The sequence below is a fragment of the Bombina bombina genome, chromosome 4 (assembly GCF_027579735.1).
Source record: "Bombina bombina isolate aBomBom1 chromosome 4, aBomBom1.pri, whole genome shotgun sequence".
NCBI lineage: Eukaryota > Metazoa > Chordata > Amphibia > Anura > Bombinatoridae > Bombina > Bombina bombina.
The window spans coordinates 631,206,045-631,278,133 of NC_069502.1; positions in this window are offsets into that span (position 1 = coordinate 631,206,045).

The window sequence follows — 72,089 nt, forward strand, 5'->3', positions numbered from 1 at the left end:
ATATACATACACTCGAAACAAAATCGCATTCAATATCACTATATATTATGACAAACATACATATACAACACTTCACAAAGAACACACCATCGCAAAATCACATTTAAAAAGAATACTATTGGACAATGTTAGAGAAAACGACCACTATGACATCATCGCATTCTACACATTCCACAAATACCAACTCAAAATGAGCATGCGCAAATTCACACACCTAATACACATTGCACTAATATTAATTGCTAATAAAGCACACCTGAACACTATTTACAACGCAAATAGGTACATCATTAAACATTTACACAGGGTATATAAGCACCACACAAGCATGGCTTCTTTGATTGTGTTGCTGTTGGGTCTTTGGAGATTGGAGGTTTAAGAATAGAGAGTTTGCGAATTTTGGAGAGTTAGTGTTAGCGTGAGAGAGTCAGTTGGTAGTGTTAGCGTGAGAGAGTGAGTGAGTTAGTGGTAGTTAGTGGGAGTGGGAAAGAGTCTGTTAGTGGGAGCGTGAGTGAGTTAGTGGGAGTTATTAGTGAGAGTTGTTAGTGGGAGCGTCAGTTAGTGGTAGTTAGTGAGCGTTAGTGGGAGTGTTTGTTAGTGAGAATTAGAAGTAGTGTGAGTTAGCGAGCGAGTGATTTTTCTGTACACTTAACACATTTACACGCAAACACATTCAATACATACATACACTTATCAATAACACTACATACACTCCATACCCCCTACCCCCTCATACTACACTCCATACCCCATTCCTTGTAGTCCCATTCCCTTTCATCCCATTTACTCTTATCCCATACCCCATACCCATCCCATACCCATCCCCTAGTTACATTTAGTTTACATATCCTCCTTTTAGTCTTATTCTTTTCGTTTATTTAAATACTCCTTACCCTCTTTGTTTTTTACATCCCTCTCACACTTTAAGCACCTTTTTTGTCTTTTTATTTCTTTATTTTGCCCCCCTTTAATTTCAGCACACTCACTTTTTGTTTGATTATTTGGGGTTTAGTTTAGGGAAGAGATGGAGGCCAGGCAGGGGACAGGTAGAGGGGGGAGTAGAGGGAGGGGGAGAGGAACAGGGCAGGAAGGGGGGCAGGAAGCGGGGGTGGAAGCGGTGGGTGGACCCAGCCACTTGGTTCAAGATGACCAAGTGGCTGGGCCCAGTGGCGGTCAGAGTAGGGCTTCACAGTCCGGGAAACAGAGGGCATCATCACAGGGGAAGGCCAAGGCGACTAGGGAGGCGAGGTTTTCGATGGAGGAGAAGGAGGCCCTCGTAGAGGCCTATATGGCCAGGAATAGGATGCTGCAGCACCAAAAGACCACCCCGACTGACAGGAGGAGGCTCTGGAACGAGATAAGGAATGCAGTCAATGCAGTGGGTGGCCGGAACCGCGATATGGATTCTATCAAACATCGGTACCGGGACTGTAAACTTGAACTGAAAAAAAAGTTAAGCCTGGAGGCCCGACATGCCGCAGGGACCGGTGGCGGCCCTGCCATTGAAATGGAGTACTGCCGATGGGAGGAAATGTTGCGGCCCAGCATCTCCGAGGTGGAAGTAGTCGGTATCGGAGGAATCGATACCGGGAACCTGCCACTCTCATCTGACGGTAAGCTTATTGAACAATAATTTCACATACAAATGTATTTCAAGGGACACTATACGCAAACATTTACTTTCATGATTGAGGTAGCGAATACAATTTGACAAAACATTCAAATGTACTTATATTACCTAATTTGATTCATTCTTGAGATATATTTTAATGAAGAAATAGCCATGCACACGGTGAAACAATCACAGGAGGCAGCTATATTCAGCTAACAATCAGCATCTTATAAGCATATTTAGATATGCTTTTCAGCAAAGAATATCCAGAGAATTAAGCGAATTAGATAAGAAAAGTACATTCGAAAGTTGATACAAAATGTATGCTTCTAAATCATGAAAGATCAAACATTGGGTTTCATGTGTTAAGGATCAGATTAATGCTATAACGTTGTTTACACGCATTCTATTACTTTGCGGTTACATCAGTATCTAGGCTATAGGTTAGGTGTGCATTTAAACAGACTGAAAAAAAACGCAAAAACATTCACATTGACCACAGATATCACAAACACGGTTTAGAAAAAGCGGAAATAGTATTGATTGTTTGTTAGATTTCAAAGTGGATTAATGATTCTGCATTTGTAATTGTATCGTAAGCTAAGTCATTTAAACCTTTATTTGCAAATATGCTAATATATACATTATTATTTTTTTTTTTTTTTTATATACAGAGTCTGGGGACGAGGCAGCACAGCCTCCTGCATCTCCCCGGGATGAGAGTGGTGGTGAGGAATTTCCACTTCGGAGGGAAGAGGCCCCCCGTGACGAACAGCGCACGGGAGATGAAGAGGCCCCGGAAGCACAGGAGGAACCCGCGGAACCCGCGGAACCCGAGGTCCCTCAAAGACCCGCACTCCGCCGTGCACGGGCACCCCGCCGTGCACGGGTTCAACATGCACAACAAGAGGAAATAGCGGAGGTGCGGGTTCTACTGGAGTACATAGACCAGATGCGTACCTCCCGGATAGAAAATATAGAAGGACGACACAGAATACTTGATGGCCAAAATCAGATTATTCAAGGACAAAATGAAATCATCAACATACTGAATAGAATAGAAGAAGGCCAAACAAGAATATTTCAGCTTCATCAAGAAATGTTCACTTTTTTCCGGGAGGCGCATTCTGGTCTACCTCCTGTTGCTGTGCCTCTTGTTGCTGGGCCTCTTGCTGCTGGGCCATCTCCTCCTGCCGGCCCATCTCATCCTCCTCAGCCATCTACTCCTCCTCCTCAGCCATCTACTCCTCCTCCTCCTCAGCCATCTACTCATCCTCCTCAGCCATCTTCTCCTCCTCATCCATCTTCTCCTCCCCAGCCATCTACTCCTCACCTTGGTCGTCCCAGTACTCTTCCTTCCACTCCTCCCACAACAGCTCCAAGGAGGACTCTTCGGAGTCAGCAGTTGCCTCTCCCAGAGCCTCAGCCCCGTGGGAAGAGGGGAAGGAAGAGGAAGTAAGTATTTTTTTCATCTTCACTGCTTTTTTTAATTTAATGTGTAATGGATAGGTATGTGATGATGTTGTTTTCATACACTTGTGGACCACACTCTGTATATAATCGACTTCTATGGGACCGGGTTCATGGAGGCAGATTGTTTGCAGAGTGTGGGTTATAAGTGTGTGAAAACCACATCATCACATACCTATCCTTGTTCATGATATTGATTGGTTTCTGTGATGTGATGTCCAAACTGTTTCCCGAATCGCTAACTAAATTACCATAACAATTTTCCATGATGGCATATTACTGTTTGAATGCCAATAACACAGCTTAAAGGGACAGTCAGAAAATTATTGATCACAAAGAAAACACTGTATTACGCATTATAAAGTTGGAAACAACAAAACATGGAGAAATACATGTTTGACTTATGTGCTTACCCTTGTATCTATGACTATGAAAAATGACCACTTATTTGTTGTTCTGACATAACAACATTTTAGATATCAATGATCAATACATGGTCAATAATATGCTGTATGAGCACAAGGTTTTACATATACAAATGCTATCAAAATGCCCTCTAGTGCTCAAATTGTATAATGATTACAAGCACTCTTCAAGATCGAAGAAATGAGCACACCAACCTCATAAGTTTAGATAGCAAATTTAAATAAACCCAGACAAATGTTCAATTGTTGAGAAACATTTGATATCCTTGATATTACAGAATTGACTTTTAGAATAATGACAAACATTATATATTTTCTAAACTGTCCCTTTAACAACATTACATATGCTAACACATATTTTAAGCTTGTTGGTATATCTACATGTACTTTGTCAAATAAAAATTTTTTTAAATCACATTTATATTGACGTGTTAAATAAAGTCTATTTTCTTTAAGAGACATTATTGTGTTAATATTTTATTGTAAAGACATTTTTTTTTAACAATGAATATGGTTTAAAGTCCTTTTAGGAGTGGGGGGGGGTGAAAATATGCTAACAATAATATATTTGAAGATTAAACTATGTGGATCTCATACATGATACAAAAAACAACATTTGCATTCAAGGGACAGTATCCTATATTTTTAACATAACTGTATGTAATAGACACTACTACAAACAACAAGATTAACATATACTGATATCAATATTAAAAAGCTTCAAACACTTGAAAATAAAATAGGGTTAGCTATATTGAAAATATAGACGAAACCCCCATTACAACCATAAAACAACACAATACCCCATCATTAACATATGAAAAGACCCTTTACACAAACTGGAGAAAGCTGGAGAATGTACTCACATGAAACTCAGAGGCTTTGCGAGGAGTAAGAAAATTACTTACATTTTCTTAGAACAGAAGAAAAAATAAACGTTTTGGTTAAACAATGGACTATCTAACTAGAGAAAAAATCCAAGCTTTTGATTTATAATGTGAGTGTCTAATGAACCTTTAATAAAATATACAACGAAATTACATTTAGAAGAAGTCGGCATCATATATTTAGCATATGATAAAGATAACTGCATATTGATTACTTTATTCAAACACAATAGCGCTTATTTATTAATTAGATATATTCAACATTAAACACAACATTAATTTTTTCTGAAAAAGGAACATATTGTTGACAAACATATTAAACATGGACTGTAGAGATTTGCACTTGCCTAGAAATATCCTATGCATGAAAACATTTTTCTTTCGTTCGTTGATTCAACCAGACATACAGCAAAAGAGAATGTGGTGGTCTTTATCAGCTACGGGTCAACAATGTAACATGATGCAAATAATACATATTCGCAAGCTTTTTAAAATTGGATGCAGTCACAAACGTTTTTAACGTGCACAAATATTGCGGGACTACGTAATCCAATCAGACGTTTTTTTTCCCTTTACATGTGCCGTCTTAACATGGCGCTTCCTTGATCACGTAAGAACGCCATCCAATGAAAGGCACATTATTGATCACGTAAGAACGCCCAAAAAAAAAGGCGCATCCTTGATCGCGTCAAAACGCAATCCAATAAAAGGCATATTCCTGATCACGTAAGAACGTCAGTCAATACAAGGAATCATTGGACAGCCTGGCAGGTGACGTCTTAAGCAACATGGCGCATCCGAGATCGCTGAAAAACCGCAGACAATACAAGGACTCAGTGACAGCTTGGCATATCACTAAGAAACGTATTTATATTTTAGGAACTAGTATGTGTGTAGATTGCTATCTAGGAATGACAACAAATCCTGAATCATCTTTTCGGACTTGACTGTCCCTTGAACTATAGCTATGGTGTATATCTTTAACATTTAAAAGATACACATGAGAAATACATATGCCATTGATGTTTTAAGATATGTTTGGATTGTTGTTGAATAACAATAGTTATACATGTATTGATTAAACGTGTCATTTATTCAGGTTTAATTATTGTCAGCCTACCTATAGCCATATATGGGAGGAGATGTATTTTGTTAACATATTAGTTAACTAATATTCATCATCTAAATTATTTGCATTACACACAGAGATTTATTTGGTTACACTTTAACACTAATATAGATTTGAAAAGGAAATACAGGTGCTGTCAACATTACAATAAGATTGTTTATTAATAAAATTATATGTCTTTGTTCTTGTAAAAAGGACAAAAACGCTTTACAAATGGAAATACATTCATTAACAATTGTGATCAACATCACTTAAAGGGACATTATTTTGTTTTTAAAAAGAGCATACACATAGTCAATACTATTTCAATAAAATGAAGACTTTACAGGGATTATATCATTTTATCAATACTCAGATCATTTGGTAAAGGTGCATCAATTCATGCAGACTTTCTAAATACACACATGGATCTGAACATTTAAATATACATATATACACAAATACCAATCTATATATACATATATAAAGAAATTACTCTGCTAATCATAATCAGGCAATGATAGAGCTAAGAGAAAATAATATAAAGACAAATAATAAGATTACATTGGAGATGTTAATCTTAAAGTCATTTACTATTGTCTTACATATATGATTTCAGTATAACAAATATATTTGGTAGGTCCCTTTAAGGATCAACAACATAAACTAGAGCTTTCAAAAAATAACAGGAAGAATGAGGACAATTATTTGTGAAATAAAATGTATTTTATTAGTATGTAAGAAAACATACACAACGTTTATAAATAATCTTGTAAAAATAAGGAATATATGAGCCATATGACAAGGTAACACAGTGCATCACAGTCCATGAAGAGAGTTCCCAAGGGCCAGCATAGCCCCATTGGAGACATATGACAAGGTAACACAGTGCATCACAGTCCATGAAGAGAGTTGCCAAGGCCCAGCATAGCCCCATTGGAGACATATGACAAGGTAACACAGTGCATCACAGTCCATGAAGAGAGTTGCCAAGGCCCAGCATAGCCCCATTGGAGACATATGACAAGGTAACACAGTGCATCACAGTCCATGAAGAGAGTTGCCAAGGCCCAGCATAGCCCCATTGGAGACATATGACAAGGTAACACAGTGCATCACAGTCCATGAAGAGAGTTGCCAAGGGCCAGCATAGCCCCATTGGAGACATATGACAAGGTAACACAGTGCATCACAGTCCATGAAGAGAGTTGCCAAGGGCCAGCATAGCCCCATTGGAGACATATGACAAGGTAACACAGTGCATCACAGTCCATGAAGAGAGTTGCCAAGGGCCAGCATAGCCCCATTGAAGACATATGACAAGGTAACACAGTGCATCACAGTCCATGAAGAGAGTTGCCAAGGGCCAGCATAGCCCCATTGGAGACATATGACAAGGTAACACAGTGCATCACAGTCCATGAAGAGAGTTGCCAAGGGCCAGCATAGCCCCATTGGAGACATATGACAAGGTAACACAGTGCATCACAGTCCATGAAGAGAGTTGCCAAGGGCCAGCATAGCCCCATTGGAGACATATGACAAGGTAACACAGTGCATCACAGTCCATGAAGAGAGTTGCCAAGGGCCAGCATAGCCCCATTGGAGACATATGACAAGGTAAAAGAGTGCAACAGGCACAACAATAAACAGAAAAAAAGGCCAAATGGCAACACTAACAATAAAAATTCAACATGTGGACGGAGGATTCTTATCTGCCACCATGGAGCATATCCAGATCCTCCACTTACTGGTCATCCTCTTCATTGTCCTGTGCATGTCCAGCTCCAGATTCAGGCCTTGAACGTAATCGCATAATTTCACGCAGAGTCAAGTCCTGAACCTGGAGCTGGGCCTGCATGGTGTCGTTCATCCCTCTCAGGACAGCTGCGTTCCTCAACACGGCCTGCTCTACTCTTGCTATCCCTTCTAGCATGAGCCATGCTGAGTCACAGCCTAAAATAAAATAAAATTAAATATTAAGGATAATTACACAACAGACTAAAAATTTTTAATACATACATTGTCATCATAAAGACAAATAATTATTTACATTAATTAGTTTACATTTATTCTTTACACATGAATTAGGTTATTCAGACAGACAGAAATCATTAAAGGGACATGTTACTCAAACATGTTGTCCCCTTTAATTGGTTTTAGATGATCCACTTATACAGCTTGAGTGTATCAAATCTTGTTAAAGGATTTACATTGTACTTACATCAGAAATTTAAAAATTAAATTTAGACTGTGGTAGGCACACCTATCCTTAAACATTTTTGCATTGAGGACAAGCTGTGTAAACATAGCAACCAGAAGAAATTACATTCCCACTGGGTTAGACAAGAGATAATGTATCCACATTTGTACATAAAATTTTGGATCCAAGTAGTGGTGTTTGGTATATGTAGCGATATCCAATTAAAGGGACACTGAACCTAAATATTTAATGGACTCATTCAGATAGAGCATGACATGACAAATCTTTATAAATTACACATATTCATTATATGTTTTAATTCTCAAGCTATATTTTGAAAGCAAGAATGTTGCTTTTTATGGAAGCCAATATTTGTTTATCAACTTTGTTTGTGCATGCTGGTTGATGGATACATTCATCCAACAATAAAGAAATGATGGCCAGATGTATTTTATTGTTTAAACTAATTATAGGAATTACTTTTTTAAAATAAATATATCAAGAGAATGACGAATAATTAATAAGAGTATTAAATTATAAATTTGATTAACATTGCATGCTGGATTTGAATCACAATTTAACAAATTTAACTTCACTGTACCTTTAAGTATCTTATAAAGTGTATTTAGAATGATACTTACAGCTGTGCCTGGGAAGGACAATCTGACACCCAGGACAATGAAGGTTGAGACAGGGGAGAGGGATGGGATTGGCTTGGGGAGGGATGTGAATGGCTTGGGGAGGGGTGAGCTGCCGCTCCGGGGTAGGCCGTACAGCTGGGGAGTGGGGAGTTTGGGTCTGGGCAGCTGTACGGGCCAGAATACGGGGAGAGCGGCGAAGGGGGGTGTATGGGCGTTTTTTGGGATGGACAGGATATGAAATATGGGAAGGGCTGGCAGTAGTCTGGGCATGGTCATGAGTTTGGTCATGGGAAGGGCTCTGGGTCTGTGCAGGGGTGTGGCCATGGTCATGGGTGTGTGCATGGGGAGGGGTCTGTGACTGGGCAGGGGCGGAAACCAGATGACCAGAAGTGGTGGATCCATCTGAAAATGTAAAGAAAATATATTAACATCTCATACATCCTGACATCAAATCAACGCATTTCAAATTGATTATGTTTTCAATATACTTAGAAGTGTGTTTGAATTTTTAAACAATTCTGAAATGAGGATATGGTATGTATATAGGCACTCAGATGAATATCAATGACTGTCTGTACAATTTGAACCTTATTATTGTGTTTTGGCATGGAATATGCATGTGACATAATGATGGCATGAATTATAAATTTTTAAAAATAAATATACAAGCAGAATTTCATGCTGCCTGATATAGAAAGGGGGCAGTAGTGTATTTGAACAGACAAATAATATTCCTTTTTAAAGGGCAAAAGCTGTAGACTTTTAATCTCTTCAATAAAATGATTTCCAAAAAATAAACATGTTGGAAACATGATAGATATATTTCACATACCATCAGACTCCAAGGCAGCCTCTTCCTCCTCCGTCCCACATGTGACAGCAATCTCTGTAAAACATAACATGTTGTGTACACGTTAAGATCAGATATTATAACATATGTTACTGTTGCTCAAATACGCACATCAATGTTGCATTAAAGATATACACACACAAAGTTATGATTTACATCATTTTGATGGAGCATACAAATGACAATAGATTTGTTATTGTCAATGAATATTAATTTTAATGTATTGTTTGTATTAATGTTAAATTCATAAAAGCATAGTACATAGAACATTTAAGATTTCTCATGTGTGTATCACTTGATGACTGTTGTCAAAAAATCTAATGGAAACAAACATATGTTATACATCTTATGAATAACAAATGTGTAGACTAATAAAGTAGAAATTATTAATCGTTCAATATGAAAAATAAATTAATATATAATCAGAAGATAAATATTTTGAATTTTTATAATGTTATGCTTCATCAGAATCATGATCATAATATTGATTAGCAATACACCTTCAATTACATATAAATGAGTCAATGGACTTACCAGGAGACCGCAAAGGCGTCTCTATGTCACTGCTGGATTCCTGTGGGCTCACCACACCAACTCTCTCTATGAATGATATAGATATATATTATTAAACACATATGGGATATCACTAAATCACATCTGTCTAGAATTTTAACATTAATCAACTTTAAAATGTGAAGAATAGAGCAGTCATTACACCAGAAAATGCTTGATTGAATCAAGGGGATTCTGTAAAAATATCTGTATTGAACATATGTTTAATGTCAGACTACATTAGACATCAAATTCATCTCAGATGCTGCTATTGCATATCTAAATATACCCAATGATCAATGTTCTTAACCCTTTAAGGACACGCCTTTCACTTTGCTCAATTGTTTTATGATGGAATAATTCCGTCATATGTCCTTAAGAAGTTACAAGAATACACACAAACCACATATTGAGTAGCATCTGTTGACAAATCTAAACAAACACATGTGTCACATCGAGCCATTTTTGCAATGTACAGTAATCTTGTTTAGGACACAACACATATTTATCACAATACAAAACAAAATTGATTATTACAAATATGTAATCATGGTGCTGTTATAGTATGCAGATATCTATAAAGTAACTCCAACAGAGAATGTGATTTATATATCAATAGTTTTTAATAAAAAGAATGTAAAGATGAATGAATCTATTTTGTCTTAAAGGGACACTGACATGATTAATTTAAATAATTGATTTCTATGTTCAAACTGTAAAAAATGTTTTAACATTGACTCCTATTATAATTAGAATGTTGCTCGATATTAATCTTAAAGGCAGATAAGGAATATTGGATTCAATAAATATTGTTTGTTGAAGGTATCCACCAATCATCAATAAAAACCCAGGTTGGTCAACCAAAATTTAGATGCACATAAACGTACTTTCTTTATTTTACAATACATTTAGCAATAGAATATGTTACATATGATGATAGTATTATATTTTTATGTTTATTAATATTGCATACTGTATCTGAATGACAATATTAATAATTGTAGCTCAGTATCCCTTTAATGTAAAATTAAATTGATTCCACAATGTTGTTGTTAATGAATTATCTACTCCATATGTTGATGTCATGAATGGTATTGAGCATGCAATTAAAATGTAATATGTAATTTAAGGATATCCGAATAATTATTTAATTTTCATCTATTAAATAGACATTACATATAAATATTGAACAATGTGTATTTAGTATGTAATGTTCAGTCCATGTTTCTAAGACAAATGTCAATTAAAAAGAGACATACCATACTGTGACAAGCCCTGGCTTGAGGATCCAGCAGCCACATCCATATCTGTAATATATTAAATGAGGATTGCATATCATTAATACTAATCATGGCATGTTTAAAAAATTTACATTAATAACAAATCAATTGAAAAATATTAATCCTTTGGTAGTCCCATGAGTTAATAGTTTCCTCAATTAAATTAATTAAAAATATATCCTGGACTCTTATTTTCAATCAGTTGTGTTGTTTACTGTATCTTTAAGAATATCTGCTTGTTATTACATAATCATCAATTGATGGCCATATGTTATAATTGTTTTGTATTATTCGTTTTTTATTAGCTATAATATTTAAAATAAGAATACTGTATTCTTCACTAATCTAAGAATTTCCATTTAATTTTTAACAACATGTATAAAGCAATGCCACTTTCCGCAAACCCATGTTAACGTGGATGAGAAATGCCATTTTCGCGATCATTGCGCAATGATTCCAAGCGGAATTACGCATCCGTAATTTCACCAATATGTATAAAGCAATGCCACTTTCCGCAAACCCATGTTAACGTGGATGAGAAATTACATTTCCGCTCTGTGACGCATATTCTGTAGAGCGCAAGAAACAGCATTCCTATTTCATGTGTCAATAATCTAAAATCAGATATCTAAACATCATATGTAGTGTATGTTGTGAGATCTGTATAGGTTTAGTATCTGACTATATACACATATTTTTATTATAAAAAAATAAAATATATATATTATATGAAGTTGGATAATTACCTGGTTCAGATTCTCTATCATCTCCTCCCAGGCCACCGGACGGAGAAGCATCTGCCCTGTCCCCTGCGTCAGGACTTTCAGATCCCGCAGCTGGGAGGGAAGAAGAGGAGGCCGAGGATGGCGAGGATCTAAATCTTTTGGGGACCCGGAGATTGAGGAGCTCGCATAAAGTCACCTCATAAGGGAGTAGGTACAGTTTCCGCGGGGCCTTTCTTTGGCCCCCTCTTTTACGGGCTTGTACCCAGTCCCTTATGAGGTTTACTTTTTTAGATAAACGCAACCTCATATCTCCGAATCTCCTCATGATCTGATCCTGGGTCCTCTGGACGTCACACACCAATCTAACCGCATTGGTGATAGACTCCCAGAGGGCCTTCTTAACAGGCGCATCTGTCAACCTCCTCTTGTTCCCAAACAGCTGGGGATAAAAGTCCTTGACGGCGTGGACCAGTGCAGCGCTCTCCTCCTTGGTGAACCTGGGAACTGACATGCCTGCTGGGTTGTATAATTATAATAATATATATTGCCTGCAGGCATTAGAGAACTGACAAAGATGGCAACGTGTAATGGACTTTTATATGGTGAAGTAAACATGAGATGCACCATGGGACAATTTATCTGTACATCTGATTGGATAAAAGTTTGAAATATTGTTATAATGTCTGTGAGACCATCCTGACTCAAGTTGTGTTTGTGTGATGAACTCTGATTGGCCGTTCCTTAATGTTTCATATCTTAGTAACTTCCTTACACATACCTCATGGTGGCGCTGTAACTTCATTTTTCATGTAGACTTATTTGTAACTCATGGGCCTGTCATGCGGATATGTGTGACGCAGATTTAATATCCGTGATCCGTTAAATATTAATGATTAAATACTCTTTAAAATCTAATCCTGTCACATTATTAATGTTGTCGACATTTCTCGGTTTAATAACGGTCTGTTTCTTTAATACAAATACACATTTCATATTGTATGTCTTTATTGTTCTTTAAATACATTTATTGTGAAGTATTGACATTGCTCTATTAAATGTCTTTATAATGCACATTGATTGTGTTCTATTGCGTGACATTAGACTCTAATGTTTAAAGATGCTAATCTGGTGTTTCAAGATGCGTTTCCCACGCAATATTTATTAATGTTAAAATTCAGGTTAGAATGTCAGTAACTTGGATAATCTGTTTATAAATATTAAACTACAGCTTTGTTATTCGCAAATAAACCTCGAGCTTGTATTTGTCTGAAGTGCTCATATATGTTATTGTGCAATGGCGTCTTTAGTTTTAAAGAGACATTACAAACAATTGTATCAAATGATCTGTAGAGATAGAAGATTGTTTAGACTTTAAAATGTGAATCATTTTCCATTAGTATTTATATATCCTCAACAGAAGAAATTTAAATGCACATGGTTGAGACAATCACATAAGGCATCTCTGTGCATCCACCAATCTTCATCTACTGAGCCGATCTCGATATGCTTTTCAAGCAAAGTATGTCAAGATAGCAAGATAAGTAAATACACTCTTTAAATCTCTTAAAGGGACACTGTCCAAACAAATTTAGCATTGGTGATTGAGCATGAAATGTTAATCAACTTTATTCTTTAATCAGATTATCAAATGTTAACAGTTATCTTGTTATGTTTCTTTGCAAATCAATAATGATATTTTATATTACGGACAATTGTTTTATAAAAACATGGGTTGTCCTTGACGATTGTTGCATCAATTATTCCAAACAATCAAGTTCTGTCCAGAGTACTGAAGCAAATAAATTAGCTATTTACTGCCTTATTTTTAAAGTAATGATAGCAACATCACAATGAGCATTCATAATATGAGACAAGTTTTAAAGTTGATTCCAATAGAATACTCATTCAGAATGTATAAATCATTAATTTTTTAACTGTCTACCTTTAAGTATATTTTGAGTTCATGTCCCTTTAAATAAACATTTCACAATAATGCTTAAAATATCATAAACCTAGGCACCTTCCATTTGCTAAATGAGTCTAACATATGAGTAAAGCAAATTTAGATTAAATTCTAGATTGTTTTACACACTGACTGAAATATATTTATTAAATGAGGTCTTTTTTAGCCTTCAGCGTAGAGGGACATTAAGCTATATGTTATGTATGAATTTTGTATAATATTCTTATATTTGAACAACTTAATATGTTTTGTTATTCAATCATTATATTGTAATTATATATATTCTTGGATTAAATACATCTGTACATAGGCTATTTTGATGCTGATTGTTGTTTGCATATAGATGCCTTATATCATTGACTAAGATATGTGCATTTTTTTTTTAATTTTAACAAGTATATTTAAAGACTGAATGTAATTCTATAGTACTTTCTAAATATGTTTAAATTCTTGTATGATATTTTTAAAAATCTATACAAAATATACTTTGTGAATGTCCCTTTAAGGACCCAAACATTTTGTATTTTTATTTAACATTGACAAAATAAACAAAAGGGGAATTTACATTCTATATAGATATTTGATGTCTAACCCAAGAGGTAAGATTGTAATAAATACATAATATTACTAAGTATAGTTAAATGACTCCACTAGAAAATTACATAGATTAACCTGGCATCCAATAACTAATTTTTAAACAATATCAAGTTAAATGACCTACTATTTATAAATGTAATAATTTAAAAAAAATTTCAATTAATTTTTTGAGATACCTAAGGAAGATACATGATCTTATACAATTATTTTTACATTCAACAACACTGTCACTTTCATGTAATTGAACCACTTCACCTTATTAAATGTTAAAAAATTAAAAATTTTACTACATATCCTAAATAATTTTAATATATACATTTTCAATATAAAAGCATTGAAGAATCTGACTCCCCAATTAATGTTATAAAATATATTTTTATATTCTCGGAAGCATTTTATTTTCTAATATTAAAGCATTATTTTATCTTATGCATGTGCTTGTCAAATAGCCAACTACCAGTCATGGGAGTCCAAGTTTGATTTATTTACAGATTATATTGATATTTAGTAGAATCTGTTGAAAATAATGTATTTAATAATAAAATGTTTAGTATTAACATATCAAAATATATTTAATAGAAAAATATTAAATATTCCTGGAAGTCATCAGATGCCAATCTGAAATGAAAAATAATAAAAATGGAACAAAGTTAATACACACGTTGTCAAATATTCATAAAATACATTTAAAATCATATGGTGTCTATGCTCTAACTTTGATCAACATTTTTTAAAGATAATCATTAAATTGATTTAAATTAAAAATTAATGAAATACATACACCATTATATTGTTGATTAAAAATTCAATTTAAATATCCAAAATTCAAATTATACATAATAATGTATATCACATTTCAACAATATATGTATGCTGAACATAAATCTAATATTTCATGTCCATTCAAATACCTCTATATCAACTATAATATGTATTCCTTTTTCTGATTGTGATCCCTAAATATCTAATGATGAAATAAGTATGACTAATGTATGTAAGCTAACAATAATCAACATTCTTCATGTGATTCTTAACTAGCATGCACCAACCTGGATAATGCATGGTCTTTGAAAGTCAATTCAGGGGTAAACAGTTGATCTTCAATAGGTGTCTTATTCATCAGTTCATTAAATAGAGGACTGGGAAATACCATCTACAAAATAGAAAATCATCTAAGTGTCTCCAATAGGATGTCTCCACAGCCTTATTCTTTCAAATAGTTTGCACTTACCATGTGAACATGTCTTTGTATGGTTTTCAAGGTCAGCAGAATTGAAAGATAATGCCAGACATGATCCCATTGGTATACTTCAATTTAAATCTTGGCTTTTTCCCCACTGTCAGACTGGGCAATCTTGACTGTCAGGCTTCAAATTGTTCCCTTTCAGTCTTTAGATTAAGTCATCTCCCTAATGTAATAAATTTTTTAAAAAAAATTCATACAATTGTGTGAATCAGTTCTGTACCCCTCTCCCACCCCCCATTTCATAATAAATATCTGTCACTAGCTTACTAAGCCTGTGTATGAACCTGTGTTATTTTCTATCAAGTGTGAAGATGAGTCATATTGAGCATAAAAAACCTCTGTGTGACATTGAACCATAGTCATTCTAGAGTATCCCTTTCTGATTATGTACATTTTAAGTAATGTGTAAACAAAAATCTATTTTTTAAAATGTATGCCATATGATGTATTTGTGTACAAATCATGCCAGCAACAGTCCATACATTTCTACTTACCATCTGATGTCCTCTTTAAAAACCAGGTGGCAAAGACTCGCTATAGGACCCAATGCCCAGAGCATCACCTATATTATGAAAATTAAAAATTATTCTAACATTTGATCAATACTAACATGTTTGCACAATTCTCTACTTGTCATTTCCCTAGAGTTCACATCTATTGAAAATACTACAGTCTAACTTATATTCTTTACCGTCTAAAGTGGCGGTTGATGACGTCTGCTCTGACATCAAGTCCCTCGTCCTGGAATTCCCCCTCTAGAACAGGATCATCCTCCTCATCTCTGAGGAGGTCTCTGTCCACCGGGACGGCCTGCAGCATCCCAGCCCGCTGTGCAATATTATGCAGGACGCTACAGGCTACAACGATCTTCGCCACCTTCTTTGGGTTGTACTGGAGTGCTCCTCCAGAACGGTCCAGGCACCTGAATCTCATCTTCAGGAGCCCGAACATCCTTTCAACCACCGCCCTGGTTCTCTTATGAGCCCTATTGTAGCGCTCCTCAGACACATCAGTCGGGCTACGCAAGGGGGTAATGAGCCAAGGCCGGCTCATGTACCCAGAATCACCTATAAATTTTGAACAGAACATAATTCAAACAGAATACTTAAACTAGTATATTGTTGTATAATTTTTTTTAGTTAAAAACCATAATCCATATTAAAACTTGTCAGAAACATACAAAAAATAAAATTTCTATATTATTCTGTATCTTCCCATTTCAGCTAAGACATGCTACATATGCGTATTGTTCTGAAAACAAACCTTGTGTAAAATGCTAACTACATGGTTACATTGCATTCTCTATCTGAACACTTAAGGTAAGACATGCTACATATCTGCATTTAAATAAAAATAGACATTAGCAGAAAGAGACAATGACAGGGTTAAATTGCATGAGATAATAGCTTCCCATTTCAGCTAAGACATGCTACATATGCGTATTGTTCTGAAAACAAACCTTGTGTAAAATGCTAACTACATGGTTACATTGCATTCTCTATCTGAACACTTAAGGTAAGACATGCTACATATCTGCATTTAAATAAAAATAGACATTAGCAGAAAGAGACAATGACAGGGTTAAATTGCATGAGATAATAGCTTCCCATTTCAGCTAAGACATGCTACATATGCGTATTGTTCTGAAAACAAACCTTGTGTAAAATGCTAACTACATGGTTACATTGCATTCTCTATCTGAACACTTAAGGTAAGACATGCTACATATCTGCATTTAAATAAAAATAGACATTAGCAGAAAGAGACAATGACAGGGTTAAATTGCATGAGATAATAGCTTCCCATTTCAGCTAAGACATGCTACATATGCGTATTGTTCTGAAAACAAACCTTGTGTAAAATGCTAACTACATGGTTACATTGCATTCTCTATCTGAACACTTAAGGTAAGACATGCTACATATCTGCATTTAAATAAAAATAGACATTAGCAGAAAGAGACAATGACAGGGTTAAATTGCATGAGATAATAGCTTCCCATTTCAGCTAAGACATGCTACATATGCATATTGTTCTGAAAACAAACCTTGTGTAAAATGCTAACTACATGGTTCCATTGCATTCTCTATCTGAACACTTAAGGTAAGACATGCTACATATCTGCATTTAAATAAAAATAGACATTAGCAGAAAGAGACAATGACAGGGTTAAATTGCATGAGATAATAGCTTCCCATTTCAGCTAAGACATGCTACATATGCGTATTGTTCTGAAAACAAACCTTGTGTAAAATGCTAACTACATGGTTACATTGCATTCTCTATCTGAACACTTAAGGTAAGACATGCTACATATCTGCATTTAAATAAAAATAGACATTAGCGTCGTTAAATAACAAATGGTTACATTTAATCCTATAGCTGAACATGACGCTAACAGTTAAAAAATACAGGGCCAATTGTCAACATTATTAACCATGTTGAGCACAAATACTCACCAACGAGATAACCAGGGGGCATTTGTCTTTCCTCAAACTGGCTCCACAGGGACGACAGAGAGAGGATGCGGGCATCATGACAAGCCCCTCCAAAATTCGCATACACATGCATAATCCTCATCCGTGCGTCACAAACATACTGCACGTTGAGGCTATGAAAATGTTTGCGATTTCTGAAGGGCAAGTCATCAATTGGAGCACGCAGCGCAATGTGGGTACAATCTATGGCTCCCAAGACATTGGGCAATTGAGCAATATCAAAGAATTCCCGCTTCAGGCGCCTCCAATCACCATCATTCTGTGGGAATCCTATGTATTGCTTACTGATACGTACCATGGCGTCCAGAAAGTTATCAAACACCACAGAGAATGTACCTTGAGCCAGGCCATGCATGTACAGTTCTCCGGATTGAAAACTCCCGGAGGCCAGGACGTATAGACAGCTTAGCATCTTACTCATGGGGGGAACAGCAGTCCTTATTTGTATACGTGGCTCCAAATGAGGTTTAAGAAGCTCGTAAAGGCCAATGAGCTGTTCGCGATCGAGCCGATACTTATCAAAAACCTCAAAGTCGCTCATGTTTTCCAAGGTGGGTCTCACCCTGTAGACACGAGGACCTCGAACCAGACGACCCCTTCGTCTCGGTCTGAGCCGCCGAGGCTGCCTGATTCGACCAACAGCTAGTTCGCCAATAGCAGCACCAGCAGCGTCTACCATGTCATCGTCATCCATCTTTCAAAACAGCGTAACAAGGTAAGCACTTGATCTGATGTGGATCACAAGTGATGCTTTGGCCATGTTGTTTGGGGGATTTATAGTACAATTAGTCCAATGGTAGTGAGTTTGTAATGATTGCTAATTGTATTCACTTGTTTGTATGTGAGCGGCGCGAATGCTTTCAAAATGGGCGTTGTATTTTTTTGGCTGAAATGTTGTTTTCCGCAAATAAATCTCAATGTGAAAGTGTCAAATATCACACATACAGTGCATGTTTGTAATGTTTGTTCATATGCGTAACGATAAAGTAACATCTGCCATCTGTAGTATTGTATATATAAGTGATTGCCGAGCTGTCAATATTGTATGCGTCCCTTTAAAATCGCAATAATAATTCCGAAATTCCCGTCTGTCATCTGTAGTATTGTATATATAAGTGATTGCCGAGCTGTCAATATTGTATGCGTCCCATTAAAATGGCAATAATAATTCCGAACTTCCCGTCTGCCATCTGTAGTATTGTTTATATAAGTGATTGCCGAGCTGTCAATATTGTACGCGTCCCATTCAAATCGCAATAATAATTCCGAACTTCCCGTCTGCCATCTGTAGTATTATATATATAAGTGATTGCCGAGCTGTCAATATTGTATGCGTCCCATTAAAATGGCACTAATACTGAATAACTTCCGGCTGCCATCTGTAGTATTGTTTATATAAGTGATTGCCGAGCTGTCAATATTGTATGCGTCCCATTAAAATGGCACTAATACTGAATAACTTCCGGCTGTCATCTGTAGTATTGTATATATAAGTGATTGCCGAGCTGTCAATATTGTATGCGTCCCATTCAAATCGCAATAATAATTCCGAACGTCCCGTCTGCCATCTGTAGTATTGTATATATAAGTGATTTTAGATCTGACAATATTGTATGCGTGCCATAAAAATCGCACTAATACTGAATAACTTCCGTCTGCCATCTGTAGTATTGTATATATAAGTGATTTGCGATCTGACAATATTTCTTAATTGTCCCATTGAAATCTCCATAATAATGCTGTTCAAAAGTGTGGTTTACGTATATATGTTGTATTGTAGTATTGAGTGTTAAAGTTCCTAAAGGGGCGGTACAGTGGTGAATCTGTGATGTGTATGGTTGAATCTTCTAATGACGTCATGATATTATTAACCTGCCTGTGTAGTTGTGAAATCCTCATTGTGTTGTTGTATTGTGCTACATTGTTATTGTGTGCTGAATAAAATCTAAATGTGTGCTTTGTGGTTGCGTGATGGGTGATACGTGTTATGTACATGTACGTATATATTGTGATTGTGTCCCACATATGCTGACTTCTATATAGCGGTCTGGCATTGTTGTTCCTTCCCATAAAGTGACATCTGTAATCTGGTGTAATGATGTATTTTTTGTAGGTAATTCCTAATGGTTTATTGTGATGGAATCATGATGTTAAAAGTACAGTAAAATCCATATGTTGTGTTTTGTGATTCCTGTAGAGAATGTAATGTGTTTTTCCCCCATCATTTGAATGCACATGTATGAGTGAATGTTAAAAGTAATATATGTGCATCCATGACTGATCATGTGTTAAGCCTATGTAGATATGCTGTTGCTGCAAGCATATGAGTTGAATAACTGAAATGCAATAATAAAGGTAAATGAGAGGTGTTTCCCATTGTGTAGTGTTTGTGAATCCATAAATGTGTATTGAATTTTATTTTAATTTTAAATGTAATTTTATTTAAATAATAATGTGTTACTAGTGATGTTGATTTGTAGTTGATGTAATCTAAAAGTGTGAAACAAATTTATGGTGTTGTGAATATTTAATAATTAAAAACCATAAGTCCACCATAGGGAAATAGTCATTTCTTAATCTATTTATCATAGCTGGGTCTAACGCATGAAATCATGTATTTTCTAGCGCTGGTATTTGGAGTTTTTCAGTCTACGCTATTTGCGTGCGTTAGGGAAATGAGGGTTTCGCGTGCACGAGCACGTCTTCCCAATAGAAGTCAATGGAGGCTCTAAAGATTTCTAATTTTTTTTTCTAAGAATGGTTTTCCTCGTAAAGTGAGTGACGTCATGAGCTTGTGTGAAAAAGTCACTAAATCGTGTTCTTTTTGTAATAAATAAATATTTTGTGTATGTCATGTGGTGTATATTGTTTGTATGCATCGATGAGTGTATGTTTGTGATAATATTATTAGTTAGATGTAGGTATATGAGGGTCTTTTCCCGTATGTCCATGTAAGTCAATGGGAAAATGGATTTTTGTGGATTTATTTCAAACACCCGAGATCTCGCAACTTTAATCCTTTGTATTTTACCGAAAACAAAATAAATATGAAAAATAAAGATAGTGTAGTGTTTGTATGAGTGTAAGTGTACTTTGTGTAATATTTTTTTTGTGATTCGTGGATGTTGTTTTTGTCGGTATATGTTTACTACTGGGTCTGAGGTGGCGGTAGAAAGGTGAGCGTTAGGTGTATTTTGAGTCGCGGTAAATAAACTCTAAATACCGGAGTGCGTAAGAAACCAGCGTTAGGAGCCTCTAACGCTGGTTTTCACGGCTAACGCCGAACTCCAAATCTAGGCCTAAGAGACTTGCTTAAATTGACCTCTAGGTAAACCATATTTTTTTTTCTTATCCTCATTGTGCTGATACCCTCAAGTATTCCTCTAATCTGGTTAGCAGCATTTTCTTCTCCTTCTGTTTATTTTAGAATTTTTTTTTAAATGTTTTTGTTTATTTTAAAGCTATTTTCTGTCATCCACTCATGGGATTGGCTGTTGGACAATTATGTAGAAATATATAAAACAATCACCTAGATTCCGATTTTTGTGTTACTATGCGGTACGGCTTTTAACTCAATGTCCATTACGCTGGAATAGCCAGGAACGCATATTACGAGTCGTGTCGGTATAGCTATACTACAAGCATTTTAGCCTGTTACGCAACGTCCATACCGCACTCAAAAAAATTACGTTTTTGTGTGGGTTGTTCATAGCGCCGGTATTACAGGTTGTGCGGTCCAGCTAATATGCTTGTGTTACAGCCTGTACCGACACAATCCATACAGCGATCTGAGACCAGTAAACAATAGGATTTCAGTAGTTCTCATCCTATTGGCTGTTTTGAACAGCCAATAGGATTTCAGTAGCTCTCATCCTACTGGCTGATTTGAATTTGAAGAATCAAATCATCCAATAGGAATGCAAGGTACGCCATTTTGAAACGGCTACCTTGCATTCAACTACAGTGTACAGCGGTGATCCCCCAGCGGTAATTGTATGAAGAGGATGCTTCATGCAGGATGGGATCGGTTTCCAGGATAGCTCCGCTCCGCGCCGCTGGGATGAAGATAGAAGACGTTCCCGAGATGGATGAAGGTGTCGCCGCCTGGATGAAGACCTCTCACCACCTGTATGAAGATGGATGTCCGGCCTTCAGGAACCGTGAGTAGATTTAATGGGGTTAGTGTTAGAGTTTAGTTTGTTTTGTTGTTTTTTTCATTTTTTGGGGTGTTTTTTTTTTTTTAAGAGTCAGCAATAATTGGCTGAAATGCATGTCTGTCAAAAGATCTGAGATAAGGAGGCAGTCTTCTGAAGCTTAGATACAAGACGGTCCTTGTTCTGTGATTTCCTTTATACATATACACCAGCAATATCTGGAAGGAAGTTTCCTGATCTATATCCTACCACAGGAAGTATTGAAGCCAGCACATTATCACACCTCTATGGTTCTGGCGGCAGAGACCATTTGCTGGGCCACGCTCAGGCTTTCCTGGATCACTTTTACTTACCTCATACGATTGAGGTAAAGTCTAGTAAGTAGACATTCTAATTACAGGGGATACCACAGTTGAACTTAAGCATTGGGGAAATACAAACTAACATCTACTCCCTTTGTTTTAGAGACTTTCTGAATTTCAATTCTATGTATATGCTGTGTTGATATTTATTTCTATTTTTATTTTATTTTTTCTCTATTATCACATCATATGTCTATATAGGACCTATACACTTTTGGTCCTGTGTATTAAGATCAATATTTGTATATTAGATTTTGTATTTTAAATTTGAACTTGCTATATATATTTTTTCTGTGCACAGCACTTCCCCTTTGTTTCTTCCCTTTCAACATATATATATATATATATATATATATATATATATACACACACTCATACACATACATATATATATATAGTTTATATATATATATATATATATATATATATATATATATATACACACACACATATATATATATATATATATACATATATACACACACACATACATATATACACATATATATATATATATATATATATATACATATACATATATATATATATATATATATATATATATATATACACACACATTATATATATATATATATATATATACATACAGAGAGAAGTGCACTCACAGGAACGAACAACTGGCTCAATACCACTGTTAGCCTGTTCTATGGCGATTTACCACCTGGGTGCAGCTTTTTAGCCCAGTAATGCTTTTCACAGAGAAGAAATTTCCTGTAGTATATCAGTCTGATCCCGCCTATTACGGTCAGTCCAGCGCCAAAATACCAGGCAATTCCTCTCTGAACAAGGAACACAGCAACCCCAGACGATCGTTTCGGCCTTCATTGGGCCTCGTCAGTGAGGTGTAGCTATATACCTCTAAGCACACTGAGCAAGGAGTCCACATCTGGTTGCCCCTTTTTCCCATAGGGAGACTAAATACATACAGAGAGAAGTGCACTCACAGGAACGAACAACTGGCTCAATACCATTGTTAGCCTGTTCTATGGCGATTTACCACCTGGGTGCAGCTTTTTAGCCCAGTAATGCTTTTCACAGAGAAGAAATTTCCTGTAGTATATCAGTCTGATCCCGCCTATTACGGTCAGTCCAGCGCCGAAATACCAGGCAATTCCTCTCTGAACAAGGAACACAGCAACCCCAGACGATCGTTTCGGCCTTCATTGGGCCTCGTCAGTGAGGTGTAGCTATATACCTCTAAGCACACTGAGCAAGGAGTCCACGTCTGGTTGCCCCTTTTTCCCATAGGGAGACTAAATACATACAGAGAGAAGTGCACTCACAGGAACGAACAACTGGCTCAATAACATTGTTAGCCTGTTCTATGGCGATTTACCACCTGGGTGCAGGAAAGTTCTACTCTGTGAAAAGCATTACTGGGCTAAAAAGTTGCACCCAGGTGGTAAATCGCCATAGAACAGGCTAACAATGTTATTGAAAGAAGGTGTATAACCTGCGCAAAAAACAGATAGGGGAAGGGGGATGGGGGATGCCTCTAGCTCTCCTCGATGGGTACCCTAGTGTGCCCAATGTGTAAAGATATATGCAAGGTAGAGGTGAGCGCCAAAAGAAGGCTGAGGATAGGGTAGGGAACGCCAAAATAGGCTAAGATAAGCTGGTAGAATATGAAATTAAAAATTATTTATTCCACACAATAATTAAAATAAAAGAACAATATACACTGATGGTTGTTCATGGATCCATGTTACAAATGATAGCAAATTACAGTGTTGGGTAAAATACAATACGATATAATGATAAAAACAATTATATATACTGGTAGAATCAATATGGCTGATGATAAAGCCTTATATGCTGAGTATCTGTTAAGTGGTTAGCACCTTGGTTGAGTCCAGTAAGTGTAAGATGCTCCTGGTAAGTAGTATAGGGTTAATTGTAATCCAAAATGTGCGTAGAAAAAAAATGACGAGGTTTAAGTGTGATCAGTGTCCAGTACAACAATATTGAAGTTTAGAAAAAATGAAAAAAATGCAAAAAATGCAAAAAATACAAAAAGTGGTGAAAATATGTGTTCACTCTATGTGATGAAAAAAATGATGAGATCCCTCCAAAAAATGTGTTATAATAAAAAAAGGTAAAAAATAGTGTCAATTATAAAATCCAAAGTGATGTTGGTGATATCAGTGCAAATCAATCAATGGTTCAGTGTTGATACAATGTTTGACAATGAAAATAAGTTTATGCAAAAAATCCTGAAAAAAAGAAAACAAACAATACTCTAATATATGCAATCTGTTCAATAGATATATCAGTATTATGCTTACTCAGATCTGTCGACGCGTTTCGGCCATATACCTCTGGCCTTTATCAAGACCCTTTCTTTCTTTTTTTCAGGATTTTTTGCATAAACTTATTTTCATTGTCAAACATCATATCAACACTGAACCATTGATTGATTTGCACTGATATCACCAACATCACTTTGGATTTTATAATTGACACTATTTTTTACCTTTTTTTATTATAACACATTTTTTGGAGGGATCTCATCATTTTTTTCATCACATAGAGTGAACACATATTTTCACCACTTTTTGTATTTTTTGCATTTTTTGCATTTTTTCATTTTTTCTAAACTTCAATATTGTTGTACTGGACACTGATCACACTTAAACCTCGTCATTTTTTTTCTCCGCACATTTTGGATTACAATTAACCCTATACTACTTACCAGGAGCATCTTACACTTACTGGACTCAACCAAGGTGCTAACCACTCAACAGATACTCAGCATATAAGGCTTTATCATCAGCCATATTGATTCTACCAGTATATATAATTGTTTTTATCATTATATCGTATTGTATTTTACCCAACACTGTAATTTGCTATCATTTGTAACATGGATCCATGAACATGTATATTGTTCTTTTATTTTAATTATTGTGTGGAATAAATAATTTTTAATTTCATATTCTACCAGCTTATCTTAGCCTATTTTGGCGTTCCCTACCCTATCCTCAGCCTTCTTTTGGCGCTCACCTCTACCTTGCATATAACAATGTTATTGAGCCAGTTGTTCGTTCCTGTGAGTGCACTTCTCTCTGTATGTATTTAGTCTCCCTATGGGAAAAAGGGGCAACCAGACGTGGACTCCTTGCTCAGTGTGCTTAGAGGAATATAGCTACACCTCACTGACGAGGCCCAATGAAGGCCGAAACGATCGTCTGGGGTTGCTGTGTTCCTTGTTCAGAGAGGAATTGCCTGGTATTTCGGCGCTGGACTGACTGTAATAGGCGGGATCAGACTGATATACTACAGGAAAGTTCTACTCTGTGAAAAGCATTACTGGGCTAAAAAGTTGCACCCAGGTGGTAAATCGCCATAGAACAGGCTAACAATGTTATTGAGCCAGTTGTTCGTTCCTGTGAGTGCACTTCTCTCTGTATGTATTTAGTCTCCCTATGGGAAAAAGGGGCAACCAGACGTGGACTCCTTGCTCAGTGTGCTTAGAGGAATATAGCTACACCTCACTGACGAGGCCCAATGAAGGCCGAAACGATCGTCTGGGGTTGCTGTGTTCCTTGTTCAGAGAGGAATTGCCTGGTATTTCGGCGCTGGACTGACTGTAATAGGCGGGATCAGACTGATATACTACAGGAAAGTTCTACTCTGTGAAAAGCATTACTGGGCTAAAAAGTTGCACCCAGCTGGTAAATCGCCATAGAACAGGCTAACAATGTTATTGAGCCAGTTGTTCGTTTCTGTGAGTGCACTTCTCTCTGTATGTATTTAGTCTCCCTATGGGAAAAAGGGGCAACCAGACGTGGACTCCTTGCTCAGTGTGCTTAGAGGAATATAGCTACATCTCACTGACGAGGCCCAATGAAGGCCGAAACGATTGTCTGGGGTTGCTGTGTTCCTTGTTCAGAGAGGAATTGCCTGGTATTTTGGCGCTGGACTGACTGTAATAGGCAGGATCAGACTGATATACTACAGGAAAGTTCTACTCTGTGAAAAGCATTACTGGGCTAAAAAGTTGCACCCAGGTGGTAAATCGCCATAGAACAGGCTAACAATGTTATTGAGCCAGTTGTTCGTTCCTGTGAGTGCACTTCTCTCTGTATGTATATATATATATATATATATATACACAATTATATAGTATATTTATATGCACACATATATAAAGTTTGATTGCAAACAGTCAAATAAAGAGCTGTAGTTCAATAAAATGGTTTAGGCAGATGCAAACTAACAATTGCATTAATTAAGAGGCTAAGTAAAATTCTCAGGAAAATGATGATTACATGGTGATTTGCAACAAATGTGTCAATGAAGATTTCATTTAACACAGGAAACAATCCTAATACTGAAACTTGGTTGGTGCTGGATGCAAAAAAAAGTTTACCTGCCAGAAAGAAAAGAAAAAAAATGGTATAATTCTAAGCACATATTAAAGCTATATACAATCGCCTAGATTGCGAGTTTTGATCTAAACAGGGTGCAAAGCTAACACCAAAAAAGTTGCGTTATTTTACTCTCCCTAGCTCTGCCATTAGGAGTTACTGAATAGCCTCCTTGTGCATGCGATATGGTGGCGTTAAGCTCCATACCGCACAAAAGTTTGTGCACAAAAGTCCCAATAAAACATATAAAAAATTGTCCAATTTTAAAATAATGATATCTTTTTAATAAAAGAGATTCTTGGACCTTGTCTTTCCATTTTGCAATAGGCAGAATGTCTACTGTTTTCCAATTAGAGGCTATCATTAATCTGGCTGAATTTAGCTAAATTTGGCATAACGTTTTTTATTTTTATTTTACATCTAACCTCTCCAAGTTTGCAAAACAGCAAAAACTGAGGAGATAGTTGAAATTTACAGGATAGAATGGTATTGATCTCCATTACTATAATAATCCAGAAGACTTAAATTTTAGGACATTTCCACCATATACTGTATGTAATATGATCCCCCTTTCAACTCTACATCTCCAATGCCTATCAGATGCGCTAATTTTTTTAATTCTATTTTTCTTAGCGTGAAGTGAGTGTGCAGAGTGTGTTGTGTTATGTAAAAATATTTTTCCACCTAGATCGTGGTATTTCTCCTTTAAGTTCCCTTTCCCAGACTATTATATACTTATGGGAGTTAGGAGAGATAGCTGATATAAGCAATTTATAGAGTGTGGATATAACCCCTTTATGTGGTGAATCTGCTAAACACACAACGGATTTAGGTTTCAATTTATTTGCAGCAATTAAGGTTATAAATTGGTAGGAGTCTATGACGTTAGGGATTGTTTTCAGGGCACCATGTAAGGCCTTCTGGTAAATCAGGGTTAGCAAATATTGGGGTGAGGGGCAATAAAGCTGAGGAAATACCTTTAATATGGTCAATGATTAATAGCCAGTCTGCAAACGTCTCAGACACAAAAGGAAGATTGTTTTTATGCATCAAACTAGCAAATTTCCTTTTTATTTAAAATGTATTTTAAACAGTACTTTTGGAATGTAGTTAATGTAAAGTGGTGTAACTAGATATTTAGGAGGGACAAAATACATTTTTATGTAAAGTGCTGACTCACGGGTTTGAAATTCAATGTCATTACAATCAATTCGAAAACTAGCATGTTTTCTATTTTGTTTTCTTCACACCAGCTTTAATTCTCATATACTTCTTATTAAAATCTCTCTATTGTATTCTAATTCATGCGAAAGCAGATTTTTACATCACTTTTCATACAATGTTTTTGTTGTTGCAGTTTTCTAGTTTAATATACTGTATTTACCTCAAAACAGAGTTTAGCCTTTTGGTCCACATTTCAATCCAATTAAGGGCCAGGTTACGAGTGGAGTGCAAAATTGCAAGTGTGATATTTGCACTCCACTCGTAATACCAGAGCAAGCAATTGCAGGGAAGCTTTGCTCACCAATGGGAGCCTCATTCTCATGCTATGAGACACGGCAGAAAACTTAGTGCATCAAAAGGGGTAAGGTTGCACAGCAATGGGCAACAAATATAAAGGGACAGGTAACCCAAAAAGTTTCTTTCATGATTTGGATAGTACATACAATTTTAAGCAACTTTGTAATTTACTTCTATTATCAGAATTGCTTTATTCTCTTGTTTTCCTTTGCTGAAGGAACAGCATTGCACTACTGGCAGCTAGCTGAACACATCTAGATAGCCAATCACAAGAGACACATGTGTGCTTGCTCCAATCAGCAGCTAGCTCCCACTAGTAAAGGATATGTGCATATTCTTTTTCAACAGGGGTCACCAAGAGAACAAAGCACAATTGGAAATTGAAGTAAATTTCAAAGTGTCTTAAAATGACATGCTCTGAGTCATGCAAGTTTAATTTTTACTTTCCTATCCCTTTAAATTATATATGTATATACACATATTAACATATATATATATATATATATATATATATATATATATATATATATATGCATATAAGCATATACATATATATTTGCAGTCCCCATAGACAGTAATGTAAAGGCTTCTGTCTCTAATAATTTCACTTAATGCAAACTGAAATATGCATGCAATATAATCAGATTAGATTTTCACAAACTTCGATAAAAAAAAACAGCAAAAGCCTGCTCAACACTTCACACTAATTTTCTAAGGAACTGGAGGAGGCAGCTTTAAATACCTAAACTACTTTACAAATTAGAACATTTGAAGCAAATTTTTAAGCGATTTGTAACAAAGCATTTACATGGATTTAGAGCAATGTTTTCCTCGAAATTCATAAAAAAAAGTATATATGTATGAGGCCTATGTTCATGTAGTTCATTTCATTATTAGCTTGTTCACTGAAGGTAATAAGTATAGGTGTGTGTGTATGTATGTATATGTATATATATTTGTATGTGTATAAAGATATATATACACATACATATTCACAAATGTTATTGGTTTTTATTTTCAAGTAAATACTATACAAAACAATTAAATAGCCCATGTTTTTTTTCTGATAACATTTGTCTATTACTCTTTTTTAATAGCTGTGATAATCTTTCTGTGGATTCAAGATTTATTATTAAATCAAAAATGATTTTAGAGGATTTGGATTATTTCTCTTCTTCTAAGAGGGAAGGATAAAATCATATATTTTTTTGTTGCTTTAAGGAAGTATGGCCTCCAACAATGGAAAATAATTGAAATTTTAGCTATATATTTTTTTTATTCTTTGTTTCCCTGGAAGAACCAAAACGTTCCAAGAAGTCATTTGTCATTGTCTGATTGCAAAACTTCTATTTGTAGCTTTCCATGAGCAGCTTTGCAGTTCAAGGAATCTGACTGCTTCTAAAATGATAATAGAGCTGTATGAGGGAAAGAATTCACCTTTATCAGCACTTGCAGACATTTTGCTTAATTGTAGTTACACAATGGAAATAAAAAGCAGAGACAAAAAATAGAATAGCTTTGCAAAATGTAACTAACATGACTCAAGTGAGTTCTTTTTTTATCCTCCCACTGAAAACTTGATTGGGCCCAGGCATTTCATTATCAGTGCTAATTATAACTATCACACTGCTTATGAAAACCAGTGATCTTTTTGCTCTAAACAGAGTCTATGGCATGTCATATTATTTGAAGATAAGCATGTTATTGTGAATAAGGGAAGGAAGAAGAGTATTACATATGCAGGTGGCATGTCTATAAAAGGGCACAGTAAATACTAACAGTGTTTTAATATATCTCTTTCTGCGTCATCAAAAATACCATGAATTTTTTTTCTCACCAGTTTAAAGTGAATGATTTTAAGCATAATATTTCTATGATGATGTTATGCAAAACAATAAGCAAATATTTATAGGGATTATATACTAAAATGGCATGTGAGATATTTATTTGTTACTAAGTTTGTAAAGTATCTAATAATAATATATATTTAAAAGAGTAGACATGAGGGGCGCCCGATCGGATATGCAGCGTCACCCGCAAAAGTCGGCGACGCCGGTTTTTGCGTGTTTTTGGTATCCTATATACAGTGCCGCATCTAAATGCGGCACGTATATTTCACCCGTCGCTCGCAATTTTTACTCCCATAAGCTAACATGGGACCGCGTCGTAAATCGGTATTCAATATCCAGCGCAAGGCCTTACGTGGCGAAAATAGAGATATCTTACTCCATTTTCACCTTGCCATAAAATGCAGCCGTAGCAGACCTTGTGCTGAGTATGGGAGCACCGTAACTCCCTAAAATGCCTGCAAAAAAAAAAAACTAACACCTAACACATGCGCAATGTCTATCTACCTTTCAACCACAATCCCCCACCACAATAACTAATAAAGTGTATTAACCCCTAAACCGCCATAGCCCACACCGCAATAAACCTATTCTATTATTAACCCCTAAACCGCCATAGCCCATATAGCCTATTAAATCTATTAACCCCTAATCTGCCGCCGCCAACGTCGCCGCCACTATAATAAAGTTATTAACCCCTAAACCTAAGTCTAGCCCTAACACCCCCCTAACTTAATTATTATTTAAATAAATCTAAATAATATTACTATTATTAACTAAAGTATTCCTATTTAAAACTAAATATTTACCTATAAAATAAACCCTAAGATAGCTACAATATAATTAATAATTACATTGTAGCTATTTTAGGATTTATTTTTATTTTACAGGCAACTTTGTATTTATTCTAACTAGGTACAATAGCTATTAAATAGTTAATAACTATTTAATAGCTACCTAGTTAAAATAATTACAAAATTACCTATAAAATAAATCCTAACCTAAGTTACAAATACACCTAACACTACACTATCATTAAATAAATTAAATTAATAAACTACAATTAGTTAAAATTAAATACAATTAACTAAAATAAACTAAAGTACAAAAAACTCCACTAAATTACAGAAAATATTTTTTTTTACAAGTTTAAACTAATTACTCCTAATCTAAGCCCCCTAAAAAAAATAAAAAAGCCCCCCAAAATAATAAAATGCCCTACCATATACTAAATTACAAATAGCCCTTAAAAGGGCCTTTTGCAGGGCATTGTCCCAAAGTAATCAGCTCTTTTACCTGTAAAAAAAAATACAATACCCCCCCCCAACATTACAACCCACCACCCACACACCCCTACTCTAAAACCCACCCAATCCCCCCTTAAAAAACACTACCCCCTTGAAGATCTCCCTACCTTGAGCCGTCTTCACCCAGCCGGGCACAAGTGGTCATCCAATCCGGGCAAAAGTCTTTATCCGATGGGGCAGAAGAGGACATCCAGACCGGCAGAAGGCTTCATCCTATCCGGGCAGAAGAGGACATCCAGACCGGCAGAAGTCTTCATCCAAGCAGCATCTTCTATCTTCTTCCATCCGATGAGGAGCGACTCAATCTTGAAGACATCCGGCACGGAGCATCCTTCCAGCACGACGGACTAACGACAAAGGACGGTTCATTTAAATGACATCATCCAAGATGGCGTCCCTCGAATTCCGATTGGCTGATAGGAATTTGAGGGACACCATCTTGGATGACGTCATTTAAAGGAACCGTCATACGTCGTTAGTCCGGCATGCTGGAAGGATGCTCCGCCCCGGATGTCTTCATGATGGAGTCGCTCCTCGTCAGATGGAAGAAGATAGAAGATGACGCTTGGATGAAGACTTCTGCTGGTCCGGATGTCCTCTTCTGCCTGGATAGGATGAAGACTTCTGCCGGTCTGGATGTCCTCTTCTGCCCCATCGGATGAAGACTTCTGCCCGGATCGGATGACCACTTGTGCCCGGCTGGGTGAAGATGGCTCAAGGTAGGGTGATCTTCAAGGGGGTAGTGTTAGGTTTTATTAAGGGGGGATTGGGTGGGTTTTAGAGTAGGGGTGTGTGGGTGGTGGGTTGTAATGTTGGAGGGGGGTGTATTTCTTTTTTACAGGTAAAAGAGCTGATTACTTTGGGCAATGCCCCGCAAAAAGCCCTTTTAAGGGCTATTTGTAATTTAGTATAGGGTAGGGCATTTTATTATTTTGGGGGGCTTTTTATTTTATTACGGGGCTTAGATTAGGTGTAATTAGTTTAAACTTCTTGATTTTTTTTTTATTTTCTAATTGTAGCTAATTGTAGTTAATTTATTTAATTAATTGAATGATAGTGTAGTAATATGTGTAATTGTAACTTAGGTTATCTTTTATTTTACAGGTATATTTGTAATTAGTTTAACTAGGTAGCTATTAAATAGTTTATTGTACCAAGTTAAAATAAATACAAAGTTGCCTGTAAAATAAAAATAAATCCTAAAATAGCTACAATGTCATTATTAATTATATTGTAGCTATCTTAGGGTTTATTTTATAGGTAAGTATTTAGTTTTAAATAGGAATACTTTAGTTAATAATAGTAATATTATTTAGATTTATTTAAATAATATTTAAGTTAGGGGGTTGTTAAGGTTAGACTTAGGTTTAGGGGTTAATAACTTTATTATAGTGGCGGCGACGTTGGCGGCGGCAGATTAGGGGTTAATAGATTTAAACGGCAGTTTAGGGGTTAATACTAGGATAGGGTTATTGTGGTGTGGGCTATGGCGGTTAAGGGGTTAATTCTAGAATAAGTTTATTGCAGTGTGGGCTATGGCGGTTTAGGGGTTAATAATTAGGCTTATTACGTTGTGGGGGGTTGTCGGTCTAGGGGTTAATACATTTATTATTAGGAGTGAGAGGGGGATTGCGGATATAGGGGTATACGTATCGGGCTTATTTTTGGGAGGCGTGTTAGACAGTTACGGGAGATTTAACATTTTTGTTACTTTTCTTAGGCGCCGGCAGTTTCTAAAGTGCCGTAAGTCAGTAGTGACTCCAGAAATTTTTAGTTACGCTTATTTCTGGACATCGCTATTTTATCCGACTTACAGACTTTAGGAACTGCCGACGGGGTATATGTAATACCCTGATGTGCAAGGTGAAATTACAGGCGCACGGGTTCCCTCGCTTGCACCAAAACTTACGCCGTATATCGGATCGCGCCCTAGATCAGAAGGCTCTGGTGCAAAAAAAAAAAAGTCTGCCTCCCAAAGGTATCCCAGCAATAAGCAAAAGTAATAATATACATGCTTCTCTGTCTAATGATTTTAAGTATATATATATATATATATATATATATATATATATATATTTACCTTCAAATTTTCAAATTTGTTAAGTGTTTTGTAACAAAACATATACATGGAATTAGAGAAATGTTTTACTTGAAATTAAAGTTATTGTAAAAAAAAATAAAAAATTAGACCTAAGTTTATTAAACGGAGTATGCATTATTGGAGCTATTATGGGACCCGCAACTACATGTTAAGAAGTAATGTTTTATATAGTGACAGAGCTAATTGGATTGTGTATAACGGAATCTATGTTTCCTCAAAAATTCTGCAATATTCTTGGTAGAATTGAAAATGTACTATTAATTGTGTTTCATGGACCAGTAATCCACTCCACAGTTTTGATGTAACAGAGGATTGCAGGTGATTTATCCAGTTCAGGTTTTCCCTACAAGCTAAGGTTTTCTCACCTGAAGTTAATTAATGCCAATCAGCTCTTGTTAATTAGTGTGCTGAAGCTGCTAGTAAGAATGTGTGCTGGAGTTGTGCTGCTGTCTGGAGGTACTAGGCCTGTGAGTTTTTAAATCTATTTGTAATTTTGTAGTTGTGTTTGGAATGCTTTATTCTGTTTAATAAGCACCTTTGTGTAGGGATGTGTTTTGTTTATGTTAAAACTATATTCCTGCAAATTGTCTGTGAATAAACAGGCCAATGCTTTTACATCTAAATCCATTGTGTATGGAGTTCTCTCTATATATGTGTGTGTTTATGTACTGGCAGTGAGCATAATGTATAATGATACAAGTTTCTGTACCCTGATGAGTACACTGCTCTATATAAATAAGATGAGTATGTTTACTCTGAGTATGCTGTGCTGTATGACTGAATATCTATAAACTAATAGTGAACACTCTCTATACACAGGTAATGGCCACATAGGCAAATGCCTATGTATAGGCTGGCCCCAGCACTTTGGCACTGATGTCACTGCATCTGCTGCACCAATGGTAGTTCCTCCACTGTGAAAAAAAACTAATTTCTTATAGATACATCTTTTAACCCTTTGAGTGCTAACCACCAGGGTGCTGAGCTGATTTGAGGTTTTTTTTAATTTAACATTTTTTTTTTTATTTTTTTTTTAACTTTTTTTTTTTCTTCTTCTTTCAGATCTCCAAGACTTATAGGCATTAGGTGACTACCTTTCCAATGGTAGGTATTGGGGGGTCTGTTGATGCTTAGATGCATCAGATACAGGCTTCTAAGCAGCATGCCCCCTTTCCCTATACTGTCCATCATCGGAAAGCAAAATAGAGGGTGCCACATAGTGCAGATCATAAACAGCTTCAAAACAGGTAGCAAAAAGAGCTGAAGAATCCTACTCACAAGATGTAAAGCACTGATGTGCAATACCAGCAGTCCAGAACCACCCGTCGTCCGGTAGACCAAATGATGATATCACCAAAAGGGATCCTCGTCTCGCAAGGGAGAGTTCAAAGATACCAGAGAAGGGAGGGTCCAGACAAGCCTGTACAGCAGTGGTCGGCCAGCAGGTCCAAAAACCCTTCACTTGGAAGGGTAGAGTGTCCAAAACTCCAGTTGATGGAAAAGTATCAGGATCAAAAATGATTCATCAGCAAATAGAGAGTTAAAAGGATTTAAAAATTTATTACAAAGATAAAAACAACAGCAACGCGTTTCTCAGTGTAACACACTGTTTCATCAGGCTATACAAACAAACTCTCAGCTGCCATATTTAAAACCAGATAGAGCCAATCAGAAGTCAGGAAAATTACACACCCCTAGCAGGAAATACCAAAATACATATGGCGGGGGTGGAGGGCTGACATAAAAAAAAGATGATATGTTAATACAAGACATTAATAAAAATCATATAAGCAAATAATAAGCTCTGATCATTTTTCTAATGACAACAGGTCCCTAATTTTGTATGTAGAAGATTAAGATATAGAAATATATTTAAGTATTGAATAACAAATCGAATAAGCCTCTGGCCCACTGATAATGGTATATTCCATTATTCAGTAGTGAAACATAAAAAACGTTTATATATTAAAAACATGTCAATCATACTATATTAAAAGCTTTTTAATTGTCACTGTTAGGCTGTTAACTCCAGATAGGGGGAAATGTAAAAATAATTTGTATAAAATAGTTCTTTAGACTCACAAGTATGTTATACAAAAGTCCTAGAGTGATGTCAGAAAAAGGGGCGTGGTCAATCACGCCAGGTGTAGTTATGTAGAGGAACAAAGTGAGCAGACAACAGAGAATATCATTAAAAGCAAGTGATTAGTCTTAGACAGATCGTTTTACAATTTTGGTAATGTAGAGAAACATGAACAGTCACAATATTATATATGAAAAGACATGGTTGCTATGGCTATGGGGGTGTGAGGATCTCAAGTGACATAGAATGATGTCAGTATAGGGGGCGTGGTCGGTCATGTAAAATATAAAAATGTATAAAATATCAGGATCGTCTATTACAAACAAACATCCTGGGGGGGGGGGGTAATTGCTTCTAAATAACTAACGATCCTATTTGACTTATGTGATGTACAGAAACGAAAATGACATCGCACACAAGAGGTCATGGCTATCATGAAACCGGGGTGTGAGGATCACATATGCTATGTAAACAAGGGGGCGTGGATAGTCACGCTAAGTGCCATAAATTATGTGAACTTTGAGATTAATAAAGAAGAAGAAAAAAGCTCATATCAGTCCCATTATCCTAAAAAATCCCAGGATATCATAAATCTAGAATCGTGGTGCCCATAGCAACGGGGGGGGGGGGGGGTATATGTCAACAAATGGACACATGAAGCATACTTAGTAATGGGAACCATTAGCCAAACAAAATAGTAACTAATGGTGCAGAGTGAAATAAGGTAGGACTAGGAGAAAAACAGATAAACGTTAACCAATATAAGATGATAAGAGGGATAAAGATCCGTGTCTGAACTGTTGGTAACCTATCAAATATATCAAGCGCTAGTGAGGAGGGAGGTAACAAAAAAAGGAGTGGGAGTGAATATCGGAAAATAACGAAAATGTTTGATATATGCAAAGATTTGGAGCATGAACATACCTCATATATAAATTATTACAAGTGTAAAATGCACAAGACATATATGTGGTGAGAGGTATATAAGGGTTGGCGAGCAGCCTATAACATGTATAAACTGTCAGACAAAATATGGTCAATCAGATATACGTGACTAACATAATTAAAATATATATAGGGGCGGTACAATAAGGTGGTGATAAGAACCAACTAACAGTTGGCAGGTGCTAGGGGAATATGAATGGTAAAAGTGTCCACATAACAAAGTCTATAAATATACAGGGCCCAAGAGAAATCATGGACCTATATGGGTGCATATGGGCATATAAAATAATAATGAATAATATGATGGGGCTAGAGATAATGAAGGTGATAATGTCTGGTGGGGGACACCAAGTGTTTGGCATAGCAATGATGAGGGAGGGGGGAGGGGCTGTTGAGGGGACCATCGGGGTGGTGGGTGATGATGGTGCCTAAACCAGAAAATGATAGTGACAATTCTATAATGGTAATATAATTAAATAAACCAGGTTAGGCGGTGTGCCTAAAAAATCTTGTAACAGCATATAAAAATACATAATAAGGGATGATGATAAATAAATCAAAAAGCCGCTAAATCCATATTGAGATTGAGGCCAGAGGGAAACAGGGTTCTCAATTTGTAAATCCAGTAAGTTTCCCTCTGTCTCAGCCTATTAAATCTATTAAAAAGGTGGGAGGGGGGAATCATCTCAAGTGGACAAATGTTGAATATGTTAGTTGTTCTATTGTGTATTGTTGCAATGTCTCGGGACACTATGATTTTGAAATTTATTTTTAATGTTTCTTAGATGTTCATTCCATCTATTCCTGATAAGTCTACACATGTGGCCAACGTATTGAATCCCACAAAGATTGCAGGTTAATAAATATATTACATAAGTCGATGTGCATGTCAAAAATTGGTGGATATTGTATGACTTTTTGGTAATACTAGATGAAAAGGTTTTACACCCAGGCTTAATGTGTTTACACATGATACTTTTTTAAGGAAACACTTCCCTATGCAATTCTTTTTAGATGATGTATGTGGGTTAGTTCCTTTATTAAGTTTGTGGACTACAACCTTACTGGGTGCTAATACACTTTTAAGTGTGGGAGCTCGTCTAAAAACACATTTTGGTTCAGGATCCACCAGCTTTCCCAAAATTGGGTCTTTTTTAACCAAATTCCAATGTTTCTTAATGATATATTTAATCTTGGTATGATTAACGTTAAATTGAGTAATGAAAGTTGAGTTGGATTGATCTGTTATCTTAGTATTATTGTTGTTTTTATTATTATTCTCTGGGTTGTGTTTAAAATATGAATCTCTATCATCAAATTTGGCACGCTCGTATCCAATATCTATTATTTGTTGAGGGTAACCTTTTTCTTCAAATCTAGCTTTTAAGATGATACTTTGTTGTTCAAATCTTCAATATAACTGCAATTTCTATGTATCCTCTTGAACTGCCCATATGAGATCATTTTGAGTCACAAGCTATAGTGATTGCTTCGATAGTTGAGATAACTGTTGCAATCAACAGTTTTAAAGTGTGTAGTGATAATAATTCTGTTGTCGTTGTAAAAAGACAGGCATAAATCTAGAAATACTATCGATTTCTGTTCAATATTACTTGAAAAAGTTAGACCCATCTTGTTGGAATTAAGATGTGTGGCAAAAGATTCGGCAGAGGTGACATCACCTTTCCATAAAAACAAAAGATCTTCTATGTATCTGCCATAGAAGACCAGGTTCGCTCCGTGGGCAGATCTGTAAATATACCTTTCTTCAAACATGCCCATAAAAAGGTTGGCAAAACTCAGAGCGAACCTGGTCCCCATGTCAGTACCTAGTATGTGTAAATAATATTCATCTTGGTAGATGAAATAATTGTGTTCTAGTATCAAAGAGATCAGTTGTAAAATAATTTCCTTCTGGAGTGTGGGAATATACAGGTCATCTGACAGAAACTTAGATACTGCTTGAATCCCCAAATTGTGTTGTATGTTGGAATATAAGGCATGTACATCACATGAGATCCATATTAAATTATCATGATATCTGATCTGTTCTAACTTCTTAATCAGATCAGGTGAATCTTTGATATAGGAATACAATGTGATGACATACCGTTGAAGATACCAATCAACATACGCAGACACATTGTCTGTTAGACTCCCAATCCCTGCTATAATAGGTCTCCCAGGGGGCATTGGGCATCTTTATGTATCTTTGGCAAATGGTAATAAAAAGCACAATTAGGTTTCACGGGGATTAGAAAATTCTTTTCAGCTGTGGTTATGATCCCTTCCTGATGTCCAACATTAATAATACCTGATAGAATTTTAAGATATTTGTCAGTGGGGTCTATACAAAGCTTTTTATAATATCTATTGTCAGTATCTTATTGGCCTCAGATAGATAATCAGAGAGGTCCTGTAAAATAATTACTCCCCCCTTATCCGCCTGGCGTATCACAAGGCTGGGGTTATTTTAAGGGCTTTCAAAGCTCTCATCTCATTGGTATTTAAATTGTTATTTTTAAAATGAGCAGTTTTAGGGAGTCTCTCTAGGTCCTCTAATATATATTCTTTAAATAAATCTAAATGAGTATTGTTCTTTAGAACAGGAATAAAATTAGATTTCCGTTTCAAATCAGTATGAACATAATCATTAAGAAGATAATCAGTCAAATTTTCAGGTTCATGATAAATTATATTGTGAGATATTCTAGTGTTCATATTGTCTGTTAGTATTGGGCACATGTCAAGTTTAAGTTTTTTTTCGGCAAAGTATTTCTGCAATGACAACTTCCGAATAAAACTATTGACATCCACATATAATTAAAACATATTGTGAGAGTTAGATGGTTTGAAGGACAGACCTTTCCCCAGGACTCTAATTTCATCTTTGGATAATTGGTGAGAGGATAGATTAAAAATACCACTAGCTAATTTCTGTAATCTACTCTTTTTGACAGTTGATTTTCGTCCCCTGTTTATTTTACAGGACCTCTCTGATTATCTATCTGAGGCCAATAAGATACTGAGCGACAATATATATTATAAAAACCTTTGTATCGACCCCACTGACAAATATCTTAAAATTCTATCAGGTATTATTAATTTTGGACATCAGGATGGGATCATAACCACAGTTGAAAAGAATTTTCTAATCCCCGTGAAACCTAATTGTGCTTTTTATTACCATTTGCCAAAGATACATAAAGATGCCAAATGCCCCCCCGGAGACCTATTATAGCAGGGATTGGTAGACTAACAGACAATGGCCCCTAGTTATCAAGCCGTCAACCTCAAATACGCTGGAATTTGGCACTTTTCCGGCCCAGCGTACCTGGTTTTCAATCCCTGGAGGCGGCGGATCCCATAGGAATCAATGGGAGTCTGACCATAGCGAAAGTTCATGTTCGCTGCTGCCCGATATCCCATTGATTCCTATGGGAGATGTCTGCACCTAACACCCTAACATGTACCCCGAGTCTAAACACCCCTTATCTGTCCCCCACTACACCGCAACTAAATAAAGTTATTACTCCCTAAACCGCCGCTCCTGGAGCCCACCGCCACTCTAATAAACTTATTAACCCCTATACCGCCGCTCCTTGACCCCGCCGCAACTAAATAAAGTTATTACCCCCTAAACCGCCGCTCCCGGAGCCCACCGCCACTCTAATAAACTTATTAACCCCTATACCGCCGCTCCTAGACCCTGCCACAACTATAATAAATGTATTAACAACTAAACCGCCACTCCCGGAGTCCACCGCCACTTACATTATACCTAGTAACCCCTATCCTGCCCCCCCTATACCGCCGCCACCTATAATAAATTTATTAACCCCTATCCTGCCGATCCCGGACCCCGCAGCAACTAAATAAATTGTTTAACCCCTAAACCGCCGCTCCCGGACCCCGCCGCCACCTATATTAAACTTATTAACCCCTAATCTGCCCCCCCTACACCGTTAGCCACCTATAATAAATTTATTAACCCCTATCCTGCCCCCCCTACACCGTCGCCACTATAATAAAATTATTAACCCCTAAACCTAAGTCTAACCTTAACCCTAACATCCCCTAATTTAAATATTAATTAAATAAATCTAAATAAATATTATTCTTATTAACTAAATTAATCATATTTAAAACTAAATACATACCTATAAAATAAACCCTAACATAGCTACAATATAATTAATAATTATATTGTAGCTATTTTAGGATTTATTTTTATTTTACAGGCAAATTTCAATTTATTTTAACTAGGTACAATAGCTATTAAATAGTTATTAACTATTTAGTAACTACCTAGCTAAAATAAATACAAAATCACCTGTAAAATAAATCCTAACCTAAATTACAATTAAACCTAACACTACACTATCATTAAATTAATTAAATAAATTAGCTACAAATAACTACAATTAAATACAATTAAATAAACTAACTAAAGTACAAAAATTTAAAAAAAACTAAGTTACAAAAAATAAAAAGTTACAAACATTTAGAAAATATTACAACATTTTAAGCTACTTACACCTAATCTAAGCCCCCTAATAAAATAACAAAGCCCCCCAAAATAAAAAAATGCCCTACCCTATTCTAAATTACAAACGTTAACAGCTCTATTACCTTACCAGCCCTTAAAAGGGCCTTTTGCGGGGCATGCCCCAAAGTATTCAGCTCTTTTGCCTGTAAAAAAAAAAATACAACCCCCCCAACATTAAAACCCACCACCCACACACCCCTACTCTAACCCAAACCCCCCTTAAATAAACCTAACACTACACCCCTTAAGATCATCCTACCTTTAGCCATCTTCAGCCAGCCGACCACCGATGGAACAGAAGAGGACATCCGCAGCGGCCAAAGTTATCATCCAAGGGGCGCTGAAGAAGTCTTCCATCCGATTGAAGTCATCATCCGAGGGGCGCTGAAGAAGTCTTCCATCCGATTGAAGTCATCATCCAAGGGGCGCTGAAGAAGTCTTCCATCTGATTGAAGTCATTATCCAGGCGGCGTCAATCTTCATCCATCTGGAGCGGAGTAGAGCCATCTTCAGACGAGCCGACGCGGAGCCATCTTCTTTCACCGACGAATGACGATACCTTTAAGGGACGTCATCCAAGATGGCGTCCCTCGAATTCCGATTGGCTGATAGGATTCTATCAGCCAATCGGAATTAAGGTAGGAAACAGCCAATAGAATGCTGATCGGAACAGCCAATAGAATGCAAGCTCAATCTGATTGGCTGATTGGATCAGCCAATCGGATTGAACTTCAATCTGATTGGCTGATTCAATCAGCCAATCAGATTTTTCCTACCTTAATTCCGATTGGCTGATAGAATCCTATCAGCCAATTGGAATTCGAGGGAAGCCATCTTGGATGATGTCACTTAAAGGAACCGTCATTCATCGGGAAGTCGTCGGTGAAAGAAGATGGCTCCGCGTCGGCTCGTCTGAACATGGCTCCGCTCCGGATGGATGAAGATTGAAGACGCTGCCTGGATGATGACTTCAATTGGATGGAAGACTTCTTCAGCACACCTTGGATGATGACTTCAATCGGATGGAAGACTTCTTCAGCGCCCCTTGGATGATGACTTTGGCCGCTGCGGATATCCTCTTCTGTTCCATCGGTGGTCGGCTGGCTGAAGACGGCTAAAGGTAGGATGATCTTCAGGGGGGTAGTGTTAGAATTATTTAAGGGGGGTTTGGGTTAGAGTAAGGGTGTGTGGGTGGTGGGTTTTAATGTTGGGGGGTTGTACTTTTTTTTACAGGCAAAAGAGCTGAATACTTTGGGGCATGCCCCGCAAAAGGCCGTTTTAAGGGCTGGTAAGGTAATAAAGCTGTTAACTTTTGTAATTTAGAATAGGGTAGGGCATTTTTTTATTTTGGGGGGCTTTGTTATTTTATTAGGGGGCTTAGATTAGGTGTAAGTAGCTTAAAATTGTTGTAATATTTTTTAAATGTTTGTAACTTTTTTTTTTTGTAACTTAGTTTTTTTATTTTTTGTACTTTAGTTAGTTTATTTAATTGTATTTAATTGTAGTTATTTGTAGCTAATTTATTTAATTAATTTAATGATAGTGTAGTGTTAGGTTTAATTGTAACTTAGGTTAGGATTTATTTTACAGGTAATTTTGTATTTCTTTTAGCTAGGTAGTTATTAAATAGTTAATAACTATTTAATAACTATTCTAACTAGCTAAAATAAATACAAAGTTACCTGTAAAATAAATATAAATCCTAAAATAGCTACAATGTAATTATTAATTACATTTTATCTATCTTAGGGTTTATTTTACAGGTAAGTATTTATTTTTAAATATGAATAATTTATTTATTGATAGTGTAGTGTTAGGTGTAATTGTAACTTAGGTTAGGATTTATTTTACAGGTAAATTTGTCTTTATTTTAACTAGGTAGCTATTAAATAGTTAACTATTTAATAGCTATTGTACCTAGTTAAAATAAATTTAAATTTACCTGTAAAATAAAAATAAATCCTAAAATAGCTACAATATAATTATTAGTAATATTGTAGCTATATTAGGGTTTATTTTAAAGGTAAGTATTTAGTTGTAAATAGGATTAATTAAGTTAATAAGAGTTATAATATTTATATGTATTTAATTAATATTTAAGTTAGGGGGTGTTAGGGTTAGGGTTAGACTTAGGTTTTTGGGGGTTAATAATTTTATTTTAGTGGCGGCTGTGTAGGGGGGGGCAGGATAGGGGTTAAAATATTTATTATAGATGGCGACGGTGTAGGGGGGCAGATTAGGGGTTAATAATTTTAATATAGGTGACGGCGGGGTCCGGGAGCAGCGGTTTAGGGGATAAAGAATTTATTTAGTTGTGTCGGGGTCCCGGATCGGCAGGATATGGGTTAAAAAAATTATTATAGGTGGCAGCTGTATAGGGGGGGCAGGATAGGGGTTACTAGGTATAATGTAGGTGGCAGTGGACTCCGGGAGCGGTGGTTTAGGGGTTAATACATTTATTATAGTGCGGCGGGGTCTAGGAATGGCGGTTTAGGGGTTAATAAATGTATTTAGTTGCGGGGGGCTCCAGGTGCGCTGGTATAGGGGTAGAACAGTGTAGTTTAGTGTGGGTGCTTAGTGACAGCTTATCAATAAAGCTGTAGAAAAGCCAAAGAGCAGCGAGATCGGATGAGTGATAACTATCACAGTCCACTTCTCATCGCCCCGTACTTGGTGTGCGGCTTTTTGACAGCTTTTTTGATAAGTTTGGCGAGATTATTCAGGTTCGCAGCGGCGATGGTAGGCGAGCTTAGGCAGGTGTATTGGGGCCGGCGAAGACAGGTAAGTAGACACGTTGATAACTAGGCCTCAATGTATCTGCGTATGTTGATTGGTTTCTTCAACGGTATGTCATCACATTGGATTCCTAAATCAAAGATTCACTTGATCTGATTAAGAAGTTAGAACAGATCAGATATCATGAGAATTTGATATGGATCTCATGTGATGTACATGATGTACATGTGATGCCTTATATTCCAACATACATCACAATTTTCGGATTCAAGCAGTATCTAAGTTTCTGTAAGATGACCTGTATATTCCCACACTCAAGAAGGAATTTATTTTACAACTGTTCTCTTTGATACTAGAACACAATTATTTCATCTACCAAGACGAATATTATTTACACATACTAGGTACTGACATGGGGACCAGGTTCGCTCTGAGTTTTGCCAAACCTTTTTATGGGCATGTTTGAAGAAAGGTATATTTACAGATCTGCCCACGGAGGGAACTTGGTCTTCTATGGCAGATACATAGAAGATCTTTTGTTTTTATGGAAAGGTGATGTCACCTCTGCCGAATCTTTTGTCACACATCTTAATTCCAACAAGATGGGTCTAACTTTTTCAAGTAATATTGAACAGAAATCGATAGTATTTCTAGATTTATGCCTGTCTTTTTACAACGACAACAGAATTATTACCACTACACACTTTAAAACTGTTGATTGCAATCGTTATCTCAACTATTGAAGCAATCACTATAGCTCGTGGCTCAAAAATATCCCATATGGGCAGTTCAAGAGGATATGTAGAAATTGCAGTTATATTGAAGATTTTGAACAACAAAGTATCATCTTAAAAGCTAGATTTGAAGAAAAAGGTTACCCTCAACAAATAATAGATATTGGAAACGAGCGTGCCAAATTTGATGATAGAGATTCATATTTTAAACACAACTCAGAGAATAATAATAAAAACAACAATAATACTAAGATAACAGATCAATCCAACTCAACTTTCATTACTCAATTTAACGTTAATCATACCAAGATTAAACGTATCATTAAGAAACATTGGAATTTGGTTAAAAAAGAGCCAATATTGGGAAAGCTGTTGATCCTGAACCAAAATGTGTTTTTAGACGAGCTCCCACACTTAAAAGTGTATTAGCACCCAGTAAGGTTGTAGTCCACAAACTTAATAAATTAACTAACCCACATACATCATCTAAAAAGAACGGCATAGGGAAGTGTTTCCTTAAAAAATGTAACATGTGTAAATACATTAAGCCTGGGTGTAAAACCTTTTCATCTAGTATTACCAAAAAGTTACACAATATCCACCAATTTTTGACATGCACATTGACTTATGTAATATATTTATTAACCTGCAATCTTTGTGGGATTCAATACGTTGGCCGCATGTGTAAACTTATCAGGAATAGATGGAATGAACATTAAAAATAAATTTCAAAATCATAGTTTCCCGAGACATTGCAACAATACACACAATAGAACAACTAACACATTCAACATTTGTCCACTTGAGATGATTCCCCCCTCCCACCTGTTTAATAGATTTAATAGGCTGAGACAGAGGAAAACTTACTGGATTTACAAATTGAGAACCCTGTTTCCCTCTGGCCTCAATCTCAATATGGATTTAGTGGATTTTTGATTTATTTATCATCATCCCTTATTATGTATTTTTATATGCTGTTACAAGATTTTTTAGGCACACCGCCTAACCTGGTTTATTTAAATATATTACCATTATAGAATTGTCACTATCATTTTCTGTTATAGGCACCATCATTACCCACCACATCAATGGTCCCCTCCCCCCTCCCTCATCATTGATATGCCAAACACTTGGTGTCCCTCACCAGACATTATCACCTTCATTATCTCTAGCCCCATCATATTATTCATTATTATTTTATATGCCCATATGCACCCATATAGGTCCATGATCTCTCTTGGGCCCTGTATATTTATAGACTTTGTTATGTAGACACATTAACACATTTACCATTCATATTCCCCTAGCACCTGCCAACTGTTAGTTGGTTCTTATCACCACCTTATTGTACCACCCCTATATAGTTTATAATTATGTTAGTCACGTATATCTGATTGACCATATTTTATCTGACAGCTTACACGTTATAGGCTGCTCGACAACCCTTATATACATCTCACCACATATATGTATTGTGCATTTTACACTTGTAATAATTTATATATGAGGTATGTTCATGCCCCAAATCTTTGCATATATCACCATTATCATTATTTTCCGGTATTCACTCCCACTCCTTTTTTTGTTACCTCCCTCCTCACTAGCCCCGGATATATTTGATAGCTTACCAACAGTTCAGACACGGATCTTTATCCCTCTTATCATCCTATATTGGTTAACGTTTATCTGTTTTTCTCCTAGTCCACCCTTTTTTCACTCTGCACCATTAGTTACTATTTTGATTGGCTATTGGTTCCCATTACTAAGTATGCTCTATGTGTCCATTGGTTGACATATACACCCCCCCCCCCCCGTTGCTATGGGCACCACAATTCTAGATTTACGATATCCTGGGATTTTTTAGGATAATGGGACTGATATGAGCTTTTTTCTTTCCCTCTGAGTAATTACTTATATTGCGGCACTTCTATTATTTATTAATCTCAAAGTTCACATAATTTATGGCACTTAGCGTGAATATCCACGCCCCCTTGTTTACATAGCATATGTGATCCTCACACCCCGGTTTCATGATAGCCGTGACCTCTTGTGTGCAATGTAATTTTTATTTCTGTACATCACATAAGTCAAATAGGAACGTTAGTTATTTAGAAGCAATTACTCCCCCCCCAGGATGTTTGTTTGTAATAGACGATCCTGATATTTTACACATGTTTATATTTTACGTGACCGACCACGCCCCCTATACTGACATCATTCTATGTCACTTGAGATCCTCACACCCCCGTAGCCATAGCAACCATGTCTTTTTGTATATAATATTGTGACTGTTCATGTTTCTCTATATTACCAAAATTGTAAAATGATCTGTCTAAGACTAATCACTTGCTTTTAATGATATTCTCTGTTGTCTGCTCAGTTTGGTCCTCTACATAATTACACCTGGAATGATTGACCACGCCCCTTTTTCTGACATCACTCTAGGACTTTTGTATAACATACTTGTGAGTCTAAAGAACTATTTTATACAAATTATTTTTACATTTCCCCCAATCTGGAGTTAACAGCCTAACAGTGACAATTAAAGAGCTTTTAATATAGTATGATTGACATGTTTTTAATATAAACGTTTTTTATGTTTCACTACTGAATAATGGAATATACCATTATGAGTGGGCCACAGGCTTATTCTATTTGTTATTCAATACTTAAATATATTTCTATATCTTAATCTTCTACATACAAAATTAGGGACCTGTTGTCATTGGAAAAATGATCAGAGCTTATTATTTGCTTATATGATTTTTATTAATGTCTTGTATTAACATATAATCTTTATTTACGTCAACCCTCCACCCCCGCCATATGTATTTTGGTATTTCCTGCTAGGGGTGTGTCATTTTTCTGACTTCTGATTGGCTCTATCTGGTTTTAAATATGGCAGCTGAGAGTTTGTTTGTATAGCCTGATGAAACAGTGTGTTACACTGAGAAACGCGTTGCTGTTGTTTTTATCTTTGTAATACATTTTTAAATCCTTTTAACTCTTTATTTGCTGCCGAATCATTTTTGATCCTGATACTTTTCCATCAACTGGAGTTTTTGACACTCTACCCTTCCAAGTGGAGGGTTTTTGGACCTGCTGGCTGACCACTGCTGTACAGGCTTGTCTGGACCCTCCCTTCTCTGGTATCTTTGGACTCTCCCTTGCGAGATGAGGATCCCTTTTGGTGATATCATCATTTGGTCTACCGGACGACGGGTGGTTCCGGACTGCTGGTATTGCACATCAGTGCTTTACATCTTGTGAGTAGGATTCTTCAGCTCTTTTTGCTACCTGTTTTGAAGCTGTTTATGATCTGCACTATGTGGCGCCCTCTATTTTGCTTTCCAAAGATTCTCTTGACTTGTGTCATGGCACGACACCCCGGAGGAGTGGCCTATTGCTCTGAATGTGCATTATTTGAAACCACCTGGAACTGCACAAGCAGGACTGTTACATCATCAAAATATCATCAACTGGACTATTAGTCTGTATACCCTTTTACCCTTGTATATTGTTGTTCTATCGAAATATCTAGATATATTAGCATATTGTTTTATTATATATATTTTCCAGCACTATATTTATTTGCTCCTAGGCGCCTCTTACAAGTTCCTTGGTGACGCCCATTGTCACTAGCGTACTAGTTGTCACTGTCCATCGTCTTTTTTTTTTTAATAAAGTTGCGCTGTGATGTCACTACACAAAACTCGAAGCCTCAATGATGCCTGTCACTATACAGGCCGGGGTAGGAGGGGGTGGAAGCCCCAAGATCTTCTTCAAGGTGGGAGAGTGCTAACGACGGCTCTGAGCTGTTGTTAGCACCAGAGTGAGAAACTATACAACGGCTCAGAGATGTCGTTAGCACTCAAGGGGTTGAAATGATAAAAAGTGCTATATATTTTGTATTTACAATATATTTAAATATTTTAGTTTTCTATGCTGTAACAGTATTGTAAAATATGTGTATAGGGCGGAGCTAGCTCTGTGTCTGAACGGTTGCAAGAGGTTATAGCTCCGGCTATGTATTATTTATAATCCTATATTTGGCTGTTCAGCTCAGTCAATTTGACAACTACCGGGTATCTAATAGCCCACAGACCTCAAATACGAATTCTGCATTTAGGAGGTTATCGAAGATTACAAAAATCCAGCCTGCCTTGGTGCCAATGTGGGGTGAGGACTTTTTGAGAGCGGCCATCTTTTAACTATGTGAGAAGAAAGATCCTAAAAAGCACTGTCTAGCACCAAAGACCTACCATATCTGTAACGACTTAAGAAGTACAGAGAGCCTCTGACTTTAGTTACTGGCAACGGAGACACCATAACGCCTCATCACACAGAAACTGAGTCCTAGTACCTCTTATTTTGTGCACTATTTGCGGTGAAGAGCCTCTGCATCATGGCACCCAGTATCACTACGGGGCTTGTTTTCCATTTACTGGATGACATCAGGGAGCTATTACAGAAGTACCAGGTTTCTTTTGCAGAGTCTTTGCAAGTAGCTCTAGACTTACCTAATATAGGTCCCCCAGTGATGTCCTAGGTGGTACTGGATGGTCTGCTCTCAGATAGCCTGGCGAAGCATGATAGTCCAACACAGAGCGGGACCCTTCTTTCCATAAGGGAGGTTAGAAAATTAGATTCGGAGCCCGATGCATGTGAGGTGCAAATTGGTCTGCTGTTTCCTAGCAACCGCAAGCTAGACAAGCAAAATATCAGTTTGATGGCTGAGAATGAAATATATGCCACTCCACAGGCGACAAGACAACTAGTTGACGCTGGCAAGAGGATACCATCTTCCACTCCATGGCGCTTCAGGATGTACATGCTGCAGAGGATTGGCCAAGAGATGCAGGACCATAAATGTGAAAGGCCATTAGCACACCGTACATTAAGTAATAATTCCCTTGCTGGGTGGTGGTCATTGCTGGGACTTATGCAGCAAGTGCAGTGTGTTCATTGTGGCCATCGAAGAGGCATTGGTTAGTCTGGACATAGCCTCTGTGCTGACAATGAAAGATTTATAGGTGGACACCGGGACTTCTTTAAAATTTTCTTTATGACTATGTTTTACCTTGTTACTTCTGATGAGTAAGTTTGATGCTGAGTGTTTTGTATAGTTATTAATTCATGAATTTTGTATTTGCATTATGTATTCCATACTTACATACATCCTTTCAATCTACTTATTTTTCTCTCATTTTGCAAATGTGAAATCCCTCAGCTTGATCCGTAGGACACCCTTATAGGCTTGCTACCCAAATTTGTATACATACACATATCTATTTACTTTGCTGTTACAGTACGGCTACTATAAATGTTGTTTATAGCCACACATAGCTGTTTCCCTTGGTGTAGCCTTATATTAATAGCTGTTTATTGTCATAGCCTTAATAACAAGCACGGCATTAGCCATTTGTAGCATCTGAGAGAGTAGGTATGGGATAAAAATTGTGCCTATACTGCGGCGGCTGGCTGGCCAGTCACCGGTACAGTCCATAATTATTTAGAAACCTTCATTTAACCTTGGACTCAAAAATACTACAGTTAAAATCACGCTTGGTTATGCTTGCGTTTACCAGCAGAGTCCTCCTGTATTACTTTTCAGAAAGTTATCTGTTGTTGTTTGCTCTAGGCTTTATCTATATATATGTATTCACTAGAAATGTTCAGAGGCTTCCTGTGATTTCACTTGAAATATTACATAGATAGGACTTCTTATGGTAGGCTACCTTTCCTGGTAAATATGCTTTGAAAATATGCCTAAAATATTACACCGAGATGTTGGGTCGTTGCTAAATAGAGAGCACCCACCATTGGGATAGTCTTTGGTTCAGTTTACATCCTGTTTTATTGTGTTGTATGGTTTTTAATCACTGTACCACAGTATTGTTCCATGCATATGTTGTCTATAGCCTAGCCTAAGTGCAAGTCTTGAAGGGTGGCTACTTATTTTTCATATGTTTTGCAGATACATTCTTTCATATATTTTTCTCCTGGTTTGGGATTTTGCAATTGTTATTTTTTACATACTAGCTTACTGTTTGTGAAATAGAACCATATGTTTACCGATTGACATCAATATACCCACGGCTATACTAACCATCTCTGATTAATGCTCCTGTACAAGAAATTCACTCTTTACACACCTTTCCTAGTATCTAGCACAACTTGTTTAGGGGTAAAAATATGGTGTTAGGAATGAAAACACTCCCTTCACAATATCTGACTATTTTATGGTCCAAGTATTTTAATTCTATGGTAAGCCAGGGAACTTAGTTTTAATATTTGTTAATTTCTGCAGCGCTTTATTCACTCATAGCAGGGGTGCTGCCAGCGGCCGAGGGGGCACCCTAAGGCTTATTATGTCCAGCTGTACTTTTATTTTCTAGCAATAATTTGCTTTGTTCCTTTCCATGTATTGAAGATGACCCATCATTCATATACCACCTATACAGATTTTATTTTCACTAGGAACTAAGTGCAACACTGATGATGCTGGGTTAACAGTTTTTGAACTATTGCCCCTCCATTCACACTCACACACACACACATTAAACATTAGGCTGTGTATTTCTTGATAGTATACGCTACCTGCAACACCCGAATACTCACCTCCACCCCCCCCCACCACATAATGGACCACCTAGATTAGGAGAGCTGCTTACGCGGTTTATCTTGCCTATACCGCAATCCTTGCTACTGTTGTAGCAGTAACTCTTACTTCTTATCATAGCGCTGACCTTACTTTCTTCACTTACCTTAGCAAGACTGGTCAGCATCACTTACAAAGTGCATTTAAATGTAACTAAAATAAATGGAAATTCGCTTATGGAGAAGCAAATGCGATTTATATTTATTTATTTTTTTTACAACTGGGTACACATACCTTCCCTATTTCAACCATCACCTTTAAGCTCTGAAACAGATCCACCTTTGGATATACACCCCATCTAGTAAATTAGGAACTTCATTGGTGTACTAAGCAACTTTTATATTCTTCACTTTATGTCATCTTGATATATTTTGCATATGTTTTTATTTTGTGGTTTATACCTTGATATCTCATGATTTTGAATATGTACTATTATTGTTTGATGATATACACTATTTGTATACTTTGTTGAACTTCAATTAAAAAAAAGAAAAAGAAAAAAAAATGTGTATTTACCTTCTACGTATGCAAAGCAGACTCTAAGTTTCATATTTAAATGGACAGCTTACAGAGAACCCACAAACAGAATATGCATAACTTATGAGAAATGGCAATTAGAGAACAGTAGAGACTAAGGGGCCGATTTACCAATGCCTGGTGGACATGATACGCTATAGCATATCATGTCCGCCAGACATCGATGAATGCTTGTGCAATGCCGCCCACCTGCAAGGGGTGTCAATCAACCTGATCATATAGGATTGAGCAGATTGATGTCTGCAGCCTCAGAGGCAGTGGACCAGTTACGGAGCAGCAGTCTTAAGACTACTGCTTCATATCTGCTGTTTCCGGCGAGCCCCTGAGAGTTTATCTGACTCTTGCAGAAGAAAGGACACCATTTTGAATTTATATAGAAGTTGCTTTAGCTTAAAGGGACATAAAACAAAGTTGGGATAGAGACAAAATATAATATGTACTTTTAATTACTTTACATGCAAATTTATACTGCAGTGCCTCACCATTAACTTTTTTTTTTTTTTCCTGAATTGTAAAGCTCAAACTCCCCCCCACACATTTCCTTCTTTGGCTGTATCTAGAGCTATTGTTCTTTTGGTAGAATGCAAAAGTGCATAGGTATTATCTGCTGGAGCATGCATAGAAGCTGTGAACTTAGTTGAAATACAATGCCTGTGTCTAAACACTGATAAGGGGGGGGGGAGTTGGCTGCTCCAGGCAGCTTAGCTATGTAATTCATTTTGCTTGTTATTGAAAAATATTTTAAAATACTTACCAGCAATTTTTAAACTTTTTTTTATGCAAACTATTTTTAATTAATTAGCCCTTTTAGGATATGCACAGATCTTAACCTATTATGTCCCTTTTAAAGTGTTGTATTCTTCAAGAATGTTCAATGTATTGTTGTTTTGTTTTGTTTTTCAGAAAACAATATGGAGTCAGTTAATAATACTGAGAAGCGATCATAATGTACACCAAAATAGATTTTCATAAGCTCAATTTACCTCTAATACAGGTGGCCCTCGTTTTACAACGGTTCAATTTACAATGTTTCCAGTCATGTGACTGCTATTGAGTAGCATTGAGAAGTAGTGCATTTATTAAAATAGCCAGTAGGTGGAGCTGTCTTCTTGTGTTGCAGCAAAGCCAAGCAAGCTGAAATTAATCAGTTTAACCAGACCTGAGCTATCGAGCAGATTTCAAAGGAACAAGATCTTCCTGTCTATAAATCAGTCCAGATTGCAATGCATAGAAATAACTGTTTGCAGAAAAATGCAAGTGAAGTCTGTGTTGCGTGATTATTTTATTAGGTTTATAATGCTGTTTAGCAAATGTTTTTGATCATTTAACTTAGTTTAATTATATATTCTGTGTTGTGTGATTATTTTATTAGGTTTATAATGCTGTTTAGCATTTAAAGTCTTCATTTCAAAGGTTTAAAAATAATGTATTAGTGTTAATGCAGTCACAATATTCAAAGTTCATCTCTTTGCACACGTCGTGTTTGCGCTCGCGCATAAACTTTTTGCTTTCAACTTGTAATACGAGTGCAACCCAAAACACTCAAAGCATCCATCGAGCAAAGTTAGACCGACAGACTGAAGGCTAACAAGGCTAGAAAGGCAGTTTCTCCTCGGTCTGTAGATGCTTTGAATATCAGGGCCCTAGTGAAGTAATACTAAGGTAATACATACAACCATCTTTCAATGGAGGAGTAGGTTTAAAATGGAAAGCACATAGACATTTTAGACAGAAAGCTTGGCATATATATATAATGATCTCCGGCAAACCTTTTAGGTAGAATAACAGATGAGGCCATATTATGGCTAGACATTGCAGATTCTTGAGTAGAAACACATAATTTAACATTATGTGATTGTAGTTGCATATGCTCCCTTTTCATTAGGGGCCTGATGATATAAAGCTCTCTGGTTTGGTAAGATTATCTAAGAAGACTTTTCAGTAACGATAGGTCTCTGAAAACAAACAAACTATTAAGGCATATTTTAGCTTGAGGGTTGTTTATCTGAATATATAGGGTTATGGATGTGAAGGAGATACCTACATTGCAATATAATGCTCAAAAACAAACCCCAAACATTGTGTGTTGCTTTTCAGCATTCCTGTGAGGTTTTGATCATATGGCTCTAGTTGTGCAGAAATAAAATTGTCTAAACTACATTTTCCAAAGTTGCTTGCAATCTGCTTGTATCTTTTATGGTTAGGCCTGGCTGTTATGTCACTAATTGTAGTAAAGCAGTTTTAAGGAAATATATTGAGAAAATATTTTACTTTAGTGAAAGCAAATTAACTTGCAATCTATCAATGTACATAACCAGAGCCTAAACAATACTCAAGTGAGCACTCATGGTTCAAAATATAAAGAAAGCTGACAATCAATACTTCAAGCTTAGCAATGAGTAAACACTATTGACTTGAATCCTGGCAGTAAAGAGAAACATTAGACAGAAAATCCGGCAGATATGTAGGCACTTGAATATTAGTAGTGAGCAGGTACTTTTGATGTAAATCTTTAAAGAGAGCAGATACTCACAGCTAGTTGAGTGAGCTGACATTCTACAGTTGAAACATGGCAGTAGACAAACTTAGAGTTGAACTTGGTGACTGGACTGACACACTAAACGTAAAGGTTAGTATGTATTAAAAACTTTAGATATGAAGCTTGGTGAGTGGCATGACATTCTACACTTAAAGCTTAGCAGATACTTAACTGGAATCTTAACAAGTAGGCTGAAACACTAACCCTAAAGCTGGGATGTATGCAGACTTTTGCCCTTTTTCTCATACAACTAATAGCACTATATCAGGGAAAGTCAATCATCCCACTTGGACATAACCAGGATGATTTAATTCATAAGACCACTACTTTTTAACTAGATCTACCAATTTACTTGCACTAGCCTGCACTGCATTTGCAGTTTGATTAATAGAACCATTAGTCTTTAAATACCAGCATTGCCATCATAGAGTAGAGTGGTATCATTTGTGTGAGTTGCACAAAAATGATCCCTAAGTCGAAGTATTTTTTCTGCTCAAATCTGTTTTATAAGTGGAGCAGTGTTTAAGTTACTGCGACTTCAGTTGTACCACGTCACAATAAATTATGCTTCCCATACCTTATATGGACACCGTCAAACATAAAACTGTGTTTGTATTACAAGTTCAAGTGACTCGTTTTCCAAAGCTCTGGTTAACCAATCTCGCTTCTATCTTTTCAATGCATTTCAGCTGCATACAGTCAAGCTTATTACTAATTGGACTATTGCACTATGAATTCCACGAACATTAGTGTCAATATGTTCCTGATGACCAACATCAACACCATTGCTTATCAGTGCTCATTTGTTTTGCAATTTGGATTTGCTGTTTGGCTTGGCAAATTTGGATCCACAGTTAGCTTGTGTCATTGTTGTTGGACAAGTCTGTTTCAACAGACACATGTATGCCTGGTGTCTCGTACAGAGGAGTAGGGAACATGTGAAAATAGAGAGGCCTTTGCCTAGGGTGCAGACACGTCCGATGCACAAGGTGAGGCTCACCTTGGATGCTATTAGTGATGCCCAGATTTATGACATGTAAAGGCTCAATAGACGGCAGCTTCTTATCCTATACAATGTAATAAAGGATGAATTGGAGCCACACAAGTGTATGCACACTACTATTCCTGGCATGTCCAAGATGCTCTGCTGCATACATGAGTTTGAAATTTGAAAACTATCACTCCACAGAGGGGTATTTGAGCAGTTTGCAAGTTTATTTTTAATGCTCTTATTCATATGTGTTTGGATATTTGTTTGCAAATGAACTTTACTTTTACAAATGTGAAGCTCTCTAATGTTCTATATAGCAATCTCCTTCTCACTGTCTATCTCTTGGCCCCTGTGTCTAGGCAGATTTAGCTATACAAATCAATATTACATGTTCTAGCCTTCACAACAGAGTATGCTACATTTAAAGGGACTGTGTTGCTGTTGACATATGAATTTAAGTAGACAATGTGTTTGCATTTGGACAGATTTTTTTTAAAGTTTAAGGTCAATATCTAACATTATTAGTCTTGCTGACTTTATCATTCAGAAGCATTACTCATTGCTCAGGAGATGTTTTGCAACTTAAAAGGTCTATACAGATTTTTAAGATTTGGTTGCTTGCGAATTTAATATTGCAAAGCACATTCTATTCTTTTTATGAGATTTGGAGTTTTTAAATAGTTCAAAATGTCTTAATTTCAGATTGTGTTTAAATGCATTATCAGGTGTGGGAACGTGTAAAAATAGAAGCCTTTGCCTAGGGTGCGGGCACCTCCGGTGCACAGGGTGAGGTTCACCTTGGAAGCTATTAGTGATGCCCAGATTTATGACATGTAAAGACTCATTAGACAGCAGCTTTTTAGAATATACAATATAATATAGGATGAATTGGAGCCATACAAGTGTATGCACACTACTATACCTGGGATGTTCAAAATGCTCTGCTGTATACATGTGTTGGCATCTGAAAACTTTCAGTCCACTGAGGGGTATTTGAGCAGATTGTCTCAAAACACTTTCTGTGGTATTTAGAAAGTTTCTGAATGCCATCGCCATCGAACCACAGGAGCTCTACAATGAGGCTCACATCAGAACCCAAGATCTGATTGAAAGGCTGTTTTGTTCCTCAAGATGAGGTTTTGGTGTCTTGACAGGTTTGGAGGAGCCCTACAATACAGCCTAGAGAAGGTAGTGAAGATCATCAGTGCATGCAGTGTCCTCAACAACATTGTACAATAGGGAGGATTGCTGCAAAACATCCAATTGCCCAAGTCCTTCAAAGAGAGGAGGAGTACAACGACCCATATGAGGGCCACAATCAGGATGAAGGGGCCAATGTAAGAGACAACATAATTTCAATTACTTTGCAGGGTAAAATACAGAATGCATCTTTAAAACTACTGCTATAATGTACTTTTCTTTCATGTAATTGGCAAGAGTCCATGAGCTAGTGACGTATGGGATATACAATCCTACCAGGAGGGGCAAAGTTTCCCAAACCTCAAAATGCCTATAAATACACCCCTCACCACACCCACAATTCAGTTTTGCAAACTTTGCCTCCTATGGAGGTGGTGAAGTAAGTTTGTGCTTAGATTCTAAGTTGATATACGCTTCTCCGCATTTTGAAGCCCAATTCCTCTCAGAGTACAGCGAATGTCAGAGGGTTGTGAAGGGAGTACCACCTATTGAATGCAATGGTTTTCCTCATGGGAGATCTATTTCATAGGTTCTCTGTTATCGGTCATAGAGATTCATCTCCTACCTCCCTTATACAGATCAACGATATACTCTCATATTCCATTACCTCTACTGATAACTGTTTCAGTACTGGTTTGGCTATCAGCTATATGTGGATGGACGTCTTTCGGTAAGTATGTTTTCATTACTTAAGACACAGCTATGGTTTGGCACTTTATGCATTAATATAAAGTTTTAAATATATGTATTGTACTTATATTTGCCATGAGTCAGGTTTATGTATATTTCCTTTTGCAGACTATCAGTTTCATATTTGGGAAAATATTTTTCTTACCTGGGGTATAGTCTTTTCTCAATTGACTGTTTTAATTAAAATTCGCTTGCAAAATTAGGCTTGCGAGGGTGCAAAATTCCAAAAGTTTATTGTGTCATTCTTGGCACGAGAATTTTTTTGGTGCGAAGGTACGTCCGATGACGCAAATTCATCATTTCCGGTGTCGTAGTTGATGCCGAGTTCCTTGCACAAGGTTGCGTCTTCAATGACGCAAATGTGTTATATCCGGATGTTAGCGCCAAAAAAAAATTCAGTTTACGTTGTGCGTCATACTTGGTGCCAAATAATTTCATTATTTAAAACCCCATTTCTATGTGCCTCTTGCCTTTTTTCTATGTCAGAGGGCTTATGCTGTTTGCATTTTTCCCATTTCTGAAACTGCCATATAAGGAAATTGATAATTTAATTTTAAAGACACGATGAGTCCACAGATTTCATCCTTACTTGTGGGATATTCACCTCCCTGTCAGCAGGAGGAGGCAAAGAGCACCACAGCAGAGCTGCTATCTATAGCTCCTTCCTTCCCTCCCACTCCAGTCATTCTCTTTGCCTACGTTAGTGATAGGAAGAGGTAAAGTGAGGTGTTAGAATAGATTCTTCAATCAAGAGTTTATTATTTTAAAGTAGTGCCAGAGTGTGCTGCTTTGTTCTGGGGTGTAGCCGTAGTCTATATCAGTCTCTTCAGTAGAGCTTTTGGTGGCTTTAGAGCAATGGGAACTGGTGGAACATAATTCTCACTGTGCCTCCCATACATTTATGCTGCCCTTATCCTGATAGCCTAAGCAAACTTAACTCAGGCTTTATCATTTTCCACAGGACTATGTGAGGTATAGGACCTCTCAATCCTGCTGAGCTGCCCTGCTGTCGGGCAGATGTTAAAGGTAAGTGCTAACTTTTTATTCTGGGTCTGGGATGATCTCAGAGGAGTCGAACACTTTATCAAAATTCAGGGGACATAGCTTCATTTCTATTAGGAGGACCCTGTGACAGCAATTGATATGCAGGCAAGGGCTTATTTCTATATCGGTGTATAGAGAGTTCACAAGGTGTTTGTGGCAGGTTCAGTTAACTTTACATCACAAGGAGGCAGTAATGTAGAAAGTTGTTTGATTCTGTGTCCTGGCTATTTTCACTGCTTGCGTTCTTCTTAGAGCCTGCGTTTCTCCCTGTGGCTATTTTTAACTTTTTTTTTTGTCAATAGCGACCGGGAGATCAATAGCAGTAACACCCACAATGTGCGGAGCTTGGTTTGCGCAGTTTTGAGGGCACTGTTTGCATTGTGCTTCCAAGTACATAAAGAGTAACGCATAAGCAGTTCCCAACAGCTTCTATAGTTTTCCTATCATGCTCTAGACATGCATGTATTGGAAATGATGCTGCTAACATTTTAATAGCCTTCAAATGCATATCTTTTGGGGAGGTGTGCAGGGCTGAAGGTTGTACAGTGCTTGATGCCAAGTTTTTTTTTTTAGAGTGAGTTACTGCTATCACGAAGCTATGTTTTGGCGCCATTTTAGATGGTTCACTTCCTAATTTTGTAAATAAGATATCGGAAGGATGCCGGGTAGCACAGTAATTAATGTTGTGCCTTATGTGGGACCGGACAGCACCACTGCTGCGGCCTGAATCAGTTTTGAATGAAATTAGAACCAGTATCTTATTTTTCTTCCTTGCAACTTGTTATAATAAAGTTTGGGGATTTTATGGTGTCAAAGTGAGATAGACACCTCAGCAATGTTAGGCTGAGGTGTAGATAGTTTCTGATGTAGTTACGTTCTTTTTTTATCTTTTTGTTGCTCTGAAAAATAAAGTTTCTTTTTAAGTTTTAAAGAGAGATTTCATATGTTTATTCATTTTATTCATCCTTTGTGACTTAGGATGGATATAGAATATATTAAAAAAAAATGTTACTTTAAAATTTAAAGACACAGTAATGTTTTTTTATGTGTCAAATTTTTTTATTAAAAAATAAAAAAGATTTCTCTTTTTTCTGAACCTACTCCTTCTAAGGCGATTACTGTCTAGGAGTCTGTTGACAATGGTCAATCTATGCCACAAACTTCTCCTATAATATCCCTCTAAATTTTTATGGCCACATGCAGTGCCCTCCGCTTCCTTTCACACTCCACCCAGAGTTGCTCTACATTTCCGGTTTTATGTTTTTCCCACGAGGTAGAACATTTCTAGAGGAATTATTTTCAATCATTTAGAATAGACGGTTGATTAATATTCCGAAAAGCTCTTCCCTGTTTTCCTGAAAGAGGAAGATACTTCGGGATTATCTGTGAGAGAATTTTCAAACTCAGATGGAATATTATTTTATTTGATTCTGAGGTTGTTCTTTTCTTTCAATTTTTAGCTTGAACTCCTCTATTTGTTACTTTAGGAGGTTTTAGCTACCCTGGGCGACTTCAACATTACCGGTGTCATCTATCCTAAGTGCGTCCCTATATTTAAAAAAAAAAAAAAAGTTTCCCATAGTCGAATCAGCTATGGAGGCTGGGCAATCATTCCCTAGGATGGAAGGAGTAGTTTCCAGCTTAGCTAAGAGAACTACTATTCCCGTTGAGGATAGTGGGGTTTTTCAAAGGTCCTATGGACCAAAGATTAGGAGGTTGTACCCTAGGGCTTACAATGGCAACCAGATGTGTACTTTGCTACCCTCTCTAGTGCATCGGAATATGGGTTTGATTAGTTTGTCTGGTACGCATAAGTCAGAAGCATCCCTGGATATAATACAGGATAGGATAAGAAGCTTTTAAATTGGATAATTCTTTTATTTCATATTTTTTCCTTCAAGTTTTCAAACTGGGAACATAGTTTTCTCGGTTCCAGTTCACAGGGTCTTGTGGTTAAAGCCTTATTCTATGGATGTACGCTCTAAGTCTAAGCTTTTAGTGATTCCTTGCAAGGGGAAGACCTTGTTAGGACTCGGCTTGATGAAAATAATCTCTTTTACAATAAAAAAAAAGGAAATTTGCTTACTGTTGAATCAAAGGCAGCATGAAGGACTTACCCCCAATCTGGGACTGGACTTGATTGGGGGCAGACTTTTCATCTCGTTCAGGTTTTGGTTCGAAATGTTCTGATTCCCTGGGTAATAGAAGGTAGTGTCCTAGGGATTCAAATTGGAGTTTTAAAGTTTTCTTCCCAGAGGCAGGTTTCTGCTTTCAAGTTTAATTGCCAAAAGGAGAGGCGTTTGTACACTGCCTAAGAGACCTTTCCACTCTAGGAGTGATTGTTCCCGTTCAAATTCAGGGACTAGGGTTTATTCCAATTTATAAAAGAGGGAACCTCAGACCAATTCTAGACCTCAAGCGTTTAAACAAGTTTCTCAAGGTTCCTTCCAAATGGAAACTATTCGTTCCATTCTTCCTTTGCTCCAAGAGGGTCAATATATGACAACAGTGGATTTAAAGGACGCGTATCTCCATGTTCCTATTCACAGGGATCATCAAAAGTTCTTTAGGTTTGCCTTTCTAGACAAACACTATCAGTTTGTGCTTCTTCCTTTTGATCTTGCAACAGTCCCCAGAATCTTCTCAAAGGTTTTGGGATCTCTGTTGGTGGTACTTCAATCAAAAGGCCTTGCAGTGGCGCCTTATCTGGATGATATTCTAGTTCAGGCACCATCCTTACAGCTAGCAACTTCCCACACGGACTTGGTGTTGTCCTTCTTGAGATTCCACGGCTGGAAGGTGAATTTTGAAAAGGGGTTCCTTAGTTCCAAGCACAAGGGTATCTTCCTAGGAACCCTAATAGACTCCCTGTCTATGATGAGTTTTCTGACGGAAGTCAGGAAATCAAGGATTATCAATACTTGTATAGCCCTTCAGTTCACTCCTCATCTAGTGCATGGAGTTAATTGGGCCGATGGTAGCGGTAATGGACATCATTTTGTTTGCTCACTCCCATCTCAGAGCTCTGCAGATGAACATGCTGAGACAATGGATTCGGACTTGACTCCTCAATTTCTTTTGGAGCAAGAGAAAAGGGACTCTCTACTACGGTGGTTGTCTCTGGATCATCTCTCCCAAGGATCATGCTTTCGCATGCCATCTTGGGTGATTGTGACAACAGATGCCGGCCTTCTTGGGTGGGGAGCAGTCTGGGGTTTTCTAAAGGCTCAGGGTATTTGGACTCAGGCAGAGTCTGTTTTCACCCATAAACAATCTGGAGCTGAGAGCTGTCTTCAATTTTTTTCTGACCTGGTCCCAGTTAGCCTCGGTTCAGTTTCAGGTTGCAGTTGAACATCATAACGTCAGTGGCCTATGTCTATCAACAGGGAGGAAAAAAGTTTTTTCCTTAAAGGGACAGTAAACACTAGAATTTTTGTTGTTTACAATGGTAGATAATCCCTTTATTACCTATTCCCCAATTTTGCATAACCAACACAGTTATAATACTGTGAATACTGTGATTACCTTGTACCTTGTATCTATGCCTCTGCAAACTGGCCCCTTATTTCAGTTCTTTTGACAGACTTGCATTTTTAGCCAATCAGTGCTGACTCCTAGGAGCTTCAGTTGCCTGAGCTCAATGTTATCTATATGAAACACATGATCTAACAACCTCTAGTGGTGAAAAACTATAAAAATGCTTTCAGATTAGAGGCAGTCTTAAAAGTCTAAGAAATTAGCATATGCACCTCCTAGATTTAGCTTTCAACTAAGAATACAAAGAGAACAAATCAAAATTGGTAATAAAAGTAAATTGGAAAGTTGTTTAAAATTACATGCCCTATTTACTTTACTGTCCCTTTAAGTGATGACAGAGGTATCAAAGATAATTCAGTGGGTGGAGGCCCATTCTTGCTGTATGTCGGCAATCCATATCCCAGGGTTGAACAACTGGGTGGCAGATTTTCTGAGCAGGCAAACCTAACATCCGGGAGAGTGAGAACTCCATCCGGAAGTGTTCTCCAGCCTGTTTTTCAGGTGGGGTCAGCAAGAGTTAGATCTCATGGAATCTCGTCAGAATGCCAAGCTCCTGAGATACAGGTCGAGGTCCAGGGATCCCCAGGCAGAACTGATAGATAATCTGGCAGTTCCTTGGTCCTTCAATCTTGCATACCTATTTCTTCTGTTTGTGCTTCTTCCTTGAGTCATTGTCAGAAACAGGAGAGGGTTTCAGTGATACTCATTGCTCCTGCGTAGCCTTGCAGGATTTGGTATGCATATCTGGTGGACATGTCATCCCTGCCACCTTGGAGACTTCTGATGAGGAAGGACCTTCTCATTCAAGGACCCTTCCTTCACCCAAATCTAGTTTCTCTGAAGCTGACTGCTTGGAGATTGAACGCTTAATCCTATCCAAGCGGGGGGTTTCTGATTCAGTCATAGAGACCATGTTCCCAGCTCATAAACCTGTGACTAGAAAGATTAACCATAAGATATGGTGTAAATATCTTTATTGATGTGTAGAGTTAGGATTCCCAAAATGTTGTCCTTTCTCCAAGAAGGATTGGAGAAGGGTTTATTGGCAAGCTCCCTAAAGGGTCAGATCTCTGCCTAATTTATTTTGTTACACATACATCTGGCGGGTGTCCCAGATGTTCAATCCTTTTGTCAGGCTTTGGTTAGAATCAGGCCTGTGTTTAAACCAATTACTCCTCCATGGAGTCTGAATTTAGTTCTCAAATTTCTTCAAGGGGCTCCGTTTGAGCCTATGCATTCCTTAGATATTAAGTTGTTATCTTGGAAAGTTTTATTTCTTGTTGCCATTTCTTCCGCTCGAAGAGTGTCTGAACTTTCGGCATTACAATAAAATTCTCCTTACCTTTATTTTTCATTCAGATAAGGTAGTTTTACGTACTAACCTAGGGTTCCTTCCTAAGGTTGTTTCAAGCAGGAACATTAATCAAGAGATTGATGTTCCTTCCCTGTGTGCTAATCCATCTTCACAAAAGGAATATCTTTTTGCACAATTTGGACATGGTCCGTGCTTTGAAATTTTATTTACAAGCGACTAAGGACTTTCATCAGTCGTCTTTTTGTTTGTCATTTTCTCTGGAAAACTTAAGGGTCAGAAAGCTATGGCTACCTCTCTTTCTTTTTGGCTGAAGAGTATCATCCGTTTAGCATATGAGACTGCTGGACAGTTACGGCTCATTCCACTAGGGCTGTTGCTTCCTAATGGGCATTCAAAAATGAATCTTCTGTAAAACAGATTTGCAAGGCTGCAACTTGGTCCTCTCTTCACACATTTTCTAAATTTTAAAAATGTGATACTTTTGCCTCGGCTGAGGCTGTTTTTGGGAGAAAGGTTCTTCATGCAGTGGTGCCTTGCGTTTATGTTCCCTGTCTTGTCCCTCCCTTATCATCCGTGTACTCTAGCTTTAGTATTGTATCCCACAAGTAAGGATGAAATCCGTGGAATCATTGTGACTTTAAAAAGAAAAGAAAATGTATGCTTACCTGATAAATTTATTTCTTTTTAGACACGATGAGTCCACGGCCCGCCCTGTTCTCTGAGACAGGTTATTAATTTTTGTAAACTTAGGACACCTCTGCACCTTGGCTTTTCCTTTCTCTTCCTAACTTCGGTTGAATGACTGGAGTGAGAGGGAAGGGAGGAGCTATATATAGCAGCTCTGCTGTGGTGCTCTTTGCCTCCTCTTGCTGACTGGGAGGTGAATATCCCACAAGTAAGGATGAAATCCGTAGACTCATTGTGTCTAAAAAGAAATACATTTATCAGGTAAGCATAAATTTTCTTTTTGCTTTATATGTTGTTTTTTTCTCTTACATTTGCAAGATGTCTCAATCTGATCCTGTCTCGGAAACCACTGTTGGGATCCTGCTGCCTGATAACAGTTCTACCAAAGCTAAGTGCATTTGTTGTAAATTTGTGGAGATTATATGTCCAGCTGTGGTATGTAATAATTGTCATGATAAGCTTTTACATGCAGAGAATGTGTCCATCAGTAATAGTACAATGCTTGTTGTTCCTTCAACATATAATGTACATGATATACCTGGGAGTATAACATAGTTTGTTGCTGATGCAATACAGAAGGCATTGTCTGCTATCCCACCTTGTAACAAATGTAAAAGGTCTTTTAAAACTTCTCATACAGTTGATGAAATTCAAATGACCAACAACATACTGAATTATCCTCCTCTGATGAGGATCTATCTGATTAAGAAGATCCTTCCTCAGATATTGACACTGACAAATCTACTTATTTATTTAACCCTTTAAGGACACAGCTTTCTGTTTGCTCAATTGTTTTATGACGGAAAAATTCCATCATATGTCCTTAAGAGGTTAAAATGGAGTATATTTGTTCCTTGTTGAAAGAGGTGTTGATTACAACATTATTGAGGAAACTAGTCTTCTTTATATTAAAACTAGTAAATGTTTTTAAATTCTGTTTATAAACCTCCTGTGGTTACTCCAGAGGTTTTTCCAGTTCCTGATGCTATTTCTTATATAATTTCTAAGGAATGGAATAGGTCTAGTACTTTTATTCCTTCTTCAAGGTTTAAAAAATTGTATCCTTTGCCAGCAGTTAGATTGGAGTTTTGGGAAAAGATCCACAAAGTTGATGGGGCTATTTCTACTCTTGCTAAACGTACTACTATTCCTATGGAAGATAGTACTTCTTTTAAGGATCCTTTGGATAGGAAACTTGAATCTTATCTAAGGAAAGCTTATTTATATTCTGGCCATCTTCTCAGGCCTGCCATTTTTATGGCTGATGTTGCAGCTGCATCAACTTTTTGGTTCGAAAGTTTAGCGCAACAAGAAATGGATCCTAATTTGTCTAGCATTGTTCATTTGCTTCAACATGCTAATCATTTAATATGTGATGCCATTTTTTATATCATCAAAATGTTTGTTAATTCTATGTGTGTAGCTATTTTAGCTAGAACAGCTTTGTGGCTCAAATATTGGAATGCTAACATGGTATCTAAGTCTAGATTACTATCTCTTTCTTTCCAAGGTAATAAGTTATTTGGTTCTCAGTTGGATTTGATTATTTCAACTGTCACTGGAGGGAAGGGAGTCTTTTTGCCTCAGGATACAAGACCCAAGGGTAAATCTAAAACTTCTTATCATTTTCGCTCCTTTCGACAAAATAAGAAACAGAAACCTAATCCTTCCCCCAAAGAATCTGGTTCCAATTGGAAACCGTCTTCAAGTTGGAGTAAATCCAAACCGTTTAAGAAACCAAAGCCAGCCCCCAAGTCTGCATGAAGGTGCAGCCCTCATTCTGGCTCAGCTGGTAGGGGGCAGATTAAGATCCTTCCAAGACATTTGGGCAGATTGTGTCCAAAATCAATGGATTCAGAGTATTGTCTCTGAAGGGTACCGAATAGGATTCAGAGTAAGACATCCTGTGAAGATTTTTTTTCTATCACGCATCCCAGCAAATCCAGTAAAGGCTCAGGCCATTCTGAAGTGTGTTTCAGACATGGAGCTTTCAGGGGTAATCATACCAGTTCCGTTTCAGGAACAGGGTCTGGGTTTTTATTCAAATCTATTCATTGTCCCAAAGAAAGGAAATTCATTCAGGCCAGTTCTGGATCTGAAAATTTTGAATCATTATGTAAGAGTGCCCACTTTCAAAATGGTGACTATAAGGATTATTCTGCCTTTTGTTCAGCAAGGGCATTATATGTCCACAATAGACTTACCGGATGCATATTTTCATATTCCGATTCATCCAGATCACTATCGGCTTCTGAGATTCTCTTTTCTAGAAAAGCATTACCAATTTGTGGCTCTTACGTTTGGCCTAGAGACAGCTCCAAGAATCTTTTCAAAGGTTCTCAGTGCCCTACTCTCTGTAATTAGAACGGGGTATTGCGGTTTTTCCTTATTTGGACGATATCTTGGTACTAGCTCAGTCTTTACATTCTGCAGAATCTTACACAAATCAACTACTGTTGTTTCTTTAAAAACATTGTTGGAGGATCAAAGAGTTTTTTGATTCCTCAGACAAGGGTCACTTTTTTAAGTTTCCAGATAGATTCAGGGTCCATGACTCTGTCTCTAACAGACAAGAGATGATTAAAATTGGTTTCAGCCTGTCGGAACCTTCAGTCTTAATCATTCCCTTCAGTAACTATGTGCATGGAAGTTTTAGGTCTCATGATTGCAGCATCGGACGCAATCCCTTTTGCTCGTTTTCATATGAGACCAATCCAGATTTGTATGCTGAACCAATGGTGCAGGGATTATACAAAGATATCACAATTAATATTCTTAAATCACAATGTTCGACTATCTCTGACTTGGTGGTTAGATCACCATTGTATAGTTTAAGGGGCCTCTTTTGTTCATCCAAAATGGAATGAGCTCCCCAACCTGAAAGACTTCCATCCATTGTGATCAGTCTGGGGATCTCTGACAGCACAAGGGGTTTGGAAATCTCAAGAGGCGAGATTACCAATCAATATTTTAGAACTCTGTGCTATTTTCAGGGCTCTTCAGGTTTAGCCTCTGTTGAAGAGAGAACCGTTCATTTGTTTTCAGACAGACAATGGCCTCTAGTTATCAAGCCGTCAACTTCAAATACGCTGGAATTCCGCAGCGTATTTGTGGCAAGGCTGATTTGCCTAAGTTATCAAGCCCTACAGACCGGCAAAAGTAGAATTTTGTGACATAAGCTACGATCTGCTGGACTCAGTCCAAGACAGATCAATTCTTACATCACTCCAGATGTGCCGAACGCAAGTTTGGCACAATATGACTACTTTTGCTAGTTAGCAAATGACTAGCAGGTACGCTCGGCACTTTTCCGGCCAAGCGTACCTGGTTTTTAATCCGCTGCCCTAGAGGTGGCAGATCCCATAGGAATCAATGGGAGTCTCACCATAGCGAAAGTTCATGTTCGCTGCTGCCCGACATCCCATTGATTCCTATGGGAGATGTCTGCACCTAACACCCTAACATGTACCCCGAGTCTAAACACCCCTAATCTGCCCCCCCCTACACCACTGCCACCTATATTAAACATGTTAACCCCTAAACCGCCACTCCTGGAGCCCACCGCCACTCTAATAAACTTATTAACCCCTAAACCACCACTCCCGGACCCCGCTGCAACTATAATAAATTTATTAATCCCTATCCTGCCGATTCCATACCCCACCGCAACTAAATAAATTGTTTAATCCCTAAACCGCCACTCCCGGACCCCGCCGCCACCTATATTAAACTTATTAACCCCTAATCTGCCCCCCTACACCGTCGCCACCTATAATACATTTATTAACCACTATCCTGCCCCCCTATACTGCTACCATCTATTTTGAACTAATTAACCCCTAAACCTAAGTCTAACATTAACTCTAACACCCCCTAACTTAAATATTATTTTAATAAATCTAAATAAAAATTACTCTTATTAACTAAATTAATCCTATTTAAAACTAAATACTTACCTATAAAATAAACCCTAAGATAGCTACAATATAACTAATAATTATATTGTAGCTATTTTAGGATTTATTTTTATTTTACAGGCAAATTTAAATTTATTTTAACTAGGTACAATAGCTAATTACACCTAACACTATACTATCATTAAATAAATTATTCATATTTAAAACTAAATACTTAGCTGTAAAATAAACCCTAAGATAGCTGCAATGTAATTAATAATTACATTGTAGCTATTTTAGGATTTATATTTATTTTACAGGTAACTTTGTATTTATTTTAACTTGGTACAATAGTTATTAAATAGTTATTAACTATTTAATAATTCCTAGCTAAAAGAAATACAAAATTACCTGTAAAATAAATCCTAACCTAAGTTACAATTAAAACTAACACTACACTATCATTAAATAAATTAGCTACCAATACCTACAATTAAATACAATTAAATAAACTAAACTAAATTACAAAAAAACAAACACTAAATTACAGAAAATAAAAAAATATTACAAGAATTTTAAACTAATTACACCTAATCTAAGCCCCCTAATAAACCCCCCCCAAAAAAAATAATAAAAGTCCCTACCCTATTCTACATTACAAAGTAATCAGCTCTTTTACCAGCCCTTAAAAGGCATGCCCCAAAGTAATCAGCTCTTTTGCATGTAAAAAAAATACAACCCCCCCAACATTAAAACCCACCACCCACATACCCCTACTCTAACCCACCCAAAACCCCCTTAAATAAACCTAACACTACCCCCCTGAAGATCTCCCTACCTTGAGTCGTGTTCACCCAGTCGGGCCGAAGTAATCATCCAATCCGATAGAAGTCATCATCCAAGGAGCGCTGAAGAGGTCTTCCATCCAATAGAAGTCTTCATCCAAGGGGCCCTGAAGAGGTCTTCCATCCGATAGAAGACTTCATCCAGGCGGCGTCTTCAATCTTCATCCATTCGGAGCAGAGCCATCTTCAAACGAGCCGACGCGGAGCCATTCTCTTTTACCGACGACTACCTGACGAATGAATATTCTTTTAAGTGACGTCATCCAAGATGGTGTCCCTCAAATTCCGATTGGCTGATAGGATTCTATCAGCCAATCGGAATTAAGGTATGAAAAATCTGATTGGCTGATTCAATCAGCCAATCAGATTCAAGTTCAATCCGATTGGCTGATCCAATCAGCCAATCAGATTGAGCTCGCATTTTATTGGCTATTCCGATCAGCCAATAGAATGCAAGCTCAATCTGATTGGCTGATTGGATCAGCCAATCGGATTGAACTTGAATCTGATTGGCTGATTCAATCATCCAATCAGATTTTTCCTACCTTAATTCCGATTGGCTGATAGAATCCTATCAGCCAATCGGAATTTGAGGGACGCCATCTTGGATGACGTAACTTAAAGGAATATTCATTCGTCGGGTAGTCGTCAGTTGAAGAGGATGGCTCCGCGTCGGCTAGTTTGAAGATGGCTCCACTCCGCTCCGGATGGATGAAGATTGAAGACACCTGCTGGATGATGACTTCTATCGGATGGAAGACCTCTTCAGTGCCCCTTAGATGAAGACTTCTATCGGATGGAAGACCTCTTCAGCGCCCCTTGGATGATGACTTCGGCCCGGCTGGGTGAACACGACTCAAGGTAGGAAGATCTTTAGGTGGGTAGTGTTAGGTTTATTTAAGGGGGGTTTGGGTGGGTTAGAGTAGGGGTATGTGGGTGGTGGGTTTTAATGTTTGGGGGGTTGTATTTTTTTTTACAGGCAAAAGAGCTGATTACTTTGGAGCATGCCCCGCAAAAAGCCATTTTAAGGGCTGGTAAAAGAGCTGATTACTTTGTAATGTAGAATAGGGTAGGGACTTTTATTATTTTTTTTTTATTTTATTTTATTAGGGGGCTTAGATAAGGTGTAATTAGTTTAATATTCTTGTAATATTTTTTTATTTTCTGTAATTTAGTGTTTTTTTTTTGTAATTTAGTTTAGTTTAATTAATTGTATTTAATTGTAGGTATTGGTAGCTAATTTATTTAATTAATTTAATGATAGTGTAGTGTTAGGCTTAATTGTAACTTAGGTTAGGATTTATTTTACAGGTAATTTTGTATTTCTTTTAGCTAGGTAGTTATTAAATAGTTAATAACTATTTAATAACTATTGTACCTAGTTAAAATAAATACACAGGTACCTGTAAAATAAATATAAATCCTAAAATAGCTACAATGTAATTATTAATTACATTGTAGCTATCTTAGGGTTTATTTTACAGGTAAGTAGTTTTAAATAGGAATAATTTATTTAATGATAGTGTAGTGTTAGGTGTAATTGTAACTTAGGTTAGTTTTTATTTTACAGGTAAATTTGTCTTTATTTTAACTAGGTAGCTATTAAATAGTTAATAACTATTTAATAGCTTTTGTACCTAGTTAAAATAAATTTAAATTATACTGTAAAATAAAAATAAATCCTAATATAGCTACAATATAATTATTAGTAACATTGTAGCTATATTAGGGTTTATTTTATAGGTAAGTATTTAGTTTTAAATAGGAATAATTAATTTATTAAGAGTCATATTATTTAGATTTATTTAATTAATATTTAAGTTAGGGGGGTGTTAGGGTTAGTGTTAGACTTAGGTTTAGGGGTTAATAATTTTATTATAGGTTGCGGCGGTGTAGGGGGGCAGGATAGGGGTTAATTAGTTTAATATAGATGGCGGCGGTATAGGGGGACAGGATAGGGGTTAATAAATTTATTATAGGTGGCAACGGTGTAGGGGGGGCAGATTAGGGGTTAATAAGTTTAATATAAGTGGCAGCGGGGTCCGGGGGCATCGGTTTTGGGGGTTAAACCATTTATTTAGTTGCGGCGGGGTCCAGGATCCGCAGGATAGGGTTTAATAACTTTATTATAGGTGGCGGCAGTATAGGGGGTGGCAGGATAGGGGTTAATAGGTATTATGTAGGTGGCGGAGGGGTCCAGGAGCGGTGGTTTAGGGGTTAACATTTATTATAGTTGCGGCGGGGTCTAGGAGCGGCGGTTTAGGGGTTAATAACTTTATTTAGTTGCAGGGGGCTCCGGGGGCGGTGGTATAGGGGTAGAACAGTATAGTATAGTGTGGGTGCTTAGTAACAGCTTATCAATAAAGCTGTAAAAAAGCCGAAGCGCCGCGAGATCGGATGAGTGATAACTATCACAGTCTGCTGCTCATCACCCCGTACTTGGTGCGTGGCTTTTTGACAGCTTTTTTGATAACTTTTGCGAACGTACTCAGGTCCAAGGCAGCGATGTGAGGCGAGCTTAGGCGAGCGTATTGGGCCGGCGAATGCAAGAAAATTACTGAGCTTCATAACTAGAGGCCAATATCACAACTGCGGCATATGCCAATCATCAGGGTTGGACTCACAGTCCCCAAGCTATGAAAAGGTATCTCGGATACTTGCTTGGGTGGACTCCAGCTCCTGTCTAATTTCTGCGGTTCATATCCCAGGTATAGACTATTGGGAAGTGGATTATCTCAGCTGTCAGACTTTACATCCGGGGGAGTGGTCGCTCCATTCAGATGTGTTTTCTCAGATTGTTCAGATGTGGGATCTTCCAGAAATGGATCTGATGGCTTCCCATCTAAACAAGAGACCTGCCCAAGTACCTGTCCAGGTCCAGGGATCCTCAGGCGGAAGTGGTGTATGCGTTAGCAGTTCCTTGGTGTTACCAACCTGCTTATATCTTCCTGCCTCTGGTTCTTCTTCCAAGAGTGATTTCCAAGATTATCATGGAACAATCGTTTTGTGTTGCTGGTAGCTCGAGCATGGCCTCACAGGTTCTGGTATGCGGATCTTTTCCGGATGTCCAGTTGCCAACTTTGGCCACTTCCATTAAGGGGGTTTAGTCTCAAGGTCAGTTTTTCCATCAGGATCTCAAATCATTAAATTTGAAGGTATGGAAATTGAATGCCTAGTGCTTAGTCATAGAGGTTTCTCTGACTCAGTAATTAATACTATGTTACAGGCTCGTAAATCTGTTTCTAGGAAGATTAATTATTGATTTTGGAAGACTTATATTTCATGGTGTTCTTCTCATAAATTCTCCTGGCATTCTTTTAGAATTCCTAGAATTTTACAGTTTCTTCAAGATGGTTTGGA